Raw genomic sequence first — 72089 nt, 5'->3', positions numbered from 1 at the left:
ATGAATTCAATGATGTTTTCAGAATTGGCTACCTTGAGTGGAATTACTTCCACCCATTTGGTGAAATAATCAGTTGTTGTAAGGATATATCTATGCTGCTTAGAAGAATGAGGAACGATCTCACCTATTATGTCCAATCCCCATTACTCGAATGGTTGGTCAATGTTGAATGGCTGTAATGGTAATATGGGTTTCCTCTGTCTTCCAACAGTTGCCTGACAAGTTTTACATCTCCTTACATAACTGTGTGCATCTTTGAATAATGTTGGCTAGCAATAGCCGGCATGGAGGATTTTATGTGCGGTGGTATCTCCTCCAAAGTGACCGCCAGCTGGTCCATCATGAAGTTCCTTCAACACCTTCTCTGCCTCAAATTTTCAAGAAATCTAAGTAAAACAAAATCATAATTTATTCTAAACATCACATCATTGACAATTTGATATTTTCTAGCTTTTAATCTCAAGGCCCTTTTCTTTGTGTAATTTAATTGCGTTGGGGCATATCCATTTCTTAAGTAAAATATGATATCAGCATATCTTGACTCAGTGTCGTTAAGGCTTACCTCATAGACTTGTACATCGTCACTTGAATGCTGTAATGCTGATAGATTAGATGCTCCTGCCAACATCCTGCAAAAACCTTGACCTTTTACAATTTTTGCTGGTCTAATTTCGATGTCATATTCTTGTAGGGCTGTAACCCAATTTTCTCTTTTTTCACCTACATCCCTTTGTATTAACATATTTCTCACTGTTCAGAATGGTACTATTATTTTGGTGTGGGTTTTGAGGAGAAAATGTCTGAAGTGTTTTATCGATTTGAAAACAACAAAAGCTCGTTTTTCATCTGAGTAATTCAATTCAGCTCCCTACAAATTGGAGCTAAAGAAAGAGATTGGGGCTTCAGATTTTTCTTCATTTACTTGTGTCAATATGGTTGCATATGATTTCTTGAAAGCAAAAGTACATAAAATGAAATGATTTAAAAAATTCGGCGTTGCTGAAGATGGGGCGCTTATGATTGCTTGTTTGATCAAGTTAAACGCTTCATGTTCCGAGTGTCCCCATTTAAACAGAGAATTTTTCTTTATCATGGATTAAAGAGGTAAAAAAATTCTTGAGAAGTCAGGGACAAATATTTTAACAAAATTTATCTGACCTAGGAAGAATTGCATTGATTTTTTGTTATGCGGTAAACGTGTCAATATGAATCCCTACTTTGGACACAATGAATCTAAGGATCTTTCCTTCACTTAACGCAAAAAAAGACTTCTTGGGATTAAGAGAAATCCCAGGCCTTTGGCAACGTTCAAAGATTTTCTTTAAATCCCTTAGATGATTAATGCGCTTTCTGGAATATACAATTATATCGTCTAAGTAGATTACTACTGATTTGCTTACTAAACCTTTGAAGGCTATGTCCATGGCTCTCTGGAAAGTGGCACCGACATTAATCAGTCCAAATGGCATCTTCTGATAAGCATAAGTGCCCCATTTTTTCCTGAATGTAGTTTTCAGCTGGTCATCTGGATGTACTAAGATCTGATTATAACCTGAGAATCCATCCAAGAAAGACATTAACTCTGAGCCTGCAACTGATTGCAATATTTGTTCCATAGGAGGTAATGGGAAATTGTCCTTTTGGCAAGCTTTATTGAGGTTGCAGAAGTCTATACATATCCGAATATCGTCGTTCTTTTTTCTGACTGGGACAAGATTGGAGACCCACCGGGAATGTCTGACAGGAAAAATAATCTTGGCTTTCAACAATTTATTCAATTTAGATTTAATCTGATTTTCTAAATTAGGATGGATCTTCCTTAATTTCTGCTGAATAGGTCTTTCATCAGATGTCATGGGAATAGTATGTTGAATAATAGAGGTGTCATATGTCTTAAGATCTTCATAGTTCCATGCGAAGACATCTTTGTACCTCTTCAACAAACGTATAAAGGCTGATTTTTCATCTGATGTAAGTCCGAGGCCTAGATTAATATTTTGAGGCTTTAGGTCAGTTCCAAGGTTAATCAATTCAAACCTCAGAGTTGAACTCTGAAGTTTTGAATTGGTGGGTCGTTTAAATCTGTCTTTGAGGTCATATAAATCTTCCAACTTAACTACAGATTTTGGTATAACGTTATTGACTGTTTCTTGTTTAAGTTGGTTATCATGCTGGTCTTCATCAACTATCTGGTCATCATAAGAGCCTTCTGAAGTCAGGAAGCTTATGATATCTGGATCGTTATTAAAGACTCTCCAGTTGGTGATATTATCGGGAATAGAAGGCCTAAAAATCAATTCAATGGAAAATCGATCAGGGCTATAATCCTTTGGTGGAATAAGCTTGGAAGCGACATTAGCTAGGAGATCGGCACTAGCGTTTTGGAGTCTTGGAATAGGGGAAATATTAAATGTTGTAAAGTGAGAGGTTAGGTCTTGGACTAACAATTGATAGTGTTTCAAATGTCTTGACAAACAATGTATAGTATTTCTCACCTGCTTTATTACAATTTCTGAATCTCCAAATACTTGGAGGTGTTTGATATTAAGGCCAATTGCCTTATACAAACCTTGAACTAGTGCTTCATATTCAACAATGTTGTTTGTGCAATCAAATTCAAGTCTGCATGCTAACATAGTATTTTCCCCCTCTAGGCTAACTAATATGCATCTTGCTCCATCATTGGATTTAGATCCATAAAAAAATAATTTCCAAAATAAAGAGCTAACTACTAGTTTATCTACAAAATTTATGCATTTAGAAGTGTTTGTTTGGGAAAAATTTTCGACTTGAGATACAACAGAGTTTTCTAAGAAAGGTGAAGTGTAAGCGTTGAAATTTCCTAGAAATGATTCTACCGAGTAGTTTCCGATAATATTGTTACTATACGCGACTATCTCATTTTCTCCTTCTAGCTCTGTGACTATGTACTTTTGATGTTTCTCGTAATCAGACCTTATTTGATTTGGTTTGAAATTATAGGGAAGCCACATGTGAGACCAGTGAGTTGCAAAATAACCATGAAGTTTTTTTGACCAATCTCTACTAAGGATTAAGCCATAGAACTTAGGAATATCAACTACAAGTATGTCAATGACTTGACAAAATTTAGGATTTGATGAAACTCTAATGGTTACTTGATTAAGTTCCCCAACAACTTAAACTTGAGTTCGATCTAACTGTACTATACGTACAATAGATTTTTGAGGTTGAACATTCAACTTTGCACAAACTGTTCTAGGTAAGATGTTAGATGAAGCTCCTGAATCAACTAAATAATTGTGTAAATTCTTATTAAAGACTTCAAAAGTAAGGAGGAATAGAGGAGTATGAGATTTAGATCTTCCTCCAATTAGAGCGATGTCGGTTGGATCAATCTTGTTTAAAGAGGTGCTAGGGGACCTTCCCATTTCTTGTGCGGCTTGTGAGATCATGACAACGGGAAGCAGTGCAGTAAGTACTGCTTTGAGTTCCTTAAGGAGTAGCTGATGCTTCAATTTGCTAAGCTCATGAAAGGTGATGCTTGCCCTAGTCTTGTTCATAACATCAACAATATTATATTCCATTTCATCAGAAACTATTAGAGTTTTAGGTGAAGGTGAAGAATCCAATTGAGAAGGAGTAGTTTGAGTAGATTTGGTGAAGACTTTTACCTGTTGTTTTGTCCCTGGGAGGTGGTATTGCAGCCTCTTGCTTTAAATTTGTTTGTGAAAAATCAACAGGGTAATGCTTCTTGAGTTTCCTCATTGGGAAGGATAAAATCTCACATTCCTTGTAACTCTGCCACTTCTTCATCATTCTTTTGTTCTTCGTTTTTTGAAACTTCATCCTCCTCTCCATCTGATTCGACATTTGATATAGCATTTGGAGGTTTAGGATCAATAGGGGAATTCCTTTTAATGGTATAAAATATTTCTTAGAGGAAGTCTCTGCTACCTGTTTTTTGATACCAAACATTTCGTTAGACATGGTCTTGAGGACTTTCTGTAACCCTTCAAGATCAAAAGGATCTTTAGGTGGTTTCTTCTTGGAGTCATCCCTAAAAGTCACTTTCTTAGATTTTCGTTCTTCTAATGCGTTTTTCTTTTCTACAGCTAGAATGCGTTTTTCTACAGCGATTGCCTCTTTCATGTTTTCTGCCAAAGTAAGTTTGGCAGCTATATCAACAAAAATAACTATGTTTGAAGGTAAAGAAGAAATATACCACTCATTTTGGACCTCATCATTGGGCTTAGACGCCGTTGTTATCTTATTCAATAACTAATTGAAGCGAGAGTTGAAGTATTTAATGGTTCGGCTTTCAAATTGGAGAGATCATTGATTAGGGTAGCTGTGGATCTATCATCTCCAAATTTATTTAAAAACTGCTCTTGGAAAGCATCCCAGCTATTAATAGAACCTGATGGTAATGAGAAGTACCATGATCCTGCTACTCCCTGTAAAGTATAGGGAAATAATCTTACAACTACATCTTCTTCCACTACTTCATTCAAGTTAATGAACAACATGAAATTGTTTATATGTTCCTCAACAAGTAGGCCATTATCAGGATTGAATTTAGGTAGCCTTTTCTCTGGATGAACTGGCAATTGATGTAAAGGCCCAACCATCCTAATAGCTCCTGAGTTTGTCCATGCCCTTGTAGGATTCTGTGCCATTGCTGGTATGTGAGTAGGAGAAGGTGTAGCAATCGTTGAAGGTGGTTGGGTAGAGGAGGATGTGGTTCTTGTACCTATGTGAATCACAATCTGGAGTTGCGAGATGGATGACTGATCTTGTGATGGTATAGATGGAATGAATGAAGATGAGGATTGAGCTAATGAAAGAACCTCGTTGTGAGATTCAGATAGTGTTTTCTTAGCTTTCTTATGGCTTGGTAGAGGGAATTCGAATAGGGGGATTCCAAGTTTTTCACTCTGTGCTCTAGTTAATTGTTGAGATGGGGTAAATTGAGAGGTAACACTATCTTGATATAACTCAGATTCTTCTTGAGATAACGAAATCCCATGTAATTTATGAATCAAAGATTGGACTTCAGGGGCTTCAGTAGAAGAAGAATGATCTGGTTTCTTTGGGATTTCAGTAGTGGGTTTTGTAATTTTCTTTGCAACTTCTCGCTTAGGATTAGGGGATTTGGAATGTGATCGAGAAGTTGGAGGTGATGGTGAGGGAGTTTTACTCTTAGAATGGCCTGTTGATTTGAATTTACTTGCCATTCATAGGCAGGCCATCCTTTTAGCGCCAAAATGTTGAAGCCTCGAAAATTGTTGCTTCAACATGGGGGAAAACCACCCGGTCCGGACCTTGGTTGGCAGCTCCTTTTCTGTTTGGTGTAGTGGCTCCGACTGGGGATAATGGGACCAGTTTCCCAATCTAATTTATAATAGTGTTGATGGAGTGATATGTGATATTTTGGAGTAATGTTTAAGCTAAAAGTAATCTAATATAAACTAATAATCACATACATTTATCCTAATTTAAACACTATCTAATTATGACTATACCCGGGAATAATTTGAAGTATGCGATCTATAATAATGTCCAAAAGCAATTGGTAATAAAGATCATTCAATTGCAATAAGAAATGAAATCGTTTAACAATAATCATTTCATATAAAAAGTTAGCCGAAACGATTGTGAAAGATATATCACATAAGAAATTATTCATGTATTCAACATAAAATATAGGTCATCATCATACATAAGTGCAATATTGCTAACCAAGATTCAAACTTTCATAGATAAACAACTTGAAAAGAAATTATTGCTTAATACATAAGTAAAAGAGATTTACGAGATAAAATTACCATTTGTAATAAGTCCTACTTATGTGCTTCAACAATATTGATCTACTTTCAATCCATCCAACACCATCTAAGAGTACAAAAGTGCAATTTCAGTAGAAGATTCCAGATAAGATAAAAATAAATCATGTTCCATTCATTTCACCAGAACTTCCTCAAAGGGACAGAAGTGCATGTTTTGAAGATTGTTTCTGATAAAATTTCTGGACCCCTCTCTAAATGCATGAGAGGGGTTTAAATACTAATCTATAAAACTAAAAATAGATTATTACAAAAACAATTGAGGAGGTTTAAACGACCTTCCTCAAATTATGCAAATAAAACAAAAATAGAAACGAGCATGGTGACTTACCATTCTGCATTTGATCTTTTAGATCGCAAATGTCCGTCATTGGCTTGAACTGTGTCGGTTGGCCAATTTTAGCTTTCAACTGCCCAGTGAACATGACATCGGTCAGTGCTGGCACCATTTTCTCCGTAGAAGGGGTTAGGCATCGCAGGGTCATCCACTAGCTATGAGGTTTTACTAAATGTCGTCAATATGCTTCCTAGTTTAACTTGGTCTTTTGCCTAAATGCTTTTGCTTTTTCTTCTGTTGTCTGTTTCCACTGTAGTTCAAGCTGTTTTACATTAGGAAGAAAACCTGGAATGGAACTTGCCACACGGTTGGCGCTATGTAAATTTTCGTTAATATTCTCGATAACATTGTTTGCTGCTGTTGCCATGTCTGCTGTTGCCTTTTCTGTTTCTCTAAACTGGGAATCCCAGTTTGCAAATAAGATTTCTTTGTGTGACTCCTCTAGTTTAGGTAGGTTGGCTTTTCTCCCATCTTTTGAATTTTGCTAGGTGATGAAGTCGGAGAATCTTTTGAAGATTTCATCATATTCAAGCCTCATTTCAACAACTTGACTTGTCAATTTGTCGCTTGTTTTGCAATAAGAATTCCATTGCGAAATCTTATAGCATAATAATTCCTTTTGGTGCATCAGTTGGGAGTTACGGCCAAGCACTTCAGTATTAAACTGATCAATTTTTGGATAATATTTATGTAGATCAGTTATTCCTTGTATTTGTGCTTCTTTCTCTACTAAGCTGGCTTGATGTTTTACTTGCATCTGCTCGAACTATTGTTGAAGCTTAGCTAACTGCGTTTCTCCTTGTTGGTTGGATTTTGCTTGCTGTAATTGTTGTTCAAGCGATATAATTTTATCTTATTTTTCCTTAAGCAACATTTGCACCTCTATTGCTTTGTCAATGGTTGTTGTAGCATAGGCACCTGCAAACTGTGACAATCTAGTAAGGTTGGTGGATGGGTTGATGGGTGAGTCTTTCCAGACAACATCCATCGATTCATTATCAGGGGTAGTAACAGCTGTAGAATCCAATTTCATTTTCTTCCTCTGTCTTTTAACAACTGCTTTATGTTGTGAACCATAGAATACATCTAAAGGGGGAATCTCTTCAATTTTCAAAACAATTTCAGAGGTGGGAGTGTTAGGAATGTGCTATACCTCTTGAGTATTTATAGTCTCCTTTGTGGTAATTTCTTGAGTTGCTTTCTGTTGTGGAGTTTGCAACTCTGGCGCTTGTTCCTACGTATGGATATTTTTATTAAAGTTCTCCCATTCTTCCTCTAAATCAATCACTAGGGGTTTTATTGGATGGGTGGAGGTGGAATCGATTTCTATCTGTTTTCTACCTGAAGTTTGCCCAGTTGTCTTTTCTATAGATTGGGTTGTATATTTTTTCTGACTCCCTACTTCTGCTTTTCCCATTTTGTGATTGTTGCTCTGAATTCTCTGACTCCTTGGTAGACTTCTCTTGGGATTCTACTCCAGAATCAGTTTTAGAATTTTCTTTGGAATCTCCTTCTAGACTTACACTGGGAGTAGGCTCCCTTATTGGTTCAATCAATAATTGGTCCAATGGGACCTTCGTTAGCCTCCTTTCTCTGTACTCGTAAAAGGCTTCAAGATCTTCATGGTCAAAAAGTAATTGTGCCATATGCTTCACCTTCGTGAAGGTGTTCTTCTGTAAAAGGATGTCATAGAACACATCTTCCTCATTACTGAATACTTTTATTTTTATCATGGTGGTAAAGTATTTGACAGTGCCGAATGGGTCATATTGCCTTCCTAGGAATTTAGGTAATTGCAGAGATAACATAATCTTTGCTTCTTTGAATGCATGCCCCAGGTCGTGTAATGAAAATTTCCACACTGTAAAGGGAATGTAGGCCAATTGGCCTTTTTTGCTTCCTTTAATGTTTTTCTCATCCCACCCTCACTCGTTGTTTGATAGGCTATCTCTCTATCCATCGATTTGTCCAGAACATAGTATGGGAGGACATGGGTGGAGGCAATGCTTCCAAATACCCTGATATACGTGAATGTTTCCTCCCCAAACCATCTGGCCACTGGGAGGATATCTACCTCGGCTTCCTTGGAAAACCTGGGGGCATCTCGGTTGTAAAGTTGTTTGTGGATAGGGAGCATGACTCCATGACAAATTTTATAAAAATGTGGTTGAAACTGAGATTCCCACATGTCTTTATGGTATATGTGAATGGGAAGTGGATTTTGGATAGTCCACTTCCATCCCATGACAAGAAATTTCAAACCAAAACAAATTGCATCCATTACATAGGCACTCATAAAAAATGGAGGGTAAACCCTCGAAGCAACACTTATTTTCCTTCTATACTCCATTATTGTTCTTGCTAAATTATCAGACAAAATTTGTGCCCAATTCATTATAGTTGCGTTTATGGCTGCATCTATTAATGGCAGCCATTCTGGAGAGAATTTAGTGCTATTGAGTTTGCCAAATAGTCTACATAGCATGGCCGCTGCAAAACTATGAGGGGGACAAATAGACGCAGTAGAGTACATACAGTTCTTGTCTTTTTTGATTTTTCCCTCATTATTTGACCAGGTCTGGGTGTAGTCTGCTGGGTCCTCGTTCTCTTTGGCAAAAGTCTCGACAAACTGCTTGTTGTAGATGATTTGTGGCTTTGTTAGGTGGTACATAAGCCGCAGGTTGTCTGGCATAAAAGATCCCATAACCTCTTGGCTTCTGGTCCTGAATTCTCTGTTTGAGATGTCGACTTCATCAATAACCCACTTAACCATGTTTGTGTAAGGGATTATCTTTGGACACGCATCTATGTGATGCAAAAATGGGCATGCTGTCTCAAACATAGAGGCATTAGAGGAATCACGATTGTCAACTGTGACCTTTGTTTCCAGAATCCTTGGTTGCTCTTCTTCTAGTATATTATACATGGCTTCCCACGTAGAGGTTCCTCCCTCTCTGCTGCATGTAGTATTCATAAATAGAGGAGTCATTTCTGATTTCTCAGAGACGACTGCCTTGCCTTTCTTCACCATTGCTCCCAACGATTTGCTCTGTGGATTTTTCCTGAAAGTGAAGAACAACAACTATCGGATACACAAAGATGACAATGAACGTGAAATGGAATAATGTGGATAACTTGTAAAGGTGATAAAAGGAGTTTTATTTGAACGCACGTAAGAAGATATCATATCACGTTAAATGGCTTTTCACACATAAATGCAGTTAAATCTTACTAAATCCCCATTAATGCTTCGTTATCTCCTAGCTTTAATGCCCATAAATGTCTGCATCGTAAGTCGGGAAGAAAGCTTCTAGGGTGGTGAGCCTTTGAATTGCGATAATGCCGATTTTGTGATTTGTGAAGCAATATCGCAGATCGCAATGTCGCATTATGCTTTTTCGCTTTTCTTACCCTCCCTTATGTTTATGCGAGATGCGAGCCGCTCGTTTATTGCCTCAAAACATAGCTACTTGTTAAATTTTCCTATGTAAAGACCTTTTTTAATAAACATAGCTATTTGTTCGTAATATATTGAAGGAGTGGAACCCTCCTAAGGAATTAACCGCGCGCTTGCTGAAGGAGCTGCGCAACCCTAGCCAACGAATGCAACAAGAAGCACGCAGCTGCCCCCCAGCAGCCTCCTGTTGCTGGGGCTTGAGCTCCATGGATGCATTAGAGGACAGAGAGCTTCCTTCAGATCAGTAGCAAGAAAATGAAGGAACAACAAAAGCTTTTGCCTCTCTCATTTCTGCAATGGGCCCGACAAAGAACAGACCATCAGTCACCAAGTTTGTTAAAAGACTGGAAGATATTCCTAAAATCTCACTCCCTCCTGCCCTTCCCCACAGAGCAACACTTTCTCTGGCGGAGCGTGGATTAGTGGGGCAGTTCACTGGGTTATGGCCATCACCCAAAACTGTGCAAAAATGGGTAGAAAGGAACTGGACTGCATCAATAGATGGGAAAATCTCAATCAAGTTTTTTGGAAGAGGTTACTTCACCTTCCACTTTGAAACCAAGGAGGTTCAAGATTTGATATTTAGGAATGGACCTTATTTTATGGATATTAGGGGCTTGTATCTAAACAGATGGACACCAGATTTTGACCCAGAAATGGATGTTCCCAATGCCATCCCCGTTTGGGTCAGACTGCCACACCTTCCCCTTCACTACTGGGGGGATGATTCAGTCAAAGCAATAGGAAACATAGTTGGGAAATATATAGACAGATGCGAGCCAAAGGAAAATATGCATGCATGCACTAGAATATGTGTAGAAGTGGATCTTGGGAAAGGGCTACCAGAAGCCATCAAAATCAAAGTGGACCAGTGGACGCACATACAACAGTTGGATTATGAACAAATCCCCTTCAAATGCAAGGTATGTCACGAATACGGTCATTTTGCAAATAGATGTACAAAAAAAAGGAAAATGAAAATGAAAAGAGTGAAGATCCGAAAAACAAATGGGAACAGGTAAAAAGAAAGAAGACAATCCACAAACAACCAAATCTCTCTTCCTCGCAGCCCTCCACATCCTCTGACCCCCATCCTCCATCACCAAAAGTTAATAACCTTCTTGCTAGCCCTAACCCTTTTGAACCTCTAGATCCTTCAGCCCCCCCATCCCCTAGACCAAGATCCAGATCCCACAACATACCCCCAATCCCCCTCATCCCCTCTGGTTTCAAACACTCATACCCCTCCCCCCCAGTAGACAGAATCCTAACCAGAAAGCAGTCAAAGGAAGTACCCCCAAATGTAGAATACCAAAAAAAATTAGGAAGAAAGACAAACAAAGAAATCAGGGATGAAGCAATAGCAAAGGAAATGGCATTAGGAACACAACAACCTATGGAAACCTTCTTAGGAAGGAGTTCAGGAAACAACGAAAAAAGTCAGCCAAGAGGGAAAGGAGCCATGCACCACCCAACAAGCAAATAATGATAGTGGTCTCCTGGAATTGTAGAGGAATGGGATCGCCCATCAAGGAAAATGCCACAAGAGACATTCTGGCAAAAGAAAACCTAGACATCCTTATGATTTAGGAGACAAAAACAAACAACCAAGAAACTGAAAATATAAAAAAAAAATCAGAAATTATGAAGGGGAAGCAATACAGGCAACAGGAGCATCAGGAGGCATATGCACAATATGGAAAAAAGGAACTTGGGAATTAATAAAATACAAAAAAGATCAACACTAGATCCAAACGGATCTAATGCAAATCAGTACAAAAGAGAAGTACAGTGTCATAAATATATATGCCCCAAATCATTACAAGGAAAAAGAGCAATGCTGGGACACCTTAAAAGAAGCACTAAAAGAAGTGCAAGATGGGAAAATAATACTAGGAGGAGATTTAAATTTGGTAAGAAGCATAGAAGAAAAGTTTGGAGGAACATATCACATAGACCCATCTAGGGATACTCTAGAAGAATTAATGGAACAACACAACTTGATAGATATCCTGCCAAACAATGGGAAATACACTTGGAGCAATAAAAGAGTGGGAAAAAGTAACATAAAAGAAAGGCTGGATAGAATTCTGATACAAGAAAATATAGCAGCAGTGCACAGCTCCATAAAATAAAAAATTTTACATACCACAACATCTGATCATAAACCGGTGATAATAGTCATGGGCAAAATGGAAAATCAGGGTCCGCTCCCATTTAGATACAACTCAATTTGGGACAGCAACGGAGAAATCAACGAATTAGTCAAGGAAGCATGGGAGACAAGAGTAATAGGATCACCATAGTATATTTGGGAAACAAAATTAAAAACTGCAAGAAACAAATTAAAGGAATGGGCAAGAGCAAATGAATTAAAAAAAAAGAAAAGAAAAAAGAGTTACAACAGAAAATGGACAACATGCAAATTGAAAAAGAAAACAAAGAAGAAAGCAAGCAAGATTATCTAAGAGAGAAGGAAATCTTTTGGGAAATATATAGGGAAAACAAGAAAGAAGAAGAAGAGGCAAGATTGAAATCAAGAAGTTTGTGGCTCAAGGCAGGGGACAAAAACACATCATTTTTCCATAACACAATGAAGATAAGAAGAGCAAGAAACCAAATAGAAAAAATTCAAGTTGAAAGCCAAGAGGTCAAAGGAGCAGAGGAACTAAAAAAAGCAGCCTATCAGCACTTTAAAAACCTACTTTCAACCAACGAAGAAATGGTTGAAAGTGAAGACTTCTTAAAGCACACAAAAAGAAAAATAAAAAAAGAACAAAATGCAGCAATGTGCAAGGATCCCACAGAAGAAGAGGTAGTGACGGCCATATGGAGCCTGCATCCGGACAAAGCCCCAGGGCCAGATGGCTTCACAATAGCATTCTACAAATTTCATTGGTATACCATCAGAAAGGATTTCTTAAGAATGGTGAAGAATGTTTTCAAAAAAAAAAAATAGGAGGCAACACCAAATCCTCCTATCTTGCTCTTATCCCAAAAGAAGCAAACCCCTCAACTTTCAACAGGTTTCGCCCTATCTCTCTCTGCAATTCATCGTATAAGATAATAACAAAAATAATTGCAAATAGAATCAAGGAAGTACTTCCAATAATCATATCTGAAAATCAAGGAGGATTCGTGCCCAACAGGAAAATCATAGATAATGTAATTATTGTATAGGAAGTGGTTCACTCCAGTATGCTAAAGCAAGAAAAAGGCCTCATAATCAAACTAGATATGGAAAATGCATTTGACAGGGTCAGTCATCCATATCTAATGGCTGTCCTCCAGAAACTTGGATTCTCAAGAGAAATAGTGGAAGTCATACATGCATGCATCTCTACTCCATGGATTTCCCCCCTCATAAATGGAAGGCCCAGTGATTTCTTTCAAAGCACAAGAGGCCTTAGGCAAGGTTGTCCTCTCTCCCCCTTCCTATACATTATAATGGCGGAAACATTAAGCAGGGCTCTAGAAAATCAAAGAAAGGAAAGAAATATCACAGGGATCAAAATAACAAAAGGAGTAAAAACAATAAACCACTCACTCTTTGCTAATGACACACTGCTGCTGGGAGGGGCATCAACAATAATAGCAAGGAGGTTCAAAAAAGTTATGGATGACTTTTTACAGGTTTCAGGTGGGCTATTAAACAATACAAAATGCAGGATATATGGATGGAATACCCCTCCCAGAACTATGCAAAGGATCTCACAAATCTTAGAGATCCCTGTACAGGAAAAATTGACATACTTCTTTTATCTGGGACTTCCAATGTCAAAAGAGAACATGAAGATAGAAATATGGACTAAACAAATTGAAAAAATGAAAAACAAAATACAAAGCCGGGGTATGACGTGGCTGAATATGGCTGGAAGGGTAATTCTAATTAAAGCACTCCTTGCAGCACTACCTATCTACCAATATGCCATAATCATGGCCCCAACAAGTGCCCACAAACAAATGGAGTTTATCTTAAGAAGCTTTCTGTGGCAAGGGGGGAAGCAAGAAAACAAAAAATTTAGCCTGGTCAGGTGGGAGCAAGTAGTACTACCTTATGAACAAGGAGGCCTATCAATATGGATACCTGGGCTCATGAATGCAGCACTGGGAATGAAAATAGTATGGAGACTAATTACAGGAAAAGAGAGCTAGTGGAAAAAGACTCTTATAACAAAATATATGGATGGCACTAGGAAAAGACTGCTCAATGGAAATATCCCAATAAGACCATGTACCCAAGTATGGAAGCTGGTTAAAAAAACAATTCCATTAATGAGTAGATATATTTATAAAATTCCAGGCAATGGAAAAACAATTTCAATTTTGGAGGATAGAATCATGGGAAAAGAACCATTATAGACTCACCCAGAAACTGAAGACATACAAGAGTGGATGAAAGATAAAGGTTCAACACCTTACACTCTATATCTCTTTGGAATCAAAAGAGTGGCAATATTGGAAAAGCTTAGCAATCTCGACAGATCTGGAAGGGCAATGGAGAAAAATCAGGCAGCTCTTAAAATGGGCAGCGCCAATCCACTTTGATGAGGAATATGCTTATCTTTGGGACCTAAGCGATGGATACTACACAGTTAGGATTGGATATAAAATCCTTCACGAACAACCAAATCAACAAGACTGGGATTCTTGCAAAATAGCTTGGAAATCAGAAAGTCTGCCTAAGATCAAAATGTTCATCTAGACTCTACTAAAAGGGAGAATATTGACCAGTGACAACCTAAAAAAAAGGGCTTTCAAGGCCCAACACGATGCCCATTATGCATGTAGGTTGAAGAAAATATTCAGCACTTATTCCAAGAATGCACCTTTGCCAAAGAATGTTGGCAGCAGCTGATAAGTCCTTTGGAAATAAGAATAAATTTTGAAAAGTCCTTGCTGGATTTTCTTCAAACCCTCGAGAAGGCCTATCCATACACAACAAAGAAGAAAGTCACAATTCAGAGAATATGGAAGTGCATTCCAGTAGTTCTATGTTGGCAAATTTGGTTGACATGAAATAAGTGCATATTCAAAAATCAAATTCCAAGGATAGGGAAGACCCTCTCAAAAACGTGGGGTTTAACTTCTAAAATCCTCAATGTCAAAGGAACAACACCAACAGATTATAGCACTCTTCAGCAGGAAGAGCGAGATTGGCTCAGCAAAGCCATAATAAACAATAATGGACAAAAAGGAAATAGGAAGATAAACTCAGGAAATATTTGGAAAATAAGAATGAGTGAAGAGGAACTGACAAACTGGAGGAAAAATCAAAACAGATACTGTCTATACTTTGATGGGGCCTCAAAGCATAACCCGGGAAAGGCAGGGGCAGGGGGAATAATCCTAGATCCTGATGGGAAAGAAAATGTCACATATGAATGGGGATTGGGACAAATCTCAAATAATAAGGCAGAAGCATACAACTTGCTGATGGGAACAAGAATAATAAAAAAAAGAGAAATTCAAAATCCTATCATAATAGGTGACTCAGCCATAATAATAGAGGCAATGGCAAGAAACAAAAACCCAAGCAATGAGTTCATGAACAAAATTCTTAGAAGAATAAGGAAGAACTTGGAAGGCTCTGGCAATGTAATCTTCAGACATGTCTTGAGAATTCACAATCAACAGGCGGATTATTTTGCAAACCAAGTAGTGGAAAAAAATGAAGGGCATGTTCGTGAAAACTAGGAAGAATATCATAACTCTGTTCCTTAATGAGCAGCAAAAAGCACAAGTATAAAGATCACCAAAATCAAGGAAAAACCACAAGGATAAAAGCAATAAATCAAAAAACAACAGTAAAAAAGAAACAAAGGACTCATCACTGCAGTAACAGCCAGGAAGTCATGGAAATGCATAAGAAAATCCATGAAACTTTAGACTCTAGCATGAGAAACAGCAGGAAGGAAGATTGCAACCATGGTCACAAGAACCATGTTGCAAACTATTTCATCAAAGGCAGGGATCAGGCGGCGTTAAAGCACTATAAGAACAGAGGGTGCAATCATCGCAGAAGCAATCTCAGTGAAGAAATCTTCACCTTCCAGGTCAGTATAGTGCTTCTTTGGCTTCAAAGCCCCTTCCTGCCTTATATAATAGCCCTCAGTGTTACCTCTACTAAGCGAGTAGACTTCATATTAAGCCCCCTCCTGTTATGCTCTTAACTTGCAAAAAGATACCCAAATATAGAATATGCGAAAGAAAGATACCCAGAACATAGAAAGCTCTATTGGAGGGAGAAACCTCCAATAGAGTAGAGCTCGATACAAAAATAAGACACAGTGCTCCTCGCAGGGAGTCTCTATCCTTTATATATGACTCATTCATGCAATACCAAGGATCAATACCATGGGTTTTATTAATACCATCTATCTAATACTACGGCCCATTTGCAACTAATTGTGGTCCCGTCATTAATTGCGGGTTAACCACTTACAATTATTAATATGGGCTTTATTGACTCTTGATTATGACTCGATCCCATTACATAAATAAGGGGGTTAGGGTGGGACCCTAACATTCCCTCCCCCTTAAGACTAGCCTTGTCCTCAAGGCTGAAGCTGCGGAAACTGCTGAAGAATAGTGGCTGGTTCCCAAGTTGCATCTTCCAGAGAGGTGTCTTTCCACTTGACGAGGACTTCCCTAATCATGTGGCCCCGCAGGTGCCTGTCTCGTGTGTCTAGGACCTGTTCAGGTTGGAGCCAGATTGACCCTTCTTCATCCAATTCAGGTAGACTGGTTTGAATTCTGCAATTGTTCCTATTCACTTTCTTGAGGCATGAGACATGGAAAACTGGATGGATTTTTGCAGTAGGTGGCAAAGCCAACTTGTAAGCCACTTCTCCAATGCACTGAAGTACTTGATATGGTCCGTATAATTTTGGAGATAGTTTCTGACAACCCTTGTCTTTGAGTGATGTTTGCTTATATGGTTGCAACCTCAAAAAGACCTGATCCCCTTCTTGAAATTGGCACTCTGAGCGATGCTGGTCTACCTGTTGCTTCATGCGGTTTTGAGCTTGATGAAGATTCTCTCTAAGATGGGCGAGCATGGTTGCGCGGTGTTGTAGGAGTTGATCCACTGCTTGTACCTTTGAGCACCCCTTGATATAAGAAGTAGGGGAAGGAGGGAGTTGACCATATACTGCTTCATAGGGAGTCATTTTGGTGGTGGCATGATAGTTGGTGTTATACCACCATTCAGCTAGAGGTAACCACTGTACCCAAAGATGTTGCTTTTTTGAAGTGAAACACCTAAGGTAGGTTTCCAGATATTTGTTGACGGCTTTAGTTTGACCATCCGTTTGCGGATGATAGGAAGTACTGAGTTTTAGTTGAGTGCCCTGTAGCTTGAAGAGTTCCTGCCAAAAATTACTGGTGAAGATCGGGTCGCGATCGGACACAATAGAAGTGGGCATGCCATGAAATTTGAAGAAAACGGGTGGGGTAGGGTGCAGAAATGAGCATACTTCGAAAGTCTGTCCACAACCACCATGATGACTGACTTGTTTCTTGACTTTGGAAGACCTGTAATGAAATCCATAGAAACCTCCGTCCAAATTGATGCCGGGATGGGCAATGGTTGTAATGTTCCTGGTGTGTTGACGGTCTCCCCTTTGTGGCGTTGACAGACATCACATTCTGCTACAAAAGTAAGGATGTCCTTTTTCATGCCTGTCCAAAAAAATGATCTTCTGGTGCAAGCATACGTCTTCTGAAAGCCTGAATGTCCTGCAATGGGGGATGAGTGCAATTCTGCCAAAATGCGACTTTTGAGGGTGGATGTTGGTGATATTATGACTCTATCCCTGTAGCGAAGAATCTCATCCTTCCACGAGTAGCCCTTGGTGGAATTTGGATCTACCTGCAATTGAAAAATGAGTTGGGAGAGCTCAGGATGTGAAAACCATTCCCTGCGAGCCTCTTCAATCCATTCTAGAATGGGGAGGGAAATTGCTAGCAGAGTACTTTCCTCCTCAAATTGGTGAGATAATGCATCTGCTACACTATTGTCTTGCCCTTTATTGCAAATGATCTCATAATCATATCCTAGCATTTTGGTGAGCCATTTATTTTGTTGTGGGGAGGATAGGCATTGCTCCAAAAAATATTTAAGACTGTGATGGTCTGTGCGGATTTGGGAACGTCGCCCCAATAAGTAAGGTCGCCAGGTCTCTACTGCATGTAAGATGGCCATCATTTCCTTCTCGTAGGTAGATTAGCCTAGATTCTTCCCACTTAGTTGTTGGCTTGTGAAGGCCAAAGGTCACCCTTCCTTCATTAAGACTGCCCCAATACCTGTACCCAAAGCATCACATTCAATGACAAAAGATTTGGTGAAGTCAGGTAGTGCTAAGACTGGAGTGGAACACATGGCATTTTTGAGCGCTGTAAATGCCTATTGTGCGTCCTCATTCCATAGGAATGAATTTTTCTTCAGGAGTTGAGTGAGGGGCTTCGCTATGCGACCATAGTTGCGGACAAATTTACGATAATAGCCTGTGAGACCCAAAAATCCTCTCAAGCTCTTCAAGGTCTTAGCTTTAGGCCAATCCTGCATTGCCTGGATCTTTTTGGGGTCCACCTTGACACCTTCACGCCCCACAATGTGGCCCAAATACTCAACTTCTTCCATGCCAAATGAACACTTGGACATCTTGACAAATAATTTATGCTTGCGGAGCAGTTGCAAGAGTAGATCTACATGCTGAAGATGTGCGGCCCAAGTGCAACTATAGATGAGGATGTCATCGAAGAAGACAAGGACAAATTTCCTGAGATATGGTTTGAGAATGTGGTTCATAAGGCTCTGAAAAGTAGAGGGGGCATTACAAAGACCGAATGGCATGACCAGGAACTCATAATGGCCTTCATGAGTTCTGAAAGTAGTCTTTGGAATTTCGACTTCCTTCATGCGAATTTGGTGGTAGCCCAAGCGAAGATCCAACTTAGTGAAGAATTGATCCCCATTGAGTTCATCGAGCAAATTGTCAACCACCGGGATGGGAAATTTATCTTTGACTGTCAACTTATTGAGGGTCCTGAAGTCTGGACACATCCGCCACTCCCCATCTTTCTTGAGCACCATGACCACCGATGATGAATAAGGACTAATGTTGGGACGAATGACACCTGCTTCCAAAAGTTCCTTGATTATTTTTTCTATTTCATTCTTTTGGGTGAATGGATATCTGTATGGGTGCACATTTTGGGGTTGGGCCCCTAGAACCAAGGTGATGCTATGATCATGTTCCCCTCTCGAGGGTGGAAGCTCATGAGGCTTGTCAAAGACCGACAGATGGTTATTTAAAAGCTGTTGCATCTCAGGATGAATCGGCAGAGACTTGGTTTCGACTGCCTGGATGGCATTAAATTGAGTTATAACTCCATGATGGCCCTTTTTTAGCAATTTTTCCATCCTATGTGAGCTGATGATAGAGGGAGCTCCCGCCTGGAGTCCACGGAGGGTATGTGTGGAGTTGTTCTGCTTAAAACTCACATATAACTCCTGGAAATCCATTGTGATTGGCCCAAGAGTGCGAAGCCATTCAACACCGAGGACAATGTCGCACCATCCCATGTGTATGGCAAACATGTGGGTCTTCAACTGATAATCCCCCATTTGAAGTTTGACATTTTCACAGCGGCCTTCACATTTCACTGTGCCCCCATCCGCAATTTGGACTTGGAAGTTAGAAACTGCTCATACAAAACAATGCACTGCTTCCACGACTTTTTGATGGATGAAATTATGTGTACTTCCACTATCAATCAAGACTACTACTGGGCGATGTTTAATAAAACCTCTAATTTTGAGAGTTTGAGGTGAAGAAATCCCTACCAAAGCATGCAGCGAAATAATTGGTTCGTCAGGGACATTGTCCTTTTGGTTGTCCTCTTCCATCGCCTCATGTTCCTCCAGTGGTGGATCTTCCTCCGATGAGCTGTAATCAGTGGCATCAATTTGAAAAAATTTGGGCTCCTTGCATTTATGACCTAGGGAGTATTTTTCATCACAGTAGTAACATAATCCTTGCTTTCTTCTTTCAGCCATTTCTGCAGGTGACACCTTTTGAACCTTAAGTGTTTGAGTCGTGCTGTGAGCCTGTGGGGGGTGACCCTTAGCGGTGAAATTTGGGCGATTGTACTGGGCTGCTAATGCACATTCCACGTTACGAGCTACCTTACAAGCCTCCGTCCATGTGGGAGGGTGGTGCAGTAAGACATGGGCTTTTATGGCTTCTTTAAGACCGCTGATAAAACATTCAGTGTAGAACACATCCGAGAGACCCCTAGTGGGGAAGGCTAAGGCTTCAAAGGCTGTAATATATTCATCCACTGTGCTAGTCTGTCGAAGCTTAGTAAGACGACCCAAAAAAGAAGATTCCTAGTCAAAGCATTCTGTAAGAGATTTTTTTAAGGAGTTCCAAGTCCTAAAAGGTCCATTGCAATGTTGATGCCATTCCCACCATTGCCACCTTTCATTGTCCAAGTACATGCTCCCCACCATAAGCTCAGTCTCATTATCTAAGATGTTATTCAGATTGAAATACTGCTCCATTTGTGCTATCCATGCTGTCGGGTGAGAACCATCAAATTTATGCATATCCAACTTGGGAGGTCGCGGATGGGATTGTTGGTGGGGACCCTCGAGGTGAAGAGAGTGGCTAGACTCACCCTCACTGTGTCCATTGCCAATATACGCCTCCTCATGGGCTTCCTCCTTGCCCGTCAGGATTATGCTTGGGATCATGCTATTTAGTCGGTCAAGCTGAATGTGGAGGGATTTCAAGGATTCTTCAAGTTTGTCCATCCTTTCATTGGCCATAGCTTGAGCTCTAGTTTCTACCATGCACCGACCTAATGTTCTTGAAAATTGGGACCGCCTAATTTTTTTTTTCATTAAGAATTGAATGGTACCACCGTGCTTAGCTCGTCGTCTTGATTCTGATGGGCTAGATCACCAATAAGCGCCCTGGGAGATCTCAGACTCCTAACGGAGTTTTACTCCTTCCTTATGAATACTGTAGTCGCCAAATCCTCAAAATTCAATGCGGCCAAAAGTCCTGCGAAAATTATACCCCGATATAGGAACCCCACCCAACTACTCAGATCTGGTGGATCTGAGAGATCTGAATGGTAGATCAGATAGCTCTGGGCGGCAGAACAGACTGTTACCGCGGATATAATGGATCTAATAGATCGGAATGGCTGGTCTGCTAACTCGGAACTGCGGGACTGATGTCTGCTGCTGCTGCACCTCTTTGCGCGCTGATCTGGCAGAGATGATGCATGATCCCCAGATAGAAAAGGGAACTATGGTCTCGAGGAGTGTCAGGTGCTACAGATCACAATATACATAAGGGTCTGACAGTAGTACTCAGCCCAATGTTTCATGGCTCTAACTAAGGAGGTTCAACCATACCCTTAGCCATACAACTCGACTACCTTATCATACGGGCGAGTAATCTCTTCAAGTGCTGTTCTCGGTGTACTGTAGCAGCAAGACGGCCGACGGTTTATCTATGGCGAGGTTGCAGATGAGCTAAGGGGCTTCCGATATACCTAGAAGGTACTTGGAAGACAGTCCGTACGCGGTTCTGTCTAATGCGCTACTACTCGAAGGGGTACCCACAGGGGTTACAAGGGAGTCCAACAAGCGTGACCACCTCTTGTATTTCTTGCGTGCATGCCTCCCCAAATCCGCAGGTTTATGCGCTCAACAACAGATCCCGTGGTTTAAAGACGCCGGAACACGTCTCTAGCCAAAATTTTTTTTGCTAAGAAATGGAGATCCCACTGGCCCTGGAAAGTGCTCTGATACCACTTGTTATGCTCTTAACCTGCAAAAAGATACCCAAATACAAAATATGCGAAGAAAGATACCCAGAACATAGAATAGTGAGAGACAACAACAAATATTTTATTATTCAAAAAGCAATGTTCACTGGCCTCTTCGAGGGGGAAACCTCCAATAGAGCAGAGCTCGATACAAAAATAAGACACAATGCTCCTCGCAGGGAGTCTCTATCCTTTATATATGACTCATTCATGCAATACCAAGGATCAATACCATGGGTTTTATTAATACCATCTATCTAATACTACGACCCATTTGCAACTAACTGTGGTCCTGTCATTAATTGCGGGTTAACCACTTACAATTATTAATATGGGCTTTATTGACTCTTTACTATGACTCGATCCCATTACATAAATAAAGGGGTTAGGGTGGGACCCTAACACCTCCCCTCTTCTTACCCAGATCGTTCACCCCATATCCCCCCATCCCCTCCACTCCCTCCACCCAGCGCCCCATTGCAGCGTAAAGCTTCTGTTATGTCCAGATTTTGGTCCTCTCTCTGGGACCTCATTATTACCGAAATACAATGGAAAATCATGACTGAGTGCTTAATTTAGACTTCAAATAAGCTTTCATTCACACCTAAATATATCACCAGGTCTGCCCCCCCAAGCCTTCACCGCATCGTTTTTCTCTCCTCTCTCCGATCTCCTATCAAAGTTGGATCGTTGATCTGGCGCCTGATCCGACGGTTGGCGATCAGCCCGTCCATCCAAACTTGTGCGACTTTCTCCCACCGTCGATCTATCCCCATCGGATTTGAAGGTTCTTATCGATATCGGGCCGACAACAAGCTCAGAGATTACCCGCCTAAAAAGTGGTTTTCTCTCTCTCTCCTCTGCTGTTATGTGTCGCCCGGTCAATGGAATCGGGCATCCTCCCCTTTTTACCACTCATGGTTTCTCGCCCGATGACCATTGATTTGATTCATTGATGGCAGTGACGGTTCCTCCAGATTGCAACGCCTCTGGATAATCTCTACCATCCATCCCATGATTCTGAACTTTACGACTTAATCTTGGTAGTTATTAAACTGAAAACCCTATTCGTTGATTCCAATGGCCCCCGTGCCCGACAAAAGGAAAGTGGTCAACACCAGAAGAAGAAAAAGCACCTCAGGCATTACAAATCCAAGGAAGCACAACAAAACAAGGAGCAGAATGCAAAGCCAAAGGAAGAACAAGAAATCAACTCAAATGGAACCACAATGGCATATTACAAAATCAGCAGCACAAGTAATGAAGGAGAGAACTTGGTCAAATATGAAAAGAAGAAACAGCCAACTCAGGAGCAAACAGTCTATAAGCCTTGAAAAACTGTCAGAGAATCCATGGCATGTAAATTTCTCTTTCTAATAGGTCAGTTTGTTAGGCAGTACACTAGAATACCCATAAAAATACATGAAGTCTTGAACACTAGCCTAGGAGAAGAGACTACGTTCCTATCTCCTGGCTTAGATGTTTATCTTTTTGCAGTCATTTGTAATAGGAGCTTGCTCCAACAAAGCTTTTGATAATATATCAACTACCCGACCTTGTTAAAAATATATATATATATATATATATATATATATATATATATATATATATATATATGTATTGAAGGAGTGGGTCTGGGTGATGATCACATTTCACAATATCGACTGATGGTAATCTTGCGGTATTCTTTTAAATGCTCGAAATGCGATGCGATAAAGGTTACGATGCCATCACAGTTTCACATTTCGCTTGTTTTGAGATAACCTTTTAAGGCGGGCTCTTCATAAATAGCGATATGCGATGCGAGACTTGGTTTTGACGAGAAAAGCTTTAGGACCTAGTTTATATAAAAAATATGATAGTTTCGAGGTATAAAGCATGGAGTCCTCTTTTAATCATTTTTCACTAGATTTGGTGGGTTAGCAAGGTTTTTGATGTGTTGGGTTGTGTTATATTCTTTCCACGTGGTTAACAGGGGGTTTGAAGGGCACCCGTAACCCCACTTTATGGGGTCTGGGGTAGCTCCCCAGAAAATTTTGGTTTTGGACCCTATGTTAGGTTGGGCGGACCCACCTATGGTTTTGTGCATGATTTTCGCACATGTTTTTTGGACGCGATGGTTTTAGGTCCATGGTATTGGACGTGATGGTTTTCGGTCCATGGTATTGGATGCTTCGACATGTATAAATATGTATTGTAACATTGAAAGGAACATAATGAAGAATCAAGCTGGTAGTCCCGGTTTTGGGATCCAGGGGAAAATCTCTGTGTATATGTGTTTTATGTGTTATGATCTCATATTGTTTATTTTCTGTGTTTTAGAATTCATATGCAGGTAATTTCTGTACAGGGTTAAAACCTACATTTGGTATTAGAGCTGTTTTGGCTTCAAGGGGATGCTTTTTTTGCTGAGGGGTTTCGCTCAGGCCTGTGGTAGACCCTACTCAATGGGAGATCTGTGAGATCGATTTTGGTGGTGAAAGAAGATGGCGAGCAGTGGAAAGATAGAGATCGAGAAATTTAATGGTCAATGTTTTGAGTTGTGGAAACTCAAGATGGAGGATCTGTTGGTGGATAAAGACCAGTGGATTGCGGTAGATCTGGGTACTAAACCAACGGGAGTGTCCGATGAAGAATGGAAGAAGTTGGATTGGAAGGCAAAGAGCACAATACGATTGTGTGTCTTAGATTCAGTATTGCTGAATGCATCAGGGGAAGCTACAAGAAAGGCTTTGTGGGACAAGTTAGGGACTTTGTACCAATCTAAGTCTCTGGTGAATAAACTGTTCCTGTGGAAAAAGCTGTATAACCTGAGGATGAAAGATGGAGACTCGGTGATAGAGCATCTAAATGCATTTAATACTGTGGTAAGTCAGTTAGCATCTGTTGATATTAAAATTTTAGATGAAGATAAGTGCATCAGTTTGTTGTGTTCTCTACCAGATTCGTGGGATAGTTTGGTTATTGCAATAGGTAGCAATGCAACTGCCTTGCATTTTGATGAAATAGTCTCATCCTTACTAACGGAGGAGATGAGACGGAAAAATATGAAGAGCGAAAATGGTGATGCCTTGTCTGTACGAGGGCTGACCCAGAACAAAAACAAAAATAAGTCATCGAGTGGAAGATCTAAATCTAAAGGGAGATCTAAATCTCCAGGAAAACCTGTAAAGGTGGTGTGCTGGATATGTGGAAAGGAAGGGCACTACAAAAGGGACTATAAATCTAAAGCTCCTAACAAAGGAAAGGGATCTGATGAGGCTCCTTCTGTAGAGGCGAAAACCACCTCAGATGAAGGTGGGGATGTGTACTTGGCTTCTTCAAGTACACATGTAGATCATGAGGCATGGTTGATTGACTCAGGTGCATCCTTTCACTTCACTCCCCATAGAGAGTGGTTCTGCGAGTATGAGAAATATGATGGTGGTGATGTCTTCTTGGGGGATGACAGGAAGGCTAGAATCGTTGGTCGTGGAAAAGTAAAGTTAAAGTTGCAAGGTGGAAGGGTTAGAACGCTTCCAGGTGTTCTACATATTCCTGCATTAGCCAGAAATCTGATTTATGTTAGCAAGCTGGATGATGCAGGTGTAAAAACAGTGTTCGAGAAAGATACCTGCAAGATGGTTCGGGGAGCACTGGTATTGATGCGGGGAGTTCGGATTGGAACTCTGTACAAGCTGCAAGGTAGCTGTTATTGATGGTTGCAATAGTTCTGTGGTTCCTGAAAGTGGAGCAGAAAATCTAGTGGTCTCTAGAGAGAAGACCATGCTGTGGCATCAAAGGCTTGGACATATTGGAGAAAAGGGCCTTCTGATACTTCATGGTAAAGGTATGGTAGAAGGTATGAGTAATAGCTCTCTAGATTTTGATTTTTGCGAAAATTATGTATATGGGAAGCAGAATCGGGTGAGTTTCCCCTCTGGTAGTAAGAGGGCGAAACAGATATTAGAACTTGTGCACAGTGATGTGTTTGGACCTGTGAAGGTTCCATCACTGGGTAAGTCTGTGTAGTATGTATCATTTATAGATGAATTCTCAAGGAATACATGGATATATTTCCTTAAGAAGAAATCTGAAGTCTTTGACATGTTTAAAGAATTTAAGGCTCTGGTGGAAAACTAGACAAAGAAGAAGATAAAGGTGTTGAGGACAGATAACGGTGGAGAGTTTTGCAGTAAGGAATTTGAAGAATTCTGTAAGAAGTGTGGTATAGCATGACAAAAGACTACTCCATATACACCTCAACAAAATGGAGTTGCAGAAAGAATGAATAAGACGTTGATGGAAAGGGCAAGAAGCATGCTCAGTGGTGCTGGGTTAGGACAAGAATTCTAGGTAGAGGCGGTGGATACTGCATGTTACCTGGTCAATAGGTCACCTTCATCAGCGTTGGAGTATAAGACTCCACAATAGGTATGGATTGGTAAGAAACCCTCTCTTTCACATCTAAGGGTATTCGGATGTGATGCATAGGTACATGTTCCAAAGGACCACATTTCTTCACGGGGATCAGGAAGAGGAAATCTACATGAACCAACCTGAAGGCTTTGCAGCGAAGGGTAAGAAAGAACTGGTATGCAAGTTAAAGAAGTCTCTGTATGGGTTAAAACAGTCACCAAGGATGTGGTATAAGAAATTTGATACATTTATACAGGGACTTGGCTTCACTAGAAGTAATGCAGATCACTGTGTGTATTTTAAATTAATTGGTGGCCATGATATTTATCTGGTCTTGTATGTGGATGATATGTTGCTGGATGGAAATAAAAAATAAATTATCCATGATTTGAAGACCCAATTGTCCTCCAAATTCGACATGAAAGATCTTGGTGATGCAAACTATATTTTGGGCATGGAAATTAAAAGGGATTGGTCAAAGAGGAAGCTCTGTTAAACTAGAGGAAGTATGTCGAGACAATACTGTAGAGGTTTAATATGCAAGATAGTAAACCGGTGAAGGTTCCTATTCCTGTAGGTGTGAGGTTATCTGCTGAACAATGTACCAAGACACAAGAAGAGGAAGAGGACAAGTCCCATGTTCCATATGCAAGTGTAGTCAGTAGCCTGATGTATGCAATGGTTTGTACTAGACCAGACATTGCACATGCAGTGGGAGTATTGAGCAGGTTTATGTCAAAACCAGGAAAGGAGCATTGGACAACAGTGAAGCGGATTTTCAGGTATTTGCGTGGCACTAGTGATTATGGTTTGTGCTACCAAGGAAGACCAAGATTGGACAGAGTGTTGGATATTCATGGCTTTGTTGATGTAGACTGGGCTGGAGATCTGAATCAGAGAAGATCTACAAGTGGGTATGTGTTTAACCTATTTGGAGGTGCAGTCAGTTGGATGACTACGAAACAATCTGTAGTGGCACTATCAACTGCAGAGGCAAAATACATGGTAGCCACTCATGCAAGCAAGGAAGCAGTTTGGTTGCAGAGATTGTGTTCAAGTATGAGGTTAGTACAGGAAGCTATAAGGATAGACTGTGACAACCAAAGTGAAATTTTCTTGGCAAAGAACCCTGCATATCATTCAAAGACAAAGCACGTTGATGTTCAGTATCACTTTGTGAGGGATATTATAGAAGACAAAAAGGTGTTGCTGGTAAAGGTGGACACTTTGAAGAATACTGCAGATGAATTGACAAAATCTGTGAGCTCTAAGAAGTTCTCTTGGTGTAGAGAGACAATGGGCATTTTAGGGCTGGGAAAATGACTAAGCTCTCTTGTGGCCCGCTATGGAAAGAAAACAACAAGTGGGAGAATGTTGGGTTGTGTTATATTCTTTCCACGTAGTTAACAGGGGTTTGAAGGGCACCCGTAACCCCACTTTATGGGGTCTGGGGAAGCGCCCCGAAATTTTTTGGTTTTGGACCCTATGTTAGGTTGGGCGGACCCACCTATGGTATTGTGCATGATTTTCGCACATGTTTTTTGGACGCGATGGTTTTCGGTCCATGGTATTGGACGCGATGGTTTTTGGTCCATGGTATTGGATGCTTTGGCATGTATAAATATGTATTGTAACATTGAAAGGAACATAATGAAGAATCAAGCTGGTAGTCCCGATTTTGGGATCCAGGGGAAAATCTCTGTGTATATGTGTTTTATGTGTTATGATTTCACATTGTTTATTTTCTGTGTTTTAGAATTCGTATGCAGGTAATTTCTGTACGGGTTAAAACCTACATGATGATGCTTAATCATGTGTTACGCGGGAAGGCAAGAATTTAGTAGTTCTTTTGGAAAAGGGGTTTGATTGATATCTTGCTTTATTCCAAAATTAAATAAGAAAAATACCTAATTTCTAAGTTTATTTTTGGAAGGATTTTTTAAAGGGTCCCTATTTATTAATGTAATATTAACTACTACTATTAATAAATAGGGGGTTGTTGAATAGCACAACATGTTCCAAAAAGCGCCAACCTTAAAGCACACATAAAACTGTTCACATCAAACCCACATGAAATCAAACCTATAAATAAGAAATGGAATCACAATCTGGGAAACAAATCCTCAATTTGAAAAATATGCCCAGTCCTAATGTCTAGCTATAAGAGAAGGAGATGAATGATCTTGCCTATTATTCCCACTAAAATTCCCCATTATCCCTCATCTACTAGGATGTAAAAATGAGAAAAATTAAATACCATGACTCCACACTAGGTTGAGCATGTGCAAAGAGAGTGTAAGTCTCATCATGTCTATGGCCAAGATTGGAAATAAGAGACGCCACATGATTGACATGTGTAACATTAAGTGAATGGTACTTGTTATTTGGTGTGTTGATTTTCTAAGGTATGGATTGAAGATATATTGTGCCTTTAACCTTTATAATGACGCCTTTTAATCTTGTGTCTATATCTGAAAAAGTGTCATCTTCGTAATTTTTCTCTCTTACAACTTGAAAAAATAAATAAAATATTTTTTTAAACCTTGATACCTCCTTCAAGATCACGTTCAAGGCTGATGATATCTTTTGATTGGTGGGTTTCAAGGTCTTATACATTGCTTAAATGAGAACCTTATAATCTCCATTCACAACGATAGAGCTATAATTTTAGGCCTTGCAACAACGCACATGCTTCTTCTTGATTGTAGTGGAAATTCCAAGACCTCGAGCATATGAAATTTTTTTGTTTCCTTTGGGATCGTAGCGTATCCCCCCTACAATTTTCACACTTAAATATCCTTGAATAATTTTTATTGAACCAATCCTATATTGAATATTACTTTAGTTTTATTTTTTCATAAAATTATTACAAGGGTTGACTTATAGTTACAATAGCATTATAAGTGAGATGGATATTACACTCTTTCAATATTGAGATCTAGAATGCACCTCACTTCTTTTAATAAAATAACAAACAATACCACACGAATAAGGACATGCTTGGATTTAAGAGTGACCATGTAGCTCATGTGTAGGGATGGAATGCGACCTACAAAGGGAGTAATCCATTTAAGGATTCACTGTCCATATGAAGGAATTATACAATCTTAAGTGTTTTGGTAATATATTCCCTCAAGGACATATAGGGTTTGAATAGGTCATGTGAAGCTTAGGTAAGGATGGAGATCATTTATGCATAGATTAGTGAAGGCGGTTATGAGAATGGTTATTATAAATCAAAATGGCAGTGGTGACTTTAGGCCTTTATTTTGTGCCCATGGTCATGATTGGAAAATCAAGTGGAGGGTTATGCTACTACTCCAGGGTTAGAAGGTTGATGGATACATGCCAAATGTTAGACAAAATGTTTACAATAGTTGAAATAACACCCCTAATTATTTAGTAAACTATCGTTCAAATATTATTTGTTTAAATGAAAAGTGGTATGTAGGTATCTCCATAAATAATATCACTCTATACGTAGGGAGCCCAAATTTTGAATATAATGTTAAGACAACATTCCAAGATAAGGAAGGAGCCTTGGTTGTCCATTTGAGGTTGATTTTCATTGGTTAGCATCTTGATGACTTGGACAACTTCGCTAATTACAACATATAAAGGACTTCACCATGTTCTTGGTACTACATATTCATGGAGGTATTTAGGGCAAAGGTATAGCCTCTTCATCATGTTCTTGGTAATACATCTTCATGGAGGGGTTTAGAGCAGAGGTATGGCTTCTTCTTCAATTTCGTATTATTTTAAATGGTAGTCTAGAATTAATCATCTTCCCTTATGGATCCTAAGGATTTTCAACTAAGAGCCTTCATTGTGGAGAGATGGAAAATCAACCTAATGTTACATATTCAATTATCAAGTGGGCTCATTGATATTTAACAAGGCAATAAATTGATTTAAAGATTCAATGTGATTTCATCATTACCATTAATTCTTCTATTTTAATAGATTTACTTCATCTAAATCACACAAATTTTAGTAACTTTTTGTTTTAAACATTTCTTTATTTCTTTTTCAACAATTGTAAAGATAATATAAAGTTCTTGGAAGTGAGATCATGGCTTTGGAGTAAATATGGACTTTTCATGAAACCTACATGATTCTAGGATGCCAATCCGAATATAATGTTTATTACAATCTCCTGATGTGGGTAATATTAATGAATCTCCTTGTTTTCATGTGAATTTTGCTAGTTAAGAAATAATTTGAAATAATATGGGTAAACTTTTTGACATATATTACATCTAAAGAGGAATCATTGAATGTACTTGAATCTCCATATTGTTTGAGTGGAGTCTAAGTCCATTCAATATAATAATTTTAAACTGAAATGATTTAGATGAGTATATGAATTGGATTATAAAAACATTATATCTATATATATATATATATATATATATATATATATATATATATATATATAACATTAAATTAAATTAAGTTATTCCCGCATCAAGTATTGTCAATGAACATTAATTATAATTATAATATTTCAATGAAAATGAATTATAATTGTAATAATAAATATTTCATAAGAACATTTTATATATATATATATATATATATATATATATATAATATTAAATTAAATTAAGTTATTCCCGCATCAAGTATTGTCAATGAACATTAATTATAATTATAATATTTCAATGAAAATGAATTATAATTGTAATAATAAATATTTCATAAGCTTAAATAATTCACTTAACATTTTAGGAAATGCTCTTCACTCTAATAATTATAAAAAAAATACATCAAACATCATATATTATTTTCTATGAACATTAATTATAATATAATAAGTAATATTCCACGAGATTAAATAATCCACTTAATACTTGAGGGAATATTCTTGTAACATTCCTAGATAAACCTAATGTAAAAGTACATAGGATTATAATTTTTTTTACTGAATTTATTAGCATGTAATAATCTGAATTCACTTATTCAATATTATTTAATTGATCATTAGATAAAACCATCATCATTACACAAAGTAACTTTAGGAATGGAATAGTAATTTACATAACATAACAACCATTGTTACAGTATTTTGACATAAGCTTCATGTTGTATTCTTACATCATTATCGTCGTTCATTTACTTAGGCTACTTAATCACATAATTGATGATGTAAGTGTCAATCGTCATGCAAGGAAGAAACATCTTTAGAATGACACAATAAACACACACATAAATGGACACCGATATACCCTAGAAACCTCGTAGGGAAAAAACAACAAACGTTTAGATTTTATTAAACATTTTATGAGGATATTCACCCCTCACTAAATGGTTGTAAGGGAGTCCATCCCTTGACCATTTTCATAAAATTTTACAAAGAAATATCATCTTAAATACAACATAAAAAACTAAAAGCTATTACATCAATCATGATATCATTTACTCACAATTATGTTCATTTGGCAGCTTAGGGACAAATTCCCTTCCTTGTAAAATCTTCCTCAACAAGGAAGACCCCTCCTAGCCCTTAGAAGAATTTAATTTGGTTAAGGAAAAATATATTTTTAATATGGAAACCCACATGTGCACAAAAGTTCAAGTCGACTTTAAAGAGAAATTGGACACCTTTAGAAGCATATAAATACAAGTCAAGTGACCCTCACTAGAAATGATCATAAAGCATATTTTTTTTTTCTCTCTTCTTTGGTTTGACTTGCACAGGTTTGAAGTTGGTTGGCGTAAATTGGTTCGTACAGGTCCGAAATTGCAGGGTACGAGCTCACACATGTGAAGTAGGGTTTTTGGTCTATAACCCTAGGGTTGTAACAAGAAAATCTCGGGTGTAGCTATACGCATACATGGTGCTCCCTATGACTGGACAACTTCAGCCGCACAGATGGTCACTAGCTTTGTGCGACTACGACCTAGGGTTTTGACGACAATTTATTGCATGTTTTAACCATTAATTGCAAGTTGGAACACTATTATTTGAAGTAAATCAGTCTTGGGTTCATCTCTTAGATATTGTTTGGTTAGTTTTGCTGGATAGTTTTGTGATTGAATAATTGGATCATTGTACTCTCTCTTTCTTGAACATTTTATGAAAATCTAATAAGAAGAAGATTTTAAATTAGTTTTCACCCTTGTGGGGTTTTCCCCTGGTCTTTGACTAAATCATGGGATCTCTATTTGTGCATGCTTTTATTTTGATGTTCCTTTTATTATTCCGCTACATAGTTGATGTTATTGTTCTTTCAATGTAATCACTATTGATATTATGATGATATGGGGTGAATGCAATGTAAATGGTAAAATTTTTGTTAATGCAATTATCTAAAGCAAAGAAAAATACCGCCCTAAGAAAAATTAACACTCGAACATTATGTCTTTGTGGCTTGGTTGTTTCCATCAGTGGATTATCCTGCAGTTGAAATTCCTTTAATCTAAATGGACCACTATTTCTTTTCCTGTCATAATGTTAATTATAATCTGTCCTTCGCACGAGTTACAATCCTTTCATGCAATTACCAGTGTCAGCAAACTCTGACATCCAAATAATAAATATTTTACTCGTTATGCTTCAAGCATCTTTTCATGTGCATAATCAAAACACATACAAAATATTGAGACATGCATCTTATTAACACTACACATCCATTATTTAAAAGTACATAGCTACCAAAACATGTCTGTTTATCTTTACACATGTATGGTTATGACACATGTTGGTCCATTCATAACTTACGTGCATAAGGTAAAATACATAAAGATTACCAAGGCATGCTCACTTGTCCCTACTTCACATGTATCTTGAGAAAGGGAAACAATTACATTCTACTTCTATCTCCAAGAATATGGTAATATTTAAAATAACTTCCATGGTTATCCCCATCTCTTCGCACAAGAAGAGGGAAGTATTTTCAAAGTTAAACACCACACTAACTATTATTTCTTGCACAAGGCACATTCTTTTAAAAAGAACATCCATTGCAGCTATTGTATTTTAAAAGAAACTAACGCATTAAATATGATCTTTGTGCATGTAAATTCATATTTTTTTCAAAAGAGTTTAGCCTCACAACATTATCCATGTGCATATAAATACTTGTCTCTATATAGTGACTCTCTTGTGCATGCAATACAAATTTCATTCCCAATAAATTTAACACAACATCCATTACTTCTGTGCATAAACACATGTTATTTTCCAAGAATACTAACACATTATCTAATATTTTTATGTGCATAAACACATTCTTTTCAAGGAAAACTAACATGATAATTGTTTTGTGTACTTCAACGCATATTATTTTCCAAGAACTTAGCAAAATAATTGTTATCTATGTATATATAAGCACATGTTATTTTCCAAAAAACTATAAAAATATTCACATATTCTCTTCAAGAAATCTAACACAATAGCTATTATTTCCATGCATGCAAAAACACATATTTCTTTTCAATAAATCTACACAATAGATATTCTTTTATTGCATATAAACACATATTTATTTTCAAGAAGTATACACAAAAACTATTCTTTTCATGCATGCAAGTACATACTTCAGTTGTCAAACCAGCAGTGAGGACAACTATCTTTGGTTGCTATCCACGAATGCAGTCTGACTCATTAATGTTATTCAAGGAAAACCACGCCACCAGATGCCTCTGGGTCTTGGGTCGTTAACCGGTTTCCTTACGTCCGAGCAAGCTCTTAGCCAAGCAGGTTCAGTTCAAGAAATATACAAAATAACTATTCTTTTCATGTATGCAAGAACATACTCTTGTTCTAAAAGAAGCTATCATAATAACTATTATTTCTCCATATATTAAACACATATTCTTTTCAAGAAAATTATTAAAATAACTATTATATATTTGCATATAAACACATGTTCTTTCTCAAGAAAGGTAGTAAAATAAATACATATTCTTTTCAAGAAAAACCTAGCTACTTATCTTTTATGTGCAAGGTTCACAAACATTCCTTTTCAAGAAATTATCATGGTTTCTTGATCTTCTATGTACAAGGTTCACATGCATTCTTTTAGAATATTATCGCATAGAAACCATGCGAAACTTTCCAAGGAAAATAATACATAAATCCCTGCAACTTTTCAATAGTTGAAAGAAAATATTTCCAAATAAATTAATAAAATAATCTATCCTTTCTTGCACAAGATGAAAATGTAATTTCTTTCCAAGGAAATCATGGTTACTTGTCTTTTACAGCTGTACGATCGACGAGCCCCATTAAAATTTACTCTTTTTTACACGGAACATTATCCAAAATAATAGTAGTGTCAACAATATCCAAATTGAGTTTGCGATGGCATGTCTGTCACGTACGTAAGTTAACTCCAACAATCGCCCCTCCTAAGCTACATGAGCAACATAAGCATTACACAGTGTGGGTTCCCTGTTTTGACAATTTGGACTTTGATAATTGATCCAGGTTCGATCCCCATTACCCTTGCAGGATCAACCTATTCCTTCTCTTCCCAACTCTAGAGCAATGACACAAACTCAAAAACCACAATAACAATATATTCAGTTCCTCAACAAAAAGCAGAGCACACCATTGCTCCAACTACCACTTTCCATTCCACCCTATTTTTTCTTTGCATCACATCACAAGGCAATACAAATACAAATATTTCCTAGTAGCATTAAAATAGTATTAACTCTGTGTCACATGCTTTGGCTCATTCCTTGATGTAACCGTTTGCGGCAATGAAAAACTTGACACTAAAGGTAGTTGAGGAAATGATATACAAGCATTGCATATCCTCCAATGCCAACAATATATGGTAACATAGAAAAAACCGAACACATTCTTGACATGGTAGTTATGAGCCATTCCAAACCCTAACAAATTCCTGGTGATTAGTTTTTCATTAAACATTTACATTAATAATATTCCCCAATGAGTTTTACAAAAGTTTTTACGATAGGGATATTACATACTCCCCCCATTAAAGATAACACCATCCTCAGTGTTCATACTTAACTTTTATTCATGATAGACCAATCTAAACAACCAAAAGAGAATCCTTCCCCTTTAAAATGAAGGATTTTATTTCCACGAAATAACATTAAATAAAGCAATAATGTTTTATCTATAATCATAAGCATTTACAGCTGAAAAATATTCAATTTTTACATTCAATCACTTAGGCCTTTGTCAATTTCATAGAAACAAAAACAAAATATCTATACCAACTTATTGTTACTTGCCAATTATTCTTGGAAATGAGGGTCACTTTATGCAATAATTTTAATTATAGGTCGTTTATCAACTGTGGCAAGAACTCTAAGAGTGGTTTGACAACCCAACAACAAGAACCTAGGGTGGTTTCACAACCTCCATGGCAAGAAACTTGCAGCATATGACCAACCAATCCAACATAATCACAATATTCACAACATTTTCAACTATTAATTATTTATGGAATGTCAAGTGATATTTTAATCACAATACTTTTACAAGTACCCAGAAAGCACCTATCTCTCTAATCATCAAAATGATCAATAATTATACCAATTGCATATTGTCTTAGCCCCCGCTAAAGACATCCATAAGATTGGTAATACAATAGAGGAACTACACTTCCAGTAATTCCTTTCCGAGCACTAGGCTCCTTTCCTGTCAAGATGTACATAAAATCCTTACACAATCATATAGAAAATTCATTTTTAACACATAACTTATTTGATTAATTAGCTGTGTTTGTCACAAAAACCACAGTGGGAAAAATAATGCTCCTTTCAACCAATGAGAACTGGTTTCCACAACTAGGTTGAGCCAATTTCACATCCAAGACAATTCCTTGACAATGACCACACTTGGTCTAACACAAGATTCCTCTTGGCAGCGTCCTACCTATTCCTCCAACAACATCCTATCCTGAGGAATTTAGAGCTCAACAATTCACTCTTTGGGCATCCTCCAATAGGCCCCAAAATCAATAGAGTTGCCTCAAACTTTTTCCCTGCTTCACCATCTTGACCAACTCTTTTCTCTTATTGAGATCATATTTCTCTAGGGAGAAGAAATCTAGGCAGGAAACCACCTCATCCCAAGGCCTCCTTGGTCTTTCACAACTATCCCAGAACTTTCTGGCATGTGAAATTTTCTTTTTCACCTTTTCCCACTATAATTTACATAACTGACCATATTCACATTGACATTTAGATACATCATGCATTCATACTTGATAATCAACATTGGCCCCATAATCTGTAAAAGTAAATTGACAGAAAATCATGACTAACATCACATGTCATACATGTGATACCCATTTCAATTTTTCTACATAATAATCATCATGCAATTTAAAAAAACATTACCTATCTTGCATATCATAACATTATTACTTCTCATTTGTAGTTGCAAATCATATTGCAACATTTTAGCTTTCACAAGTTCTTATGTTCCATGTTACTGGAATATTAGTGACATTATCATGTTGCATTAAGCTACCCCAGCTTAATCACACTAGCAACGTTAGTCACAACCGCTTTTGATAAAAACATACCTTTTACAAAATATCTTGTAAATTCAATATTTCAACAATGTAGAAAGGTATTGATCTTATCCACATTTCATAAACCATTTCCATGCATTAAAAGTAAACATAACAAATAAGGATACATCTTCTAGATGCTACATCCAAGGAACTTTAAAACAAAGTTTCCATGAAGTTGTTTTCCAACAACAGTTAAGGGAATAGGACCTTAAAAAATACCATAGTCACTAATTCATGCAAAATGACACTTCATTTACGCATATGTATCTAATCAACAATCATTATGTAGCATTACCAAATTCAAGTCAATCACACAAACTTTTCTTGGTTAAACAAATTAGTAATGCCAATAGGTTCAAAATGTCATCCATATTTTTGTTTAATGATGACAACAAAGACACCACATGTCCACAACACAACAATAATGTTATATTTAATATGTAATGCCACCGCAACATTCACATGCACTGGATGGATTTTTAAAGGATGAAATTAACATATTTGTTAAATACAAGATGCATACCAGCTAGCATTCTCATCAATTGGTAGAGTTGTGAAGTTTGAGCAAACAATGTAATCACAAATTTGATTACCACTAGTTCTATCATTAAGTTGGTAGAACATACATAATCTATTTCATCTCATGCATTTCAGTACATTATTAAACTATCAAATACTCTTGGCTGCTTTCATCAAACCAACTATCGTTTATGTATGACATTCATATGCAAAGCCATAATCCCTGACATGGCAATGCATTTTTATTAAATCAGTCACTTCAACGACACTATTGTATCATGATCTAAGTTCTTTGTATCATTCAAAAACTTGCAGTCATATGTATGCATTGTTCAACAATTATCCACTTTCACCATCATTGTAGTTTTCTTGCATATGCATAAAAGATTATGGAAAACTTTATTCATATAAAACATTAATTCAACGTTAATACATGAGTTTCAATAAAAATTATGGTAGCAATTCAGTCAACCTCAATTCAATAGTGTATTAGCACCATTAGACCAATCACATGAAGTGAACTACCACATTGTTTACAACTTGTAATAATCTTTAATCAAACTGATTCATGCATATAAGTTTAATAGTTAGTCATGAAATACTAAATAATCAATGCTACCAACCATCTTAAATTCAATCCAAATCCATGAAAAGACTCAATCATCAATTAGCCATTACAGTCAAGTCCTACCACTTGACTCATTATTTATTTTTAACATCCAAAGGGGTTCTTTCAATGTCTTTTAAAACATTCTATTGTCCTCTTCAAGGACATTCCCCACCTTCTACATTCTTTCGTTATCACATAGAACAATATATGCATTCATTCTTTTCTTATAAACAATTCATTTAACTCTAATCAATTTTCTCTAAATGCGCCATTAAACATTATTATAGGAGTATGCATGCAAAGGTTGGTGGTTAATCCACACTATCACTAGTGAGTGCTTAGGATTTTCCATAAATGCAACAAAAGTTGTATTGTCTTTGTAGGAATTTACAGGGTAAGTTCCTCAGAAAGAACACCAAAAGGACACCGCTCACAACCAGATCACAGATCAATACACCAGTATTTTTGACGTGGTTAAAACCCTCAAAGGGGAAACAGTCCACGGCCTGCGCCAACGTGGCTACTACAGGCAATTTATTAATCAAAGAATGAAAATTTACATAAGCTTCTCTCATGCACGGATTACCCGAACAATGACCCTCCATGCGCTTTAAATAGAACTCATGGACCAATCGGGTGTCAAGCCACGGATCAAGTGTCGGTAATACCGAGGAGAGAGTGAACCGTCGGATCACTACATATCGTGACCGTCGGATTGTAAGTTACAAAATGTACAACGGTAAAGAAACACACTTTACCTAACTCTATACCTAACTCTACACTAGACCAAGTTGAACTTAACTATATCCTATGTGTCGGAATATCCTAACATCCCCCCTTAAGAACAACTTGGGATAAGATTGAAGGATTTACAAATATGACACAATAGGAGAAGGAAGGAGGCACTAGAGCCTATCCCCCCTTAGTGACAACTTCCTGAACTCCAAGCATATATCGAAGTTTAGTGAACTTCGCCTCTGTGAGAGCCTTTGTGAAGATGTCTGCAACCTGATCATCTGTTGAACAATATTGCACTTCAAGAACATGGTCATGAATGAGCTTTCTGATGAAGTGCATGTGTAGTTCAATGTGTTTGCTGCGCTGATGCTGGACTGGATCTTTGCATAGCTGAATGGCACTTTGATTATCACACCAAAGTGTGGTTGGATGCTGCTGCTCAAAGCCAAACTCTGATAGGATCTGACGAAGCCACAAGGCTTCCTTACTGCTTCCACGACACCACGATACTCTGCTTCTGCTGACGAAAGAGAAATGGCAGCCTGTTTCTTACAAGCCCATGTAATAGGTCCTGAACCAAGAGTGAAGACATAACCGACAGTAGACTTCCGATCATCAGGGTCACCAGCCCAATCAGAATCAGTGAAACCAACTAATAGAGGAGCTGCTTTGGCACTGTAATGAATCCCAAACTGTACTGTACCTCGAACATAACGAAGTATTCTTTTAGCTGCTTTCCAATGACTTTCACGGGGGTTTTGCATAAAACGAGCAACAAGGCCAACAACAAAGGAAAGGTCAGGACGAGTATGGGTTAAATACAAGAGTTTTCCTACAAGTTGACGGTATAAGGTAGCATCAACTTCAGGAGAAGTACAAGAGACTGAAAGTTTGACTCCAGACTGAAAGGGAGAAGGGGCTGGCTTACAGTCTTCCATGTGAAAATGACGAAGAATATCACAAGCATACTTGGACTGGGAAAGGGAAATACCCTCCTTGGATTGCAAGACTTGAAGACCGAGAAAATAGTGTAAGTGTCCTAAGTCTGTCATTTCAAATTTCTTTTTAAGGCTGGACTTCACATGGTTTATAAGGTTGGGATCACTACCAGTAAGAATAAGATCATCAACATAAAGAACAAGGATGATAAGAGAGTTGCCCACTTTCTTGGTGTAGACAGTATTGTCAGAATGACACCTAGAAAAGCCAGATTCTAAAAGAAAGCTATCCATTTTGGCATACCAAGCCCGAGGAGCTTGCTTGAGACCATAAAGATATTTCTTAAGTCGACAAACAAGGCTGGAGTCTGTTTGGATGAAGCCAATGGGTTGTTCCATATAGATTTCTTCATGCAAGTCCCCATGCAAGAAGGCAGATTTAACATCCATCTGATGGACTTCCCATTTTAAAGAGGCAGCAAGGGAAAGAACAAGGCGGATAGAGTTCATTTTGGCAACAGGGGAGAAGGTTTCAGTGTAGTCAATGCCTTCAACCTGTGAAAAGCCCTTAGCAACAAGACGAGCTTTATGTTTATCAACTTTCCCATCTGGTCCATACTTGGTTCTGTAAACCCATTTACATCTAACAAGTTTGCGTCCCTTTGGTAGAGGAACAAGATCCCATGTATCATTTGTCAACAATGAATGATATTCTTCATTCATAGCTGCTTCCCAATGTGGATGGCCTGAAGCTTCTGCAAAAGTGTCAGGATCATGATTTACTGGAGCTTGAGCCAGTAAAGAAGAGGCTCTTTCAAACTGAGAACGTGTACGTCGCTGATCTGTAGGATCACCGGCAAGATCACCTGCTGCATCCCGAGTAGCACGGACCCATCTTGGAAGTTGAGGATCCTGAGAAGGTGGGGGAGGATTATCATCCTCACTTTCATCATCTGAAGAAGAAATGTTTTCAAAAGTAGAAGAGATAGGAAGAGGTGGCACATCCGCCGGACTAGGCTCGCAGGCCGATTTATTTTCATCAAATTTTACATCTCTTCTAATGATAACATTTTTGGACTTAAATGGAATAAGTCTATAACCTTTTACATCTTCAGAATATCCAACAAAAGTACATTTCTCACTCTTAGGTTCTAAAGCTTTATGCTTTTCATCTGGAATATGGGCCCATGCTTCACTTCCAAAACACGAAAGTGACTTACATCTGGTTTAATGGAACTCCAAGCTTCTTCTGGAGTGATATTCTTTAGAACCTTAGTAGGAGTGCGATTGATTATATAATTTGCACAATTAATTGCTTCGGCCCAAAAACTAAGACTGAGTCCTTTAGATTGCAGCATACAATTAGCCATTTCCTTTAAGGTGCGATTTTTCCTTTCAGCTACACCATTTTGTTGTGGAGTGTATGGAACAGTATGTTGCATTTGAATTCCATTTTTGGTGCAAAAGTTGATGAATGTGTTTTTAACATATTCTCCACCATTATCAGTTCTTAGCTTAAGAATTTGATGTCCAGATTGTTTTTCAACAAAGGCTTTGAAGGCCAAAAAAGTGTTAAATACTTCGCTCTTGAGTTTTAAGAAGTATACCCAAGTGCGTCTGGAGAAATCATCAATGAAAGTTAAGAAATACTTGCAGCCAGAGAATGAAGCAACAGGAAGTGGACCACATAAATCACTGTGCACAAGCTGTAAAGGGGCTGAGGCGTGCCAAGAGGCACGTTTTTCAAAACTGTCCCGATGATGTTTTCCGAGTACACATCCGGAACAAACACCATCTCTGCAAGATACCATAGGAAGACCTGTCACCATATTTTCTTTACATAGATGCTGAAGGGAGCGATAGTTTAAGTGACCAAATCGCTCATGCCAAAGTTTGCTCACTTCATCATTATGAGCAACAAATACTGAGGGAAGATTTGATGACCCAAAGTTGTGAAACTTATACAACCTTGTGGAATCATCAGCAATACCAGTAGCTAGAATCTGTTTAGGATCTCTTAGATCCTTGATTACAACATCATGAGGTGAAAATTCAACAATTTTACCTTCACCTGAATGAGTTATCTGATATACAGATAGAAGGTTGCAGGATAAGGTTGGAACACATAATACATCATTAAACTGACCATTGTCTAGATGAACAGTTCCAGTCCCTACAACATTAAGAGATCTATCATCACCAACATATATGTTTTTGGTGTTACAATCATTTAAAGAAGAAAACATGGCTTGGTTTTTGGCCATGTGATAAGAGGCTCCAGAATCAATGAGCCACTCATGAGAAGGAGAAGAAGAAGATACATTTAATGCATAACCAGACTGAGATGATTGACAACGACATGCAGAAAGTGCCATTCCGGAAGTTGAAGTTGAAGTATGCTCCACATGGATGTTATGTTTCTTCATTGCGGCTTCCAAGGCTTCCATCTTCTTAAAGCATTTAGATTCTAAGTGGCCATCTCGATTACAAAAGTTACAATGTCTATCAGTCTTCTTCCATTTGTTTTTATTGGTCTTATCATTTTGCTGAAATGATCTTTCATTTTGAGGCTGAGTTTGCTTAGGACCCTTGTTTGGTTTAGGACCATTCTTTTTAGGATATGACTTCTTAGGATTCTTTGAATTTGGTTGCTGCTGGGCGGCTAACGCTTTCTTGGAAGAGTTTCCAAGATTAAGAAGACCAAGGTGTAAGAGTTTTTCTTGTTCTCTTATTAAGGAATCACAAAAGGAGTCAAAGGAAGGGGCCTTGTAGTCTTTTCCTTGACAAATGAAAGCTTCCCTTGTAGAATGGAAAGTGGAAACAAATACAGAGTAGGCTGGTCCCAACTTAGTAAGGATGGAATAAATAAGGTTACCATCTTCTTTCTTAACCTTAACACCTTCCAAGAGATATCTAAGGGTCTTGAATTTGGACAAGAAATCTTCAATGCAAGAAAAATTATTAGGATCCAAAGTAAGCAACTCATTTTCAAGTTGATGGGCTCTAATTTCATTTTTAATCCCAAAAACTTTAGCGATTTTTTCAAGTTCTGCAATATGGAATCTAAGATCAGGAGAAATAGACATCCCTATCAAACCACGTGCTTGATCTTGTCTATTTTCCCATTTTGCAGCCTTGTCTTCATCTTTTGGTTTCTTCTCTTGGTCTGTGGCTATTCTGTAGAGACCTTTACTTCTAAGTAAATCTTCCATGTAGGCTATCCATTGGAAGTAGTTAGTGCTGTCAAGAATGACTTGGCATGGACTTTCCATTTTTAAAAAAAACTGAAGCTGAAGATGCTGAAAGTAAGTGTTTCAATGGATAGATCTCGAAAAATTAGGCTGTTTTAAAAAAAATGGCTCTGAAAAAGGCTTCCGGATGAAGAAGTTATGGCTTTTTGAAAAAAAATTGTTGAAGTTGCCGGCAAAGTGCGCGAATGTGCGGGAATGAAAAAATCCGCCCCCACAAAATGGAGACTTGAACCCAAGACCTCTACTCTCTTAAAATAGCTTTGAACCAATTGATCTATACAAAAAATTTGAGAGAGAGAGAGAGAGAGAGGGGGGGGGGGGGGGGGGGAGAGAGAGAGAGAGAGAGAGAGAGGGGGGGCCTTGGTTTGCGTGCTTGCCTTGAGAAAACTCTTTTTCCCTACAAAACACAAAACACAAAACCCAACACGAATATGCAAAGAAAAACGAACCTTGCGGCTCGAAGTTAGCTTTAGCCGAAAAACTAAATATTTTTCTCAATGTTTCTGATTTTCCGAGATCACACTAAGGTGCAGGGAAAAGAGCATACACATGAGAAAAATCCTTCCTTTCTGTTTCTGATTTGCCCAGATTGCACAGAGTCGCAGGGCAAAGAGCATACACAGAAATGAAAGGTATAGATCCGGTTAAAAAAAAAGGGCTAAATAAACCGAAACCGAAATAAGCAGAGAGAAAATAACAGTAAACTGCAAAAACACTATATACCTCCCGATTTGAAAAATGACGCAGCTAGGGCTACCGGAAACCTTTTCGCGTGAAACGAAAGGGGTTCCTCACTGGAACAGATGCTCCGAACGCAACAGAGCAGTCCTCTCGGCCCGAAAGCAGTCAGAAACAGCAGATCTAGGAAACGACAGCCTCATGCAGTTCTACCGGCTTCAGATTTGGATCACCAACGGACGCGGCCCTCAAATAGCTCCGATACCATGTAGGAATTTACAGGGTAAGTTCCTCAAAAAGAACACCAAAAGGACACCGCTCACAACCAGATCACAGATCAATACACCAATATTTTTGACGTGGTTAAAACCCTCAAAGAGGGAAACAGTCCACGGCCTGCGCCAACGTGGCTACTACAGGAAATTTATTAATCAAAGAATGAAAATTTACATAAGCTTCTCTCATGCACGGATTACCCGAACAATGACCCTCCATGCGCTTTAAATAGAACTCATGGACCAATCGGGTGTCAAGCCACGGATCAAGTGTTGGTAATACCGAGGAGAGATTGAACCGTCGGATCACTACATATCGTGACCGTCGGATTGTAAGTTACAAAATGTACAACGGTAAAGAAACACACTTTACCTAACTCTATACCTAACTCTACACTAGACCAAGTTGAACTTAACTATATCCTATGTGTTGGAATATCCTAACAGTCTTTTATCCGCATAAAGATTCAAATGTCATGAACACACATTTAAAGCATGCATTATCACTTACTATTCTTCAATGAAGTTATTAACATGCGTCATGCACCTCATGTCAAATGTAGTCTACTGCATATATCATTATGTAATTTGTTAGAATAATACCTAAGCTGATGTCCGTTAGCATCATACCTCTACTTATTTTCCGCTTACGGATTGCCAAAAATCACAAGTGTTGCAACCTTTTTCTCTAATACCACTTGTGACAACTCTCGGTAAACCTTGTGTAAAAGTACATAGGATAAGATTTTTTTTATTGAATTTACTAGCATGTAACAATCTGAATTCACTTATTCCATTTTGCTTAACTGGCCATTAGATAAAACATCGTTATCACATAAAGTAACTTTAAAAATGAAATAGTAAGTTACTTAACATACCAACCATTGTTGAAGTATTTGAAGATAAATTCCCAGTTGTAATCTTACATCATTATCGTCGTTCATTTACTTAGGCTACTTAATCACATCATTGATGATGTAAGTGTCAATCATCATGTAAGGAAGAAACATCATTAGAATGACACAATTGACAAACACATGAATGGACACCGATATACCTTGGAAACCTTGTAGGAAAAAACCGACAAACATTTAAATTTTAGTAAACGTTTCGTGAGGGTGTTCACCCCTTACTCAATGGCTATAAGGGAGTCCATCCCTAGGTCATTGTTATAAAACTTTACAAAGGAATATCATCTTAAATATGATATAACTAGCTAGAAGCTATTATACGAAACCATGATATCATATACCCACAAATCCTCGAACATTATGTATTTTTGGCCTGGTTGTTTCCGTAAGTGGATTATCTCGTACTTGACATTCTTTCAATCTACATGGACCACTAGTTCTTTTCCTACCATAATGTTAAATATAATCTGTCATTCGCATGAGTTACAATCATTTCTTGCAATTACCATTGTCAGCATACTTTGACATCCAAATAATAAATCTTTTACTAGTTATGATTTAAGCATCTTTTCATGTGCATAATCAAAATACATACATAGTATTGAGGCATGCCTCTTATTAACACTATACATGCATTATTTGAAAGTACATAACTACCAAAACATGTATGTTTATCTTTACACATGTATAGTTATGACACATGCCAATACATTCATAACTTATGTGCATAAGGTAAAATACATAAAGATTACCAAGGAATGCTCACTTGTCCCTACTTCACATGTATCTTGAGAAAGGGTAACAATTATCTCATGCTTCTATCTCCAAGAACACGGTAATATTTAAAAGAACTTCCATGGTTATCCCCATCTCTTCACACAAGAAGTGCGAAATCTTTTTAAAGTTGATCACCACACTAACTATTATTTCTTGCATAAGACACATTCTTTTCAAAAGAACAACCATTGCAACTACCGTATTTTAAAAGAAACTAGCACATTAACTATGATATTTGTGCATGTAAATTCATATTCTTTTTCAAAAGAGGCTAGCCTCACAACCATTATCTTTATGCATATAAATACTTATCTCTCAATAGTTTCTCTTGTGCATGCAATACACATTTCTTTCCCAAGAAATTTAACACAACAACCATTACTTCTGTGCATAAACACATGTTCTTTTCCAAGAACACTAACACATTAGCTAATCTTTTTATGTACATAAACACATATTCTCTTCAAGGAAAAATAACATGATAGTTATTATTTTGTGCACCTCAACACATATTCTTTTCCAAGAACTTAGCAAAATAACTGTTATCTATGTGCGTATAAGCACATGTTCTTTTCCAAAAAACTATAAAAATAATCACCAAAAAACTATAAAAATAATCACATATTCTCTTCAAGAAATCTAACGCAATATCTATTCTTTCCATGCATGCAAAAATATATATTTCTTTTCAAGAAATCTACACAATAGCTATTCTTTTCTTGCATATAAACACATATTTCTTTTCAAGAAATCTACAAAATAGCTATTTTTTTCATGCATGCAAGTACATACTCATGTTTCGAAAGAAGCTATCATAATAGCTACTATTTCTGCATATATTAAACACACATTCTTATAAAAAAAAATAGTAAAATAACATTATCTATGTGCATATAAGCATATGTTCCTTCTCAAGAAAAGTAGCAAAATAAATGCACTCTTTTCAAGAAAAACCTCACTACTTATCTTTTATGTGCAGGGTTCGCAGGCATTCTTTTTCAAGAAATTATCATGGTTTCTTGATCTTTCTATGTGCAAGATTCACATGCATTCTTTTAGAAGATTATCACATAGGAATCACGAAAAACTTTCCAAAGAAAATAATAGACAAATCCCTGCAACTTTTCAAGAGTCTAGAGCAAATATTTCCAAAGAAATTAATAAAATAATCTATCCTTTTTTGCATGAGATTCATATGCAATTTCTTTCCAAGGAAATCATGGTTACTTATCTTTTACCACTGTATAGCCAAAAATCCCCATCAAAATCGACTTTTATTTCCAAAAAACACTATCCAAAATAATAACAATGACAATAATATCCGAACTACGTTGGGGGATGGCATGGCATGTCTATCAAGTCCCTATGTTAACTCCAACAATCGCCTCTCCTAAGCTACCAGAGCAACAAAGCTACTAGAGCAACAAAGACATTAGACAATGTGAACTCCCCATTATGACAAACTAGGCTTTGAAAACTTGTCGGGCTTCGATCCCCATTACCCTTGCCAGATCAACCTAGTCGTTTTCTTCCCAACTCTAGAGCAATGACACAAACTGAAAAACCATAATAACCTATATTTAGTTCCTGAACAAAAAGTAGAACACACCATCGCTCCAAATACCACTTTCCCTTCCACTCTACTTTTTTCTTTGCATCACATTGCCGGGCAAAACGAATATAAATACTTCCGGGTAGTATTAAAATAATATTAAGTGTGTGAAACATGTCATTCTCTAAGATAACCATTTGGAGCAATGAAAAACGTGACATTAAAAGTAGTCGAGGCAATGGTGTACCAGCACTACAACAATATACGGTAACGTAGAAAAGCCAAACACGTACTTGCCATGGTAGTTATGAGCCATTCCAAACCCAACGGATTCTTGGTGATTAGCTTTTCATTAAACATGTACATTAATAATATTCCACAATGAGTTTTACGGTAGGGATTTTACAACTCTTCATACTTAGTAATTAAGAAAATGAAAAAAATTAAATATTAAATTTAAAAACTAAGTACCAAAGTTATAAATAGTGATTATTCATTTAACTTTCTTAATACAAAATTCTCTTTTAAACAAAAATTTAAAATAGCAATCCATATATTTTTTTAATGTAAAAATATGATATAATTTAATTATTAAATAGAGATTTTAGAGAATTTTTTTCCCGGAAAAGTGTGAAAAAATATTGTGATTCTTTTAGTAATGTAATTTGCTAATTGGATTTGGAATATGCCTTAAAGATTGCTTTTGCTTTGTTAATAGTTTATTTTCCTTGGACTTAAGGAAACAAGTTAACGACTCAAGACCCAAAGGTATCTGGTGGCACGAGTGAAACCCTGACCCCTTATGGATCACCAACCAGATAATTCCAGCCAGTGTGGTTTTCCTTGAACAAAAGTGATGAGTCAATTTGCATTCACCAATAACAACTAATAATGACTATCCACACTATTAGTTTGACCACTGAGCTACTATATATTTTCTCACTCCTTAAGAAAATTTTAAAGAAAAATATGATCCTCTCATAAATATGAAAAGACATTTATAAAATTCTCCAATGAGCTATATAATTACTATTACTTGGCAAAGTACAAACTATTTAATTTGAAAGTGAAATTCTTTGATTTTAGATTATGTGATGTTATCTATAATTTCGCTGTAATATAATATTAATGACATATGTTAATTTAAAAAAATATAAAGATAAATTATTATTTTTATACGTTTATTTTTTTTATCAGTGAATGAAAATAAAAAATAAATAACATAAATCTTCATTTTTCAATTTTTATAAAATATAATCATTTAAAAATAAATTAAAATTTAAAATTTAATATTATTGCAATAATTTAATGTCATTATTTTCATTTCAATCTTATTATTAATTCACCCCTTATGCTACAACTCTCCATCTTTTCATGAAGACGTCTAAGAATCGAACATAGCCATAAAACTAAGAGGGGAGACTCAAAGTGCATTTGTAGAACTTTTTAGGATTTAGAGACATGATAATGTAACATGTTTAACTATAATTAATTATAATCAATTATACAGAGTGGATTAGTGATTAGAGCATATTATTTAGTTGATTGATTAATAGTTAGGGGAATTGTGAACTACTTGCATGAATGATTAGAGATATCTTGGATTAGTGATTAGAGTATATTATTTAGTTGGTTGATTAATAGTTAGGGGGAATTGTGAGCTACTACATGAATGGTTAGAGGTATATTGGTTAATAGGTTATTGGTGAAAGGTTGGTTAAAGTAATTAAGCAGTTAGTAGATCAATGATTAGAGCATGGTTAGAAGGTATGTTGGTTAATAGGTTGTTAGATTAGTGGTTAAAGTAATTAAGCAGTTAGTGGATTAGTGATTAGAGCATGGTTAGAAGGTATGTTGGTTAATAGGTTATTAGATTAGTGGTTAAAGTAGGGAGTTAGCAGATTAGTGATTAGAGCATATTATTTAGTTGGTTGATTAATGGTTAAGGGAATTGTGAGCTAGTGCATGAATGGTTATAGGGTGTGTTGGTTAATAGGTTATTGATGAAAGGTTATTAAATTATTGATTAGTGTTATGCTGGGTTAAAATATTTTCAAGAACATTTCATTAATATATTTTTGCTAAGATGTACTTTCCAACCCATTATTGAAGAAATGTTGTAATGTGTTGTACTGTAAACATTAGTTCTCATTTATAGTTTTGACAACCTATAATATTCTTATCCCATAATTTTTCTCATGGTACTGGTTGCCTTCTATTAATTTTTCTATGGTTGCTTTCTATTATTTTATGTAAATTAAGAAAGCATAATGTTGAGAAAATACAGACCTCTGCAAAGGACAAGATGGATGGGTCTATGGATGGTTCCTATGGATGTGTCCTTCTTCATGTTGCGATTCATGAACCCAATGACACATAGTGGTGTTCTTTATATGAACACAACCATTATTGGAACTTCTACTGGAGCGATCAGTGCCATAACCATAGCCATTTCATCAGAGCTGTTCGGAATGAAGAGTTTTGGTGTCAACCACAACATTCTTGTCACAAACATTGCATTTGGTTCTCTTCTCTTTGATGAAGTTGCAGGAATCATTTATGATGATTCGGTTTCTTCTTCTGTTCACATGGATAAACATCCAAGAGACTCCGTTGACTGCATGGAAAGCAATGCTTTGGAAAATCAGTGGTCATGTGGGGATGCATGTGCCTCTTTTGAATTCTTCTCTGCATTGTTTTTCGTAGGAGAACGCACAAGTTATACAAATCTATCCATAAAAAAACTAACATGAAATAGATCAGAGTTAAACTATATATACTTTATTTTTGAAAAAAGAAAAATTAATATAAATCCTTTCCTTTAGATTTTATGGAAAATTATAGTGAGCTGAAATCCACTCAATCCTAATGATTTCATATTTCTCATTGGAAATATTATTAATGAGTCAAATTTGAATTAAATAGTTGGAACATTGAATTCAAAATGTGCTTCACTCTCTCATTTTTTTTGGAAATGCGAGTGTTTGTATTACGCCCACAACTAAAATATGGAGTAGTTAGAAGTTGAAAATATTAATGTTTGCACTAATTCTGAAAACACAATAGTTTTGTGTAATGATATCCTAATGATATCATCGTTGCCTTTAAGGATATAGTATCACAACATGTTTAGGCCGATGGGCCTTCCTATGCATCAACAATCGTCAACCCATTTACCTTGCTCCGTTCGATTAGCTGAGACACTTCCAACCGTTGATTTGAAGTGTGGTTTCTGTTGTCGATTTTACAACTAGTTGTTACGCATTTTACGTCGGAGTTCCAGGACACCACTTGGGTGCAGCACAATCCCAAGTCCAGGTGCATGCACCTGTCTGCACAAACTCCTCCCTCTACATTCGACACTACCCTCGCTCCCTTCATTGCTTTTCCAACCTCCCAAACCCTCCTCATTGGCGGTCCAGGAAAATGGGAAGCACTGACGCCAATAAGCCTCTCAAGATCATTGCAGGAGCTGATGACTTCGGCTGCGCGCTCAAAGATTCCCTTATCGAACACCTCCGATCAAAGGGTATCGAGGTCCAGGATCTCGACACCGATAAGTACTACAATGTCGGGGAAGAAGTCGGCAGAAGGGTGAGCGAAGCCCAGCACAGTGAAAATCAAGCGGAAATCAAGGGACTGGTGGCCTGCGGAACCGGTGTCGGGGTCTCCATTTTTGCCAACAAGTTCCCAGGCGTCTATTCTGTCACCTGCGATTCCGTGGAGGATGCCCAGAACTGCAGGTCGATCAACAACTCGAACGTTATAGCAGTTGGAGGAATGCACACCACCCCCGAAGAGGGCAAGAAGATACTCGATGCCTGGCTCGACACCCCTTTCAAGGCCCCCTGCCCTGCCAGCAAAGGGAATCCATGGCTGCCTGAGATCGCTGTCTTTTTAGAAAATTCCTTGTAGGAAATGCCCAAAATACCCGAACACAGCAAGCCTCAATCTGAATCCTCCTACGCTCTCTGTTCATTAAGCAAAACGAGAAACTTCCAGGATGTGGATATCATGCCGGGGGATCCATGAGCATCGTGTGAGAAAGCCCTACTGTTGCCATTATCAAATTCAAGGCCGGAAGTATCGAGCTGGCCCGTCACCATACCTTTGGGCATGATCTTCTTGTTGTGTTTGGGTCGAAGAGAGTGTGGAATCTCACTAAGAATCAGTGCTTTGATTTGGGCCCCAGGGATTATCTCTATACTCCTGCGCCATTTATTGCACTACAGGAACCATAGAGGTGATTTCATCCTCTCCAACTCATCTGGGTCGCCTTCTATGAGTCAGGACATATAATGAATGTATATGAATCAACACATATCATGAATGTCTACTAAGGTGGCATGCAGGTTTTGTAAGGGCTGCATTTTATGATTCAAAGAGATGTCTGAATATCTTGCTCACCTACCCTCATCATTGCCCTCTGCCATGCAGAGAACCTCATAGGAAAGGGAGGCTGCAGCAAAGTGTTCAAATGGGTTCTTCCTGATGGGCAATTTGTGGCAGTTAAATCACTAAAATCTTCTAGAGAAGCAGAGCAAGAACTTCTTTTGGAAGTTGAAATTACTGCTACCTTGCAGCGCAAGCACATTGTTTCATTAATTGGTTACTGTGTTGAAGAGAAGGAGTACTTTTTGGTCTACAACTTGTTACTGAGAGGAAGTCTGGAAGAAACTCTTTATGGTATGTAGTATGCCAATTTTCATGCATTTATCATGTTACGTCCTTGGAGATTTTTATTATTTTTTAGTGTTAAGTGTTGTTCCCAGTTCTCAGAAAAAGTTGGGTTACAAGAGGAAAGGACAAGCCACAGGTTCATTGGAAAGATAGGCTGAAAGTGGCCATTGGAATTGCTAAAGCTTTGACTTATCTGCATGAAGGTTGTTCTCATCCTATCATCCATAGAGATGTGAAATCATCTAATATTTTTCTTTCTGAAGACTTTGAACCTCAGGTATCTTGATCTTTGTGAGAGAAACAAGTTCTCAAGCTTCTGTTGAATTGTTTGTATTTTTTGGTTGGAGATGTTATAATAAGATTTGCTTGATCATTAACTAGCAAATCATCTTTCGATGGATCGTTAACTAAAGATATTCTGTGAATAGTTGTCAGATTTTGGGCTGGCCAAATGGGCTTCAACAACATCTGCATATATCACATGTAGTGATGTTGTAGGTACATTTGGGTAAATATCCATTTCTTTCTTTACACCAGCTCTTTCCTTAGGAAAATAAATGTCATTTATAATCAAGACTTCATAAAACTAGCTGCTATCATATTTCAGGTATCTGGCTCCAGAATATTTCATGTATGGCAAGGTTAATGAGAAGACAGACATGTATTCCTTTGGAGTAGTTCTTCTAGAGCTAATAACTGGAAGAAAACCAATCAATGACAAGAATCCTAAAGGCCAAGAAAGCCTGGTTATGTGGGTAGGGCTCTAGTGTCCTTACTTGTTTTGTATTTGATAATTTTGGATTCTTTTGGTTTCTTTGTCTTGGTTCAGAATCTTAATCTCTTGTAAATTTCAAAATTTAGGCAAGGCCATTACTGGCAGCTGGCTCTGTAAAAGAACTTGCAGATCCACTTTTGGAAGATGCTTATGACATGAGCGAGATGAAGAGAATGGTCATTGGTGCAGCATGTTGTCTGAGATAGGCAGCTCAGTTTCAACCTCGAATGAACAGAGTAATTACTCTTATTCTCTTTAGTTGCGTATATATGTTTCAGTTTATGATCTTATGTCAAATTTAGTTGCTTGAAGATGTTTCCTTTCCTGTGAGGAGTTAGTGCTAGAATTGTTTTTGCCCATAACGAAGAAATTGTTTCATTAATTGGTTACTGTGTTGAAGAGAAGGAGTACTTTTTGGTCTACAACTTATTACTGAGAGGATGTCTCGAAGAAACTCTTTATGGTATGTAGTATGCCAATTTTCATGCATTTATCATGTTACGTCCTTGGATATTTTTATTATTTTTTAGTGTTAAGTGTTGTTCCCAGTTCTAAAAAAAAGTTGGGTTACATGAGGAAAGAACAAGCCACAAACTCATAAGATATGCTGAAAGTGGCCATTGGAATTGCTGAAGCTTTGACTTATTTGCATGAAGGTTGTTCTCATCCTATCATCCATAGAGATGTGAATCATTTAATATTTTGATTTCTGAAGACTTCGAACCTCAGGTATCTTGATCTTTGTGAGAGAAACAAGTTCTCAAGCTTCTGTTGAATTGTTTCTATTTTTTGGTTGGAGATATTATAATAAGATTTGCTTGATCATTAACTAGCAAATCATCTTTCGATGGATCGTTAACTAAAGATATTCTGTGAATAATTGTTAGATTTTGGGCTAGCCAAATGGGCTTCAACAACATCTTCATATATCACATGTAGTGATGTTGTAGGTACATTTGGGTAAATATCCATTTCTTTCTTCACACCAACTCTTTCCTTAGGAAAATAAATGTCATTTATAATCAAGACTTCATAAAACTAGCTGCTAACATATTTCAAGTATCTGGCTCTAGAATATTTCATGTATGGCAAGGTTTTTGAGAAGACGGACCTGTATTCCTTTGGAGTAGTTCTTCTAGAGCTAATAACTGGAAGAAAACCAATCAATGACAAGAATCCTAAAGGCCAAGAAAGCCTGGTTATGTGGGTAGGGCTCCAGTGTCCTTGCTTGTTTTGTATTTGATAATTTTGGATTCTTTTGGTTTCTTTGTCTTGGTTCAGAATCTTAATCTCTTGTAAATTTCAAAATTTAGGCAAGGCCATTACTGGCAGTTGGCTTTGTAAAAGAACTTGAAGATCCACTTTTGGAAGATGCTTATGACATGAGCGCGATGAAGAGAATGGTCATTAGTGTAGCATGTTGTCTGAGACAGGCAACTCAGTTTCGACCTCGAATGAACAGAGTAATTACTCTTATTCTCTTTAGTTGCGTATATATATTTCAGTTTCTGATCTTATGTCAAATTTAGTTGCTTGAAGACGTTTCCTTTCCTGTGAGGAGTTAGTGCTAGAATTGTTTTTGCCCATAACGAAGAATGGCACATGAAATATCGAGTTGATATCCTTCTGACATAGAGTTAAGGGTGTTTAGATCTAGTGTTTAGGCTTGTAATCTAAACATTTTTTCAGTAGTTCAATTTGTAAATTCATCACCCTTAAACAGGTTAGCCTTGAATGCTAATGGTGGATTATGGCAAAATATTCAAAGCCTCAATTGCCAATAATCTCTTTTTCCATTAATGAAATATAAGATTCTTTGAATATTAGCAAAAGAGATTACATCATATCTCAAACCAAAGCTTCAGTATGCAAATTACCCCTCCTTGAATAGGCAAGAAGAGCCAGCATATCTGCTTTCACTCCAATATCAAGAGAGCATTTATCTTTCCTGAGAATCACTATCCTAGCTGAAATCTAGATTGCAAGATATGAATTGAAAGCTTTGGTTTCCCCAAATAAAGTGGCTTACCTTTGCATTAAATTGGCTTTGTCAAATTTCAAACAATGGATAAATGTTAATGTAAGAACATGAACTTATTCTTCCTCATTGTTTGTCTGTAACTTATTATTGCAGATTTTGAAATTACTACGAGGAGAAGGCGATAACCTACCTTTTTGGACCAAGAGGCAATTGACAATGTCCATGGAATTAGATGAATTGATTGAGGATGAATCTGGAGCAAACTCTGGGAGTTGTGACATCCAAACTCATCTATCACTTGCAATGCTTGGAGTTGATGATGATTTGGTATCAAACAGTAGTCCAGATCAAAGTGTAGATCTTGTACATGAGAGCAGAACCTTGGAAGATTATTTCTATGGACGTTATAGCCGTTCAACAAGCTTTGATTGATTTAAATCTACTTCTCTGAGCTTCATAATTTTTCTTACTCCTTGCTTCTATAAAAGCTTCAATATTTTATACTTGGTGTATTACCGTGAGCCAATGTCACTACTTATCTGTGTTCAATTTCAATCACTTTGCATATTGGCTGAAGCTGTGCCTGAAGTTGAGTGGAGTCCATGTAAAATCCCTTGCCAATTCCTTGTATAAATGTGGAAGCCATTAGGGGTCACTCGTTTAAGTGACCCACTGATGCTCACTAGAGCTGAAAATTTTCTTGTCCTTGCCTTTGGAGCAATTGTATATATGTGGAAGGAAAAGCAATTATGATATCGCTATTGATTTGCCAAACCATTGTTATGTACTTTTTCAAGTCTGAAGATGTGTAACTTGTGGTTTAGCTTGGTACATTCTCTTGTATACCAGTTTACTTTGAATTTGTCAATATCATAAGCCTAGTAGTGATTTAAGTGTATGTCTGCATGGCAGAACTGTATTGGGCTTGAACTTTTCTAAAAAATTAAGTTGTATTTATAGAAATATGGTGTCCAAAAAGCATAGAACTCCAAACATCAAATCTCTTTGCTCCTTGTAGGCTTGGACTAGCATCTCTTCTAGAGAAATTCAACAATTCTAATTTAATAATCCTATCGGCCTCTCTTTGTACCTTTTGGGACAATTGCTAGTTCTTAATATTTATCTATGATCACTTAAAACTCGTCACAACACGTTTCTTAATATTTATGAATTTGAATTTGATATGAATTATATAGAAATAAAATAAGTTTAATATGGAGTATTGTTGTTTAATATCTCTTTCTTATGCAAAAAGTAATTGGTAATCAAAATTATTGATGGTATAAATATAGATATAGGAAATTTATAGTTATTAATGTTTTAATATGTGAAAGTTTTAACATATTTTGAAATTTCTTTGGAACCAGTAGACATATGGTGAAAATAAATGTAATTAGGAATTCCTTTACAACAAAATGCCATATAGATAGTTGACCACCATTTTTTTTTATGTAAATACTTAAATTTTGGCAGAAAACTATCACATGGCATTCTATTGTGCAAAGTTATGACACTTGGCATAAAAGCCTTTTTCGATTTTTATTTTTTAATATAATTTTTATATCTCATAATTCAATTAAAACCACATAAAAATAAACTTCAACCAATTAGAAAAAAACAATTTACATTTTAAAGAATTTAAGGTTGTTTTTATTTTTCAAAATATTTAGTTCAATATTCTTTTTTTCAAAACTTTCATAAACTCCATACAATTTGTATAAAAATTTCAAAACTAATAGAAAGTCAAAGTTTGTTTTGACCAAAATAAAAAAACAATATAATCTGGTTATAATAAAATCAAATTAACTCTGGATCTATCAAGTGTCTCGACTAACATATGATAACTTAAAAATCGCCACAACGCATTTCTTAATATTTATGAATTTGATATGAATTACATAGAAATAAAACAAGTCTAATATGCAGTATTGCTACTTAGTATATGTATCTTATGTAAAAAGTAATTGACAACCAAAATTATTGATGGTATAAATATAGATATAGAAAGTTTATAGTTATTAACCTTTACGTTTCTTAATATTTATAAATTTGATATGAATTACATAGAAATAAAACAAATCTAATATGCACTATTGCTGTTTAGTATCTTTATCTTATGCAAAAAGTAATTGATTAACAAAATTGATTGATGGTATAAATATAGATATAGAAAGTTTATAGTTATTAAAGTTTTAAGATGTGAAAGTTTTAGCATATTTTGAAATTTCTTTGCAACTAGTAGACATATGGTGAAAATAAATGTAATTAGGAATTTCTTTACAACAAAATGCCACATGGATAGTTGCCCACCATTTTTTATGTAAATACTCGCTTAAATTTTGGTGGACAACTATCACATGGCATTCTATTGTGGAAAGTTATGACACTTTACATAAAAGTCTTTTTAGATTTTTTATTTTTTAATATAATTTTTATATCTCATAATTCAATTAAAACCAAATAAAAATAAACTTCAACCAATTAGAAAAAAACAATTTACATTTTAAAAAATTTAAAATTGTTTTTATTTTTCAAAATATTTAGTTCAATATTCCTTTTTTCAAAACTTTAATAAACTTCATACAATTTGTATAAAAATTTCAAAACTAATTGAAAGTCAAAGTTTGCTTTGACAAAAAAAATATAATCTTCTTATAATAAATTCAGATTAACTATGGATCTATCAAGTGTCTCGATATTTATCTCTAACATATGATCACTTAAAACTTGCCAAAACATGTTTCTTAATATTTATGAATTCGATATGAATTACATAGAAATAAAACAAGTCTAACATGCAATATTGCTGCTTAGTATCAGTATCTTATACAAAAAGTAATTGATAATCAAAATTATTGATGGTATAAATATAGATATAGAAAGTTTACAGTAATTAACGTTTTAATATGTAAAAGTTTTAGCATATTTTGAAATTTCTTTGCAACTAGTAAACATATGGTGAAAATAAATGTAATTAGGAATTCTTTTACAACAAAATGCCACATGGATAGTTGCCCACCATTTTTTATGTAAATACTTGCTTAAATTTTGGTGGACAACTATCACATAAAATTTTATTGTGCAAAGTTAGGACACTTGGCATAAAAGTCTTTTCAATTTTTTTATTTTCTAATATAAGTTTTATATCTCCTAATTCAATTAAAACCACATAAAAATAAACTTCAACTAATTAGAAAAAAACAATTTACATTTAAAAAAAATTAAAATTGTTTTTATTTTTCAAAATATTTAGTTCAATATTTTTTTTTTCAAAACTTTAATAAAATTCATGCAATTTGTATAAAAATTTCAAAGCTAATTAAAAGTCAAAATTTGCTTTGAGCAAAATAAAAAAACAATATAATCTGCTTATAATAAAACGAAATTAACTCTGGAACTATCAAGTGTCTCGATATTTATCTCTAACATATGATCACTTAAAACTTGTCAGAACACATTTCTTAATATTTATGAATTTGATATGAATTACATAGAAATAAAACAAGTCTAATATGCAATATTGCTGCTTCATATCTTATAAAAAAGTAATTGATAACCAAAATTATTGATGGTATAAATATAGATATAGAAAGTTTATAGTAATTAACGTTTTAATATGTGAAAGTTTTAGCATATTTTGAAATTTCTTTGCAACTAGCAGACATATGTTGAAAATAAATGTAATTAGGAATTCCTTTACAACAAAATGCCACAGGAATAGTTGCCCACCATTTTTTATATAAATATTTGCTTAAATTTTGGTGGACAACTATCACATGACATTTTATTGTGCAAAGTTATGACACTTGGCATAAAAGCCTTTTCAGATTTTTTATTTTTTAATATAGTTTTTATATCTCATAATTCAATTAAAACCACATAAAAATAAATTTCAACCAATTAGAAAAAAAAATTACATTTAAAAAAATTTAAAATTGTTTTTATTTTTCAAAATATTTAGTTCAATATTTTTTTTTTCAAAACTTTAATAAACTTCATACAGTTTGTATAAAAATTTCAAATACAATATAATATGCTTATAATAAAATCAAATTAACTCTAGATCTATCAAGTGTCTCCATATTTACCTCTAACATATGATCACTTAAAACTAGTCACAACACATTTCTTAATATTTATCAATATGATATGAATTACATAGAAATTAAACAAGTCTAATATGTAGTATTGCTGCTTAGTATATGCATTTTATGCAAAAAGTAATTGATAACTAAAATTATTGATGGTATAAATATAGATATAGAAAGTTTATAGTTATTAACATTTTAGGTTTCTTAATATTTATGAGTTTGATATGAATTACATAGAAATAAGACAAGTATCTTATGCAAAAAGTAATTGATAACCAAAATTATTGATGGTATAAATATAGATATAGAAAGTTTATAGTTAGTAGTGTTTTAATATGTGAAAGTTTTAGCATATTTTGAAATTTCTTTGCAAGCAATAGACATATCGTGAAAATAAATGTAATTAGGAATTCCTTTACAACAAAATGCCACATGGGTAGTTGCCCACGTTTTTTTATGTAAATACTTGCTTAAATTTTGGTAGACAACTATCACATGGCATTCTATTATGCAAAGTTATGACAATGGGCATAAAAGCCTTTTCAGATTTTTAGTTTTTAATATAATTTTTATATCTCATAATTCAATTAAAACCACATAAAAATAAACTTCAACCAATTAGAAAAAAACAATTTACATTTAAAAAAATTAAAAATTATTTTTATTTTTCAAAATATTTAGTTCAATATTCATTTTTTTCAAAACTTTAATAAACTTCATACAATTTGTATAAAAATTTCAAAACTATTTGAAAGTCAAAGTTTGCTTTGACAAAAAAACAATATAATCTGCTTATAATAAAATCAAATTAACTCTGGATCTATCAAGTGCCTCGATAAACTGGTCACAACACGTTTCTTAGTATTTATGATTTTGATATGAATTACATATAAATAAAACAAGTCTAATATGCAGTATTACTGTGTAGTATCTCTATCTTATGCAAAAAGTAATTGATAACCAAAACTATTGATGGTATAAATATAGATATAGAAAGTTTATAGTTATTAACGTTTCTTAATGTTTATGAATTTGATATAAATTACATAGAAATAAAACAAGTCTAATATGCAGTATTTCTCCTTAGTATCTGTATCTTATGCAAAATGTAATTGATAACCAAAATTGTTGATGGTATAAATATAGATATAGAAAGTTTATAGTTATTAACGGTTTAATAGGTGAAAGTTTTAGCATATTTTGAAATTTCTTTGCAACTAGTAGGCATATGGTGAAAATAAATATAATTAGGAATTCCTTTACAACAAAATGACACATGGATAGTTGCCCAAGATTTTATTTATGTAAATACTTGCTTAAATTTTGGTGGACAACTATCACATGGCATTCTATCGTGCAAATTTATGACACTTGGCATAAAAGCCTTTTCAAATTTTTTTTTTTTAATATCTCATAATTCAATTAAAACCACATAAAAATGAACTTCAACCAATTAGAAAAAAACAATTTACATTTAAAGAAATTTAAAATTGTTTTTATTTTTCAAAATATTTAGTTCAATATTAGTTTTTTCAAAACTTTAATAAACTTCATACAATTTGTATAAAAATTTGAAAACTAATTGAAAGTCAAAGTTTGCTTTGACAAAAAATATACAATATAATCTGTTTATAATAAAATCAAATTAACTCTAGATCTAAGAAGTGTCTCGATAACATATGATCACTTAAAACTCATCACAACATGTTTCTTAATATTTATGAATTTGATGTGAATTACATAGAAATAAAACAAATCTAATATGTAGTATTGCTGCTTATTATATGTATCTTATGCAAAAAGTAATTGATAACCAAAATTATTGATGGTATACATATAGATATAGAAAGTTTATAATTATTAACGTTTTAATATGTGAAAGTTTTAGCATATTTTGAAATTTCTTTGCAACTAGTAGACATATGGTGAAAATAAATGCAATTAGGAATTCATTTACAACAAAATGGCACATGGATAGTTGCCCACCATTTTTTATGTAAATACTTGCTTAAATTATGGTGGACAACTATCACATGGCATTCTATCGTGCAAAGTTATGACACTTGGCATAAAAGTCTTTTCACATTTTTTATTTTTTAATATAATTTTTATATCTCTTTTTTCAATTAAAACCACATAGAAATAAACTTCAACCAATTAGAAAAAAACAATTTACATTTAAAAATTTAAAATTGTTTTTATTTTCAAAATATTTAGTTCAATATTCTTTTTTTCAAAACTTTACTAAACTTCATACAATTTGTATAAAAAATTCAAAACTAATTGAAAATCAAAGTCTACTTTGACCCAAAAAAAACAATATAATTTGCTTATAATAAAATCAAATTAACTCCGGATCTATAAAGTGTCTCGACACTCTGATATGGAGTTAATATGGATCTAGGCTGGTATTACTTTTCTTTAATGGATTAGCATGGAAAATTATTAGTCCTTCCCCGACTAGGGACTATAACACTAGTAAAGTGTGTTGACTCTCAATTATGGAGTTAATATGGATATAGGTTGGTTAAATTTCTTTTATGTATTACGTTTCTTTAATGGATTAACATAGAAAATTATGAGTCCTTCCGGACTATAACACTTGCAAAGTGTGTTGACTCTCAATTATTTTGCCGCGTTTTTGTAATTTTAACCAAAGTTTCAGGAAAATGTTGAATATTCTTAATTTTTTGTAAATCCAAAAATAAATTTCTAATTTCTAGAAATCTTATTTATAATTTTATACTGGTTTGATGGCGATTTATTTTCGGTATTTGTTAATGCCTGACAAATCATTTAAAAATAAAAACCCATTCCATTAGTGAGTGGTTAATTTCTAATTTCTAGAAACCTTATTTATAATTTTATATTGGTTTGATGGCAATTTATTTTTGGTATTTGTCAATGCATGACAAATCATTTAAAATAAAAACCCATTCCATTGGTGAGTGCTCTAACCGTGACATTTGACACAATGGGTAGGGCGTTTTGTGGAGGAGTGCTATGACACTGATATTGTAAGTGGTTTGCCCACTTGCCTGATATTGCAAGTGGTTTGCCCACTTGCCTAATGATTGCAGAAGTGACGAGGTTCCACAAAGTTGATACATTTTGTAGAGCGCGGAAGAAGAAACGAGAAGGTTGAGGGGTTGACTCCATAACATTGATACATTGTGTGGAGGAAGTAATGTAGATACATTGTGCGGAGTGCAGAGAAAGAAAGAAACATAATGAAAATTTCCTTCACACCACCTTGACACTCTACCTAAAAATACTTATTTTTTATTACATTACTTCTTCCGACTCTTAAACAACATTCCAAGATTTAATATGTAGATGCAATCAATTTTTTTGTTTTGTTTTATAATGATATCCATGCTTAAACTTTATTTAAAATAAAGTCAAAAGTGTATTCATCCCCAAATTCTTAACCAATCGCCAAATGCCCCTCCTCTAAAGTCAATCTCAGGCAACTAATAACTTTTTTGCATGCTATTAATATAAATGTTGGGCAGCGGATCCCCCCATAGCGGGCTTTTGGGGCTTGAAGCCTGAATTTTGGTCAAAGTATAATGTAAAGACCTAGTGAAATGCGGGCGCGGAGCGCGAGCGTATAAGGTTGTCCGCTCTAAAATAATGTAATTTAATGTATGGTATGTTGGCCTACCCATGGTCCGAGTCTTGGGTGGTAGTAGTAGTAAGAGGCTCTGCAGCTAAGTGCGCAGAGGCCTGGTAGAGTCCGCAGCTGTGTGCGTGGATCCTTGCAGCTGAGTGCACAGGGCAGAGTTGGGATTGTACTTAGACTGAGAAACAATAAAAGATAAGTTGATTCTGAAATATTGTGTCTATGCTTCTGTTATATTTATGAATCTCTTTACAGTTTTATGATTGCGCGCACTTGTTATGAATGTTGAATGATTAATGAGAATATTGGGCCCACACAATTAAGTAAGATCTATAATAATAGCACAGTAAGGATAAAGGATCTAGACAACACCTCTTCGCGCTCTTTATAGAGATGTGTGGAGTAGTTGCACAAGTTGCGGAGCACAGACGGCTGCGCAGAGCAGCGCAAGCGCGCAGGTTCGGTTTGCAAACTTCCTAGACCTCATCAAGACATCCCTAAGGTGCAGAAACCTAGTTCCAACACCCTCCCATACTACCTTGGGTGAGACCTTAGTCCGCGCACCGCGGACTATTGCTGAAAGGACCGGTAGTTTCAGGATTTGATTGGCTAAATCACTTCTGAACCTGAGTTAGGCCCCAACAAGCCAACAAATGGTTTCGTTGCCGGGACTGGGATTTTCTGAAGGGATGTCCGATGTCATGCCATTGGAACCCAACAAAGAAGGAAATTGAAGAGTGGTTGGACAAGAAGATTCACGAGTTCGTGATGCAGGAAAACAGAACTTCGCAGGTATCCGAGAAAAGGTGGCTGGATCGCTACGTGTATACGGAAATCCATGAGATCTTCTTCGCATCCTTTCCTTCTGAACTGTACGAGTGGATCGCGAGGTTAGCTGATAGCCAGGGAAGGTGTAAGCTCGACCAACCAATAGTGTGGACTCTGGAATTAGTGCGCAGACTAGAAGCGTCAGAAGATAAGATCGCGCGAGCTGTGGACCATTGGCTCGACCGGATAATAGGGTGGTTTATCATTGAGTTTGCGATAGACATGACCGTGAGCTACAGCGAAGCAGAATGACTTTTTCTCCAGGGACCACGAGGTAAGTACATTAAATCTTTGAATACTTGGATTAAGATGCTGTTATGTGAAAAATGGGTTATGCGAATACATTAATGTTTGGAACGACGCGGAGCGGAAAAATATACAAAGGTAGCAGGGAATTAGGAAACAGTCCCTTAATTTCACCTTCGCGAGAAAGCGAGGAAGATCTCGCTCAGGTCTCTCCGAGAAGTGCGGTCAGTTTGATAAGGTAACGCATTCCGCAGTTACCACCTCCACTTACGCCACCACCCGCTTCACCTCCTTCACCTCCATCTCCACCCACTCCACCTCCACCACCCCCACAGTTCAACATGGCGAGCGCGATCAAGCTATCGGTATTCAGAGGAGTAGGGAATGAGGATCTGGACTAGTTCTAGTTCGTGGTAAGAGCGGCGTGGGAAGCACAAGGGGTCACGAACGAAAACATTAAGAAGGCTACATTGGTGAGCGTGCTGCAGGATTGCGCATTGACATGGTATATCAAGCACTCTAATGATCACCCAAATGCAGGAATAGCAGAGATCCAGAATACGTTGAACAGAGAATTTAGCTGGCTAAACTTAGAGACACAGCCAATCATCGGGTTTAAAAAGATCGCGATGCTTCCAGGCGAGACCCCTTGGGATCTAGATCAACGGATGAAGAGTACGATCCGCGAGGCTAATATGACGCTCACGGATGCGCAACATCATGCATGGTTTGTGGCATCTCTAACATCGCACCTGAGGACGACGCTGTCACAACAGAAACTTTCTACCTAGGCCGAAGCGTTGGAAATGGCGATGAGGTTGCATGAGACACCAATACAGATTCGGGGCTGGGAGTTCAACAAATCTACGCGCAACTACAAAATCTCTACCTGGAAATGCAGAGCTTGAAGCAAGATAGGGCACCGAGGCCAGAGACGCGCGAGAAATTATGGTGCATAAAATGCAAGGGCCAGGGCCATGACAAGGATCACTGTCCAGTATTCACGAACTACTTGGCAGGAGGGGGGACAATGCCGTTGAGACCGGAGGCACAGGAAGGGTCGAGTGCGACACCCGCATTATGGTGCATAATTTGTCAAATAGGAGAAAAGCACATGACAGATAACTGTCATTTGTTGAAGAAGTATACACTGGCACCCCAACAACTGTTTTGTAATTTCTGTAGGTCGGTGGGCCACGACGAGCATACTTGTTGTAGCTACGAGTTAATGATGGATCGGACCCTAGCCTATCGGATGCAGACAGAAATGCGAGCCCTCGACCCAACGGCGGGGATGGCGCGCGCTGGATTTCAAGGGCGAGGTCGAGGACGAGGAGGAATGGGGCCAGGAAGGGGCCGCAGATAGTTAATTTGTTATAATTGTGGAGGACTAGGGCACTACGCCCGTGACTGTACCAACCCAACAAGAATATCCTGTTCATATTGTGCTCAGTTAGATCATGAAGTAGTAGATTGTCCTACGTTGATCGCACAAATGCACGAGAAAGGGGTACTCTAATCTACTCCGACTCAAAATATTCAAATGATGAGGTCTGAACCCCACGAAGAAGACCCAAATGTGAACATGGTGCTTAGAAGTGGTGCGACCACAGGGGAGGATAAGGGGAAGCAGTCCGAGGAAGATACATGGGTTCGAAAGGCTACTACAAAGGAACCTGAGTTTGACTTAGAATGCACAAAGGAGACGTTCATGGAAGCTAAGAAGAGCTTCGCGAAGGCCTCCACTTCAGGTAGTAAGGATCAACCACAGCCAGGGATGGATCCTTCTATGCTTACTACCTTTCTGGAGACATGCATGAAACTGTTGCGCGTCAATAAGGCAGTTAAGGGACTAGAGGAGTTAATCACCAGGTGCGCAGGGTCAGGGGAACCGCGCGTAGTCCGAAAGCTGGGAAAGCATGCATTGCGCACCGGGAGGGAAATGAGATTGACGGTGTAGATTGGCGAGTATGAAATGGATCAGGTAATCCTAGACCTGGGTTCAGATGCGAATGTGTTACCAAAGCAGACATGGGAACGCATGGGCAGGCCCGCGTTACAGTGGTCCCCTATTCAATTACGAATGGCGAACCAATAGAAGATTTTGCCATGGGGAGGTTGCAAGGAGTAACAATTGATATCGAAGGCGCGAACACACAGATGGACTTTGAAGTAATAGAGATTGTTGATGACAACAATCCCTATCCCGCGTTGTTAGGAATAGACTGGGCCACTAATATGAATGGAGTCATCAACCTGAAGAAGCGGAAGATGATATTTGAGAAAAAGTCCCTACGCATAGTAGTTCCGCTAGATCCAGCCGAAGGAGCGCGCTACACCGAACCTGTGCGCAACGATGAGCTGGATTGTATCTACAAGATAATTGCGTGAGATCAAGATTGGGTGAATCCGAACGCAGATGGAAGGATCTTGTGGGAGAGTGCAAGTTCTTGCACCTCGGATTCAGACGAAGAAGACGAACGCTGGCACAATCGGTTGAACGAAGTGACAACGCTAAATTGCAACATGATGACTAGATCACTGCGTTGCATAACAACCCAAGCCTGAGATCTGCCAACATATGATGGATTGACAATGGTGGATGAATTCTTGAGCAAGTTTGAAAGCACAGTACCTAAGAAACATCGGTTCAATGCATTGAAGTGGGCGCTGTGCGCGACACCTGCGCGTTGGTGGGGAACACATCAAGGAAATTTTGAAAACTGGCACGGATGTAGAAGGATGATGCGCCTATGATTTGGGAAACCACAACTACGGATAGAAGATAAATACGATGGACGAGATGACCCGCGCACGCACCTCACGAAATGGACCAAGGCCTATGGGGAAGAACCTCAACCTGAATGGGTACACTTATTCTACCATACCTTGGATGTCATACCCATGAATTGGCATATTGAGTCGGAACTCCAAATTCGTACGGAAGAATGGGATGTCTTGCACGAGGGATTTTTGTTAACATTCACATTTGAAGATCGATGGTTGGATACTGTTGACGACGCGCTACAAGCCGTAAAAGCCGCCATCTTCAAAATACCACAAGAACCACGGCAAGTAGTTCAACCAGCATGGGAAACCCAGTTAAGCAGTGCCCTAGAATGTTATAACGTGCAAGTAGAGGAGGATGATGACGACCCCCGAAATATTAATATTCCAGAAACTGAAGGGTGTTGCGAAGTTCGAGGACCATCAATTGAGGATCCCGACATCACTGCGCCGCTAAAAACAAAGCAGGTAAACATTGGTATAGACATGGAGCTGAAGTACGCGACGCTTGGGGACTATTGGGATGATGCTACGGTAGATAAGGTCGCCGAGTTACTCCACGAATATCAAGATTTGTTCCCGACCAAAATCACGGACTTAAAGGGGATCATTGACAACTTAGGGATGATGAAGATCACTTTGAAGCTGGATGCGAAGCCAGTTAAGCAGTGACCTTACCGTTTGAATATGAAGTATAAAGAAAATGTCCGCGAAGAATTAGACAAAATTCTTGCAGTCGGAATTATTGACCCAGTGGAAGAATTCAACTGGGTGAGTCCTATGGTAGTACAGTAGAAAAAACAGAAGGGTGAAATTAGAATATCTGTGGACCTCAGGAAGCTTAACGACGCCTGTGTTCACGATCCATTCCCGACACTGTTTACAAATGAAGTATTGAAGAATTTTGGTGGTCAGGAAGCTTACTCATTCACGGATGGCTTCTCAGGGTACCATCAGATCAAGATCGTGCCAGAAGATAGGAGCAAGACAACCTTCGCAACCGAATGGGTCTGTTTCCAATACACCGTTATGCCCTTTGGACTGAAGAACGCGCCAGCAATATTTTCACGCATAGTGGTGGCCGCGTTCAAGGAATACATCCACAAGTTCGTTGAGGTCTACCTGGATGATTGGACTATATTTGGGTCATTTAAACACCATATAGCGAGATTACTTTTGATGCTGGATACTTGCCGACGACACCAGATTGCGTTGAACATTAAAAAGTGCACCTTCCTCGTCCCCTTTGGGAACCTGCTCGGCCATGTGGTTTGCAAACAAGGCCTGATGGTGCACCTTGTGAAGATTGCTGTTATTCTCAATCTGGAAGCGCCGCGAAGTGTCAAACAACTACGCACTACTTTGGGGCACACTGGTTACTATAGAAAGTTTATCAAGAGCTATGCACAAATAACAGTGCCAATGGAAAAATTATTGAAAAATGACGCTACATATTGTTGGAATGATGGTTGTAAGAAAAGTTTGGATGTTCTCAAAGAGAAGATGGCATCTGCTCCCATCTTGGTCTTCCCAAAATGGGACGTAGAATTTCGTGTACATATTAATGCGTCGTGTATTGCGCTGGGAGCGGTACTTACGTAGGAAGGTGTGGAAGGCGTGGATCACCTGATCACGTTTGCAAGTCGACAGTTGTCCAAAGCCGAAAAGAACTATTCTACTACTGAGCGCGAAGGGTTGGCAATGGTATACACGCTCTAGAAATACCGACGCTATTTACTTGGCGGACACTTCAAGATGTATACCGATCATTGCGCGTTGAAATACCTGGTGAACAAGCTTGTGGTGGGGGTGGGACATATGCAGATGGCTGTTATTGTTTTAAGAATATGACTTCGAGGTCATCGTAAAGCCGGGACGCTTAAATGTGACCAGATCACTTATCACGAATTGAGACAGGCGAGGAGCCAACAAATTTGGAAGAAGGACTACTTGATACACAACTCTTTATAGTGCACGTCGTGGATGGCCACTTTGAAGATATAATCCATTTTTAAACCATAGGGATTGTGCCGAAGGAATATTCAATCCAGCAGAAGAAGGAATTGGTGGTGCGCATGGTGGAATTTTCTGTCACCGCGGGGCACCTCTACAAAATCGGAAACGATGAGATATTACGAAGATATGTACCTGAATTTGAACGAGAACAGATCCTCGCGGAAGCACATGGGGGGGTTGTAGGAGGACACTATGCAGGACGTGCGACGACATAGAAGATTCTTCGCGCTGGGCTATAGTGGCCAACCCTACATCAAGACTCGAAACCACACTGTCAGGCTTGTGACATATGTCAAAGGACTGGAAAACCATCACGAAGGCATGAGATGCCACTTAATCCACAGATGACACTGCAGCCATTCGAAAAATGGGCAATCGACAGGTGCGCGCTACATCATCATCGTGACAGAATACCTGACTTGATGGGCGGAAGCATAGCCGGTTAAGGACTGCACAACCACTACAACTGCAAAATTTTTGTTCAACAATGTGTTGACACGGTTTAGTTGCCCGAAAATTTTAATGAGTGACTGTGGAACGCACTTCCTAAATGAAACCATTAGCGCACTCACCGAGGAGTTCCAGGTGTATCATCAACAGAGTACACCGTACCATCCACAAGCTAATGGGATGATAGAAGCATTCAAGAAAATTCTGGAGACTGCATTGACCAAAGTATGTAACATGCAGTGAAACGATTTGGACCTGCGCATACTTGCCGTATTATGGGCATACAGAACCACGTGCAAAAAATTGACGGGTCAGACACCTTTCAGGTTAGTCTATGGCACGGAAGCAGTCATGCCAATGGAATACATCGTACCCAGTTTGCGGATAGCAACACTTACAGGCATGTCGGACCGCGAAGCCTTGGAGGAGAGGCTCGCACAATTGGAAGAACTCGAGGAAGAACGGTTTCTGGCGGGATTCCATCAACAGGTACAGAAACAACGCGAGAAAGCCTGACACGATCGCCATATCAAGTTGCGCACATTCAAGGTAAACGATTTAGTGTTGCTGTATGACAGCAAGTTCGAAAAATTTCCTGGAAACTTCAGAATGCATTGGTTAGGATCGTATGTGGTAAAGGAGGTCACAGACAGAGGTATGGTCTAGCTAGTCAAACTTAATGGAGAAACCTTCCCACGAAGAGTAAGTGGCAGTCGCCTGAAGCTTTACACGGGTGGGTCGACTGTCTAACTAATTGACCAAAGCACATTCTTCGCGACTTGAGACGCTGGATAAAGGTGTGGGACTATAAACACAGGTACTAGAAGCCGACATCAAAGTAGAGAATCAAGTCAGACGCAGATGATTCAAAAGCAGAAAGGCAACAGATCTAGACGGCGACAGCATGGTGCGTTGTGGATCTTCGCACTGCACAGGTAGCGGCACAATGTGCCGCGGACACCCAAGCTGCGCATGACCTGTTGGATGGATTTGATGCAAAGATCGCCGCGCTAGTCGAGTGACTCGGGACGAGTCACGATGATTGTGTTGGGAGCCTGTTGGGTAGCGGATCTCCCCATAGCGGGTTTTTGGGGCTTGAAGCCCAAATTTTGGTCAAAGTATAATGTAAAGACCCCGCGAAATGCAGGCACAGAGCGCGAGAGTCTAGGGTTGTCTGCTCTAAAATAATGCAATTTAATGTATGGTATGTCGGTCTACCCATGGTCCGCGGACCATGGGATTGTATAAATAGAGCGAGGCTCTAAGGCTAAAGTAGGTAGTTGAAGTCATATGGTTTTTGGATGAGGAATTAGCTCTGAGTCTGTAAGTCCGAGTCTTGGGTGGTAGTAGTAGTAAGAAGTTCTACAGATGAGTGCGCAAAGGCCTTGTAGAATCCGCAGCTGTGTGCACGGATCCCTGCAGCTGAGTACGCAGGGCGGAGTTGGGATTGTACTTGGACAGAGAAATAATAAAGGATAAGTTGATTCTGAAATATTGTGTGTCTATGTTTCTGTTATATTTATGCATCTCTTTACAGTTTTATGATTGTGTGCACTTGTTATGAATGTTGAATGATTAATGAGAATATTGGGCTCACACAATTAAGTAAGATCTATAATAATAGCACAGTAAGGATGAAAGATCTAGACAACACCTCTTCGCACTCTTTACAGAGCTGCGCGGAGCAGTTGCAGAGGGCAGTCTACTGCGCGGCGCTGCGCAAGCGCACAGGTTCGGTTTGCGAACTTCCTAGACTTCATCGAGACATCCCTAGGGTGTGGAAACCTGGTTCCAACACCCTCCCATAATACCTCGGGTGAGACCTCAATCCGCGCATCGCGGACTGTTGCCAAAATGGCCGGTAGTTTCGGGATTTGTTTGGTTAAATCATTTCTGAACCTGGGTCAGGCCCCAACAAGCCAACAATAAATATATGTTGCATCAATAAAATTTACATCATATATAAAAATTGAGACGATCCTTGCAATTATCCTGGAAATGGTTATACTAGCTAGCCAACCGTCTAATTTCTAGTGCACTAAAATGGGAGTGTGAACTAGTTCGCGAGGAGAATGAATGATGTCTTGTATTCTCATACAAGACCTCGAAATCTTCCAAGATACTAATTCCCATCTCATTAGATGTATAAGCTTTTGGATCGACGACATGAGTGCAATGCACTGCATTTGAATAGGGATGCTCTGCTAGACGTGGCTCTAAACAGTTTAATTCTTCAACTAGAATCACAACGTGCGTGCAGAGCTGTAGAGTGAAAAATTTTAATTTTGAGGTGTGGAGTGTAAAAATGAGTATCCATTCAAGATGTCAGTTTCAGAGCGCGAGACTATTAAGACGAGTTGTAGTCAACGTATGCTTCTGGATGCAGAAAAACATTGTCAACTACGTATGATCCATAATATTGTTTTCCGCACTCTGCATAATCCCTACCTCACATTGATCATAAAATAGAAATGAAGCCTCTCTCCACACTACGTGAATACTATTGACTTCATCACTAAGAGCCAAATAAGTGGGGCCGCCATGAGCCTAGAGTAATACAGTGAATTTAACGGGCAAAGGTTATTAGATTTTTAGTGTAGGCAAGTTAGTTAGTTTATATATATTAAATGCCCAAAACTTAGCTTATATGATTGTTATGCATCTTAGCTTAACTTTTGAACTACGTTATTAGCTTTCTAAATGAACAAGATTTCGGATGAGGTTTTCTGAACCATTTTCACCATTTTCTATATTGACGTTAAGCAAGTAAAAAGGTTGAGCAGGGGAAATGGTAAATCTTTATTCCTTGGGTGTCTTATATGATAGATTCTCGAAATCAATTCGCAAGTAGTGCTATTATTCCTTTTAGATTTAGGAGAAACAAATTAGTTGCAATGGATTCAACGGTGTTTTTTTGCTTTTTTAATAACCTTGCCATCCGGGATCGACTTTGTTGGAGTTTTTTAATTAGAAGAGTCTCCTAATTTTCTCATTGTAAATTTTTAGAATATTCTCTAAATCTAATCGATAGTATCCAGTTATTTTACCATTAACTTCAATAAATTTCATATACTTCACAAGATAAAAAAACATGAGTCATCCAGGTGTCCACCTTTCCTATGTTTAAGGAACCACGGACAAGATTGCTCGGATCTTTAAAAGGTATGATATTCCCTCAACCTTTAGGCCCCTCAACACCATTCGCACTTCCCTCCGATCAGTGAAAGATCCCGTTAACCCTAAGGACATGAAGGGTGTCTACTTGATCCCTTGTTCTTGTGGGACCCCCTATATTGGGGAAACAAGACGCTCCATCCATCGAAGGATAGGATCTGCGAGCATGCAGCCGACCTAAGACATGGGAGATCCAGGTCTTCAGCATTAGCAGAGCATGTGGAAAAGACCAAGCATCAAAAGACCAAGCATCAGGTGTGTATTGAGGAGGCCAAGGTTGTTGCCAAAGTCGCTCAGTTTCACCATCGTAAATTGAGGGAAGCTATTGAGATTGAGAAGAGGCCGAACAATCTCAATAGAGATGATGGTTGGAAAATCAGTAGGTGCTGGATTCCAGCCTCTCTTCTTAGTCGGTTTTTCTGCCCCCTCCAATTTTTTTTTGTTATTATTATTATTATTTATTTATTATTATTATTATTATTGCATCCTAATATTATAATATATATAATATTAGCAATAAATAATTAAATAAATTACCTTTTTAAACTAACCTTACATTATTTATTTTAACTTAATTATTTAATTAATTATTATTATTATTATTATTATTATTTTTAAATTACTTTTAAAAATTATATATATATTTGATTATTTGATTACTTTCTCAACCTATGATTAATTTATATATATCTATGATTAATTTATATATATATATATAGTTTTAATAATAATTATTAAATAATTTAAATAAATAAATTAAATTATCTTTTTAATTTAACCATTGATCCTAATTTTTACCTTAATAACCT

At 37.3% G+C, this 72089-nt stretch overlaps 2 protein-coding genes and 1 pseudogene across 2 annotated transcripts; all 3 read left to right on the top strand.

Annotated features, from left to right (window-relative positions):
* The first annotated feature begins 49943 nt into the window (after positions 1 to 49943).
* Positions 49944 to 50868, top strand: LOC149169108 (DNA damage-repair/toleration protein DRT102 pseudogene; annotated as a pseudogene).
* An 88-nt stretch (positions 50869 to 50956) lies between these two features.
* LOC149169107 (protein kinase STUNTED-like) lies at positions 50957 to 52511 on the top strand. Its single transcript, XM_089425079.1, has 6 exons — positions 50957 to 50984; positions 51137 to 51313; positions 51400 to 51584; positions 51736 to 51815; positions 51915 to 52062; positions 52169 to 52511. The coding sequence occupies exons 1-6, from the start codon at positions 50957 to 50959 to the stop codon at positions 52286 to 52288; spliced, it is 738 nt and encodes a 245-aa protein (XP_089281205.1). The 3' UTR covers positions 52289 to 52511.
* A 652-nt stretch (positions 52512 to 53163) lies between these two features.
* On the top strand, positions 53164 to 54495 carry LOC149169106 (protein kinase STUNTED-like). The gene is made up of 3 exons (XM_089425078.1): positions 53164 to 53280; positions 53396 to 53545; positions 54217 to 54495. Exons 1-3 carry the CDS (start codon positions 53164 to 53166, stop codon positions 54493 to 54495), a joined length of 546 nt encoding a protein of 181 aa, XP_089281204.1.
* The last annotated feature ends 17594 nt before the right edge of the window (positions 54496 to 72089 follow it).

Source organism: Pinus tabuliformis, chromosome 4_2 (genome assembly GCF_031772625.1).
Source record: "Pinus tabuliformis cultivar Carrire ecotype Pingquan chromosome 4_2, CPIR1, whole genome shotgun sequence".
Taxonomy (NCBI): Eukaryota; Viridiplantae; Streptophyta; class Pinopsida; order Pinales; family Pinaceae; genus Pinus; species Pinus tabuliformis.
Note: the sequence above shows the minus strand (reverse complement) of the source record. Positions and strands in the feature narration are given on the sequence as shown.

What these genes read in the sequence shown, in the direction of transcription:
- LOC149169106 (XM_089425078.1), top strand. Translation starts at nt 53,164, where the DNA reads ATGTATGGCAAGGTTTTTGAGAAGACGGACCTGTATTCCTTTGGAGTA. An exon ending in CTAAAGGCCAAGAAAGCCTG is followed by an intron (nt 53,281 to 53,395) that starts GTTATGTGGGTA and finishes TTCAAAATTTAG; the next exon opens with GCAAGGCCATTACTGGCAGT. An exon ending in TTCGACCTCGAATGAACAGA is followed by an intron (nt 53,546 to 54,216) that starts GTAATTACTCTT and finishes TTATTATTGCAG; the next exon opens with ATTTTGAAATTACTACGAGG.
- LOC149169107 (XM_089425079.1), top strand. Translation starts at nt 50,957, where the DNA reads ATGTCTACTAAGGTGGCATGCAGGTTTT. An exon ending in TAAGGTGGCATGCAGGTTTT is followed by an intron (nt 50,985 to 51,136) that starts GTAAGGGCTGCA and finishes AATTTGTGGCAG; the next exon opens with TTAAATCACTAAAATCTTCT. An exon ending in TCTGGAAGAAACTCTTTATG is followed by an intron (nt 51,314 to 51,399) that starts GTATGTAGTATG and finishes TGTTGTTCCCAG; the next exon opens with TTCTCAGAAAAAGTTGGGTT.